At 49.7% G+C, this 56,266-nt stretch overlaps 1 protein-coding gene across 1 annotated transcript; it reads right to left on the bottom strand.

The window, feature by feature from the left end:
* Nucleotides 1–7,491: 7,491 nt before the first annotated feature.
* Nucleotides 7,492–50,020, bottom strand: CES5A (carboxylesterase 5A). Its single transcript, XM_055145648.1, has 13 exons — nt 49,909–50,020; nt 36,655–36,874; nt 35,894–36,032; nt 33,737–33,870; nt 31,798–31,951; nt 29,733–29,837; nt 27,447–27,551; nt 25,887–26,027; nt 21,046–21,114; nt 19,854–20,001; nt 11,443–11,592; nt 7,939–8,011; nt 7,492–7,856 (listed from the first exon to the last, which is right to left on the bottom strand). The coding sequence occupies exons 1-13, from the start codon at nt 50,018–50,020 to the stop codon at nt 7,577–7,579; spliced, it is 1,830 nt and encodes a 609-aa protein (XP_055001623.1). The 3' UTR covers nt 7,492–7,576.
* Between the last annotated feature and the right edge of the window lie 6,246 nt (nt 50,021–56,266).

Here is a 56,266-nt window from a genome sequence, read left to right as displayed (position 1 = left end):
CCTCCACCACCACCCCTCACCACCCCACACACGCACTCATCCACCGCACACACATACCACACGTGCTCCCACATACACTCACACAGGCACACAGCCCTCCCTGTTAGGATGTGCCCACCCTGCCTCTCTGTCCTGGCCAGCTGACCTTTGCAGCCTGGCGCCGTGCCCCGACCGTTGGCCGGGAAAGCTGTAGCGTGCTCTCTCAGCCCCAGATTGAAGGTGGGGGTGACATCACCCAGTTCTGCAAGCACACAAAGCCCCTCGCAGCCCTGGGCAGGCCTGGGTGCGGCCCTGGGCAGCCTCCCGTCTCATCGTGACTCTGCAGAAAGGTGGGTGAGGCGGGAGAGGCCCTGGACGTGGCGCCAGAGCTGAGCTCAGCACAAACACTCAGCGGTCACGTGAGGTCATCGTCAGGTACACAGTTGGCCAGTTCCCACTCTCAAGAGCAGAACATGGGGGCTGGAGCGATAGCACAGTGGGTAGGGCGTTTGCCTTGCATGTAGCCAACCTGGGTTCGATTCCCAGCACCCCATATGGTCCCCTGAGCACCGCCAGGGGTGATTCCTGAGTGCAGAGCCAGGAGTAACCCCTGTGCATCGCCAGGTGTGACCCCACCCCCCAAAAAAAGAGCAGAAAATGATCTGCTCCAACCCCTGCAGAAACAGCCTAGCTCCTCTGAGAGCAAGATACTTTCTTGGGAAAGCAAACTCCCAGGAAGGGGCCTTCGCACTCGGGAGGGAGGATCCTCCTGGGCCCCCCACACCCATTAGCTCACCCAACAGCCGAGTGGGGAGCATCGACGTGGTGAGTCCGTGTCCGGCCTGACCTTCGCCCGCCCTGCCAGGTAACCACGGGACCCACCAGACAGCCATCCCAGCTCCCGGCCACCCAGCGGGTGAGGAGGGGCCCTTTATAGAAAGAGGGGAGGGGAGGCAGGGGCGCTAGGAGGGAACTGACCACTGGCCTTCACCCTGGGTCAAGAGTTTGTGAGTCGAGGCTTCGATGGCACTGTCCAAAGCAGCTGCGGTACGGAAACCTCCTGCCTGCTCGGTTTCCCTCCTGGTAACCTTGGCTCCTGTTCCACGGACCTGCCGCCCATCCCGCTAGGAGCACTTCTCCTTCAGCAGGTGAATTCTGCTGGACACGCGCACACCTGTGCAAAGGCAACGCAACACGACACCATTGCCATAAATGAAACCCCAAAGTGACTCCCCAGGAATTAAAAGAAAGCGTGGAGACCGTGCCGCTGTCTTTTTAAGAATTTCAATCATGATAAAGCCAAAGGGTAATTAACTAAGAGGGGTGGCGGGGGTGGCGAATGCCTTCCCTGGGCAGTCCCAAGTGCAGAGCTGGAGCCTGGCTCTGCCCCACCCCCACCCATGGTGGTGGTGGAGGGAAGGGGGGTCCCCAAGGTTTCAATCCTTTTCCACCAGGTGCGTCTGAGCCCAGCCCAGGGCTCACTGTGTCCGAAAGCAAAAGTTGTGTAAACACAGCAACCCTGAAGGGTGTGTGCTAGAAGATTCACGGCATGAATTCAGGTGTGTTCTAGAATATTCTACTCCTTACTACCCCGATAGGCAACAACAGCAGAGCGGATGCTTCATGGCCCAGAGGCACGGACACTGGCTCTGGGACGGTGAGCGAGAAGTCACAGCGTGCTCCGTGGCCAAGCGTGAGAAGCGGGTGTGGGGAGATATGAAGGGAGATGCCAGAAGGCACATTCTGTTTGGATCAGGGGCAGATCCGGGAGTCGGGAACAGGGTGATTCTGTGGGCAGATGAGGCGTGGGGTGGGCAGGGTGAGGACAGGGTGGAGGCCAGGAGGATGGAGGTCAGGCAGGGACCACCTGAGCTCAGCCAGGCTTCCTCTACTCTGCTGCTGACAAGCGTGATGCACGTGTGACATTTCCTCACTAATATCTGCCCTGTGCCCACTTCGTGCACCATCTCCTGAGTTCCACCGGACAGCTGAAAACGCAATGTCCGGTCTTAAGAACTAATTATCCAACAGATGAGACAGGATTCCTAGAGACCAGATTCCTGACCATCTACGCTGACGGAGAGAATACGAACAGTCCACTCGCCCTGCTTTGCTTCTTTTTTTAAAAATTTTCTTTTTCATTTTTAAATTTTATTTTCATAAAACTGATCACAACAATTGATTCCGTTTAATATTTCAACACCAGTCCCACCACCATGACACTGTCCCACCACCTTATTTCAAAGTTTCCCACCTCCACTTAAGCCTGCCCCACAGGCAGACGCTAGACAATTTATTTTGTATTGCTGGTTATGAATAGTATAAGATGTCTGTAAGAGTCTATCTCAAAGTGTAACACTGTGGCACTGTCGTCCTACTGTTCATGGATTTGCTTGAGCGGGCATCAATAACGGCTCCATCGTGAGACTTGTAGCTACTGTTTTTGGCATATAGAATACGCCACAGGGAGCTTGCCAGGCTCTGCCCTCCAGGCGGGATACTCTCGGTAGCTTGTCAGGCTCTCCAAGAGGGATGGAGGAATCAAACCTGGGTCAGCTGCGTGCAAGGCAAATGCCTTACCCGCTGTGCTATCACGCCAGTCCCAAAGTGATTCAACAAAAAAGCCAAAAAAAAAAAAAAAAAGAAGTATGAGATATCTCGGGCTGCAAAAGCAGCCACGCGCTCTTGGGATCCTAAAAATGTAACTAATTGGGGTCTGGAGTCATCTCTGTAGCGAGCTGCTGGGTTTCGAGATTCATTTGTGAGTCTCTGGATCGTGGCCATGCATGTGCTTACATGGCACTCAGGGGCAGTTCGTGGGCGTGACAGCCAGTTGCCCGGGTTCTTAATACGTGATCATGATTCTGTTGTTTCTGCTCATGAAAGAGAGAGGCATGCCACTCAAGCAGAGGCAGGGTTGCGCCGGCTCTAGCAAGTTAAGGAGGTGGCTAGTGTAGGACAGCATAAATCAGAAACAGAGCGTCTAAGTAGGGAGTAAATGCAAGTGTGATTACAACATGTAATTCTATGTAATCACACGAAGCTATCAGGTAGGTAGGCAGATATAAAAGACGGTCAGAGAAATGAGGGGTGCCCGGGCAGGGGTGCTCAGACCAATTCTCTTTTACTAACCAGGCCCTGGCCGTCCTGGGGCTGGGTCTGAAGCTGGCCTCTCCCCCCTGCCCAGGCTGCTCTTCCTGCCACTGCACTGTTTAGGCTGGGGGGCAGCTCACCACACCCCCTCGCTGGCCTTTGTCCTCCTGTCAGTCCTTTGAGGTCCCACCCCGGGTTCCAGCACCACCAGGGAACAAGCAATCTTTGCCAAGGAACTTCCTGGCCTTTGAAATCAGAGAGGCCGGTGGTGAATGGCTTATTCCCGCCCACCCAGCTCCCACCTGCCTGGGGAACCCTGGAGGTGAACACAAACTCTAGCAGAGTGCTGGGCTGTGTGAGCTTCCTCTGGAAGGTGCTTTCCCGGGTCCAGCCCTGGGACCTGAGACTGGCTTCCTGACGCAGGGTCCGAGCCCTGAATGCACTTCCTGTCTCCCCACCCACCGACCCCCCAATACCCATAGGAAAGACTGTGGCTTATAGCCAGGGCTGGGGGGCCGGAGGGGGAGGGGAACATTGAGTCCGGCAGGAAAGTTCAGGGGGAATTCAGGGGGAAGAAAAGAAGAAACAAGGATTCCTTTTTATTCCTTTTTGCTCACCTGCTGCAGGGTCCTAGGAACTTGATGAAAAAGTGTAAAAATCAGAAAAGACCGGGAGTGTGTAGGTGTGTGTGTGCGGGGAGGGGCGCAGCGGGAGACACCTCCAAGGACTAAGTGGTGTGTTCCCGAGAGGCCTGGTTTCACCCCCAGCACCGCATGGTCCCCTGAGCACTGTGGGGAGCAACCTTCAGTCATTGAGCCAGAAGGAGGATCCCCGGTACCCGCGGGCGTAGCCCTGAAACAGAACAAACAAACATTTGAAAGCAAAAGGCACGTGGGACTAGTGAGATCTCTCAGCGGGCTGGAGCACAGGTTTTACATACAAAAGGCCGGGGTTTGATCCCTGTATATTCCCCCAAGCACCAACAGGGGCAATGCCCAGGCACCACTGAGTGTAGGACAGAAAAAGGAAAAAAAAAATAAAAGAAAGAAGAAAAGTAAAGAAGGAAAGAAAGGAAGGAAGAAAGAAAGAGAGAAAGAAAGACAGAAAAAGAAAGACAGAAAGAAGAAAGAAATACAGAAAGAAAGAAATACAGAAAGAAAGAAAGAAAGAAAGACAGAAAAAGAAAGACAGAAAGAAGAAAGAAATACAGAAATACAGAAAGAAAGAAAGAAAGAAAGAAAGAAAGAAAGAAAGAAAGAAAGAAAGAAAGAAAGAAAGAAAGAAAGAAAGAAAGAAAGAGAAGGCAAGAAAGAGAGAAAAGAAAAGAAAAAAAGATAAACCCAAACCTAACCCGTTCCGCCTTTGAGAGCAGACTTTGTGGTTAATGGATTGCATCTCTTCCCTTTCTGAGTGTTTTGGGGGAAAGAAACAGTGATACCTGGTATTGGTTTGTACCTGAACGATTTTTTGTCTAATTTTTTTCTTCCAAGGTCCAGGATCTTATCGCCAGCCCCACGGAAAGTCCAAGATGAATGCGGTTTTTTACTGTGATCATACTGCCCTCTGCTGGACATTGGAAAATTCTCAGACGAATCTCTTCATTCTGTTTTGATTTGATTTGGTGATTTGAGTCCAAGATGATTTTTTTTTTTTAAAGTAAACTGTGTATTTTACAACAAGGAATTGGTTAACTATGTTCTGATTTCATAATAAGAGAAAAGCAGAGAAGATTGCAAAATGCATGTGTCTGTGCTGCTGACGGAGCGGTTTGTAGAACCGTGGACGAGGGGTGATATTGGAAGGGCACGGCCTTTGACTCAGTTTATACTTCACCGACCCAGGTGTGAAAAGCAAAAGCACATTGGTTCAGAGCTGCTTAGGAAGTGGTACTCAGTAGCACCCAGGGGCAGGCTAAGCGTTGAGGCTGGTGAGGGCCAGCAAGCCTGGCATAGCTGAGCACCTGGTCCCTGGCCCTGCACGATGCTCTAAGCATAGTGGGTTATGGCCTTGGTGGGCCCCAACACAACCAGGCACCAGGCCTGCACCACTGGGCAGGGAATTACCATGAATGCCCTCTGGGTCTTAGGGCTTACTCTTGACTGACTCTGTGCTCAGGGATCACTCCTGGCGGGGCTTGAAGGACCATAATGGGATGCCGGGGATCCAAACTAGGCCAGCCACGTGCAAGGGAAGTGCCCTGCCCACTGTACTATCGCTCCCGCTCCAGATCCAGACATTTATATTTTGGGAAAGTTCTCTAAGTGGTTCTCCTACTTAAAACTTGATTAAAATTTAAAACAACAACAATAATAATAATAACACGTTTTAACTTTTAAAAGAAAAATGCAAGATGTCAAGCGGTATTTTAATTTCAACTTTAACTCAATAAAACATCTAAGGGCATGTGACAGGCCCAAGGAGGGAGAAGGTCCCATCCTGGGTGGACCTGAACTGTATTTCCTGATGTCAGACACCTCTGCCAATGAGAAGACGATCTGAGGACTGTGGGAGGGACATAGGGCACATGTGCGCTGAGAGTTAGTGGGCATACCTTAAAAATGAATTTTGAGGTTTCCTTTAGTCTGCCACATCAAAATTAGCCTTCTTGGACCAGAGAGATAGTATAGGGGTAGGGCACTGGCATTGAACTAGGCTGTTCTCTGTTTGACGCTGGACACCTCATAGGGTCCCCTGAGCATTGACAAGAGTGACGCCCAAGCACAGAGCCAAGAGTAGTCCCTGAGTACCCCCCTGGGTGTGGCCCAAAGGCTCTCCCTCCTCACCGTAAAGAAACAGGAAAGAAAGCCTTTAGGATAGGCCTGATAACCTTTCAGTAGCTAGAGGAGGGAGGAGAGAGAGAGAGAGAGAGAGAGAGAGAGAGAGAGAGAGAGAGAGAGAGAGAGAGAGAGAGAGAGAGAGAGAGAGAGAGAGAGAGAGAGAGAGTATCTGCCATAGAGACAGGCGGTGTGGGGTGGGGTGGATGGTGGTGGGAAGGAGACCAGGCGGGGACAGTGGCAGTGAGAAATGTACACTGGTGAAGGAACGGGTGTTGGAACATTGTATGGCTGAAACCCAATCATGCACGATTTTGCGGCAAGCTTCTATGTGGCTCAATCTCTCTTCAGTGGGCCCTGATGCAGCCCCAACATCTCCGATGTTCCCCTACCACAAACATTTCAGTGAGCAGAGACCCTTTGATATGTGAACGCTCAACCCACTGAGACTAGCGTGAGAGGAGCAGCCGCGCCCACCTCCCACAGCTGCTGTCTGCTGACTCACCCACCTGCCCTGCGCTACAGATTCCCGACTAAATCTCCCAGGAGATGCATGCCAAGCAGCTACACTACCTCCATTCCCAGCGGTCAGCTCATTGGCCCAGACCTTTGATCCTGAAGTCTCTGGCCTCCTAATTCCCTAATCCTGACATCCCGGTTGGAACACACCAAATTTGATGGAAAAGTAACATAGAAGCCAATGCAACTCAACAAACAAAAGGAACTACACAGAAGGCTCAGCAAGCCACCGACAGCTTAATAAGTCATAGATGAGGACTTAACCCAATAATCAGATATAATAATTTTTATATTTAAAAAATTCATTTAAAAAAGATTAGCGTGATAGGCCATCGGCTATTGCATGCTGCCCCTGTCCTTCTGATGATTGCTGGTTTACAGCAATAAATATCGAATGTGGGGCTCAGTCCATGTGGCCCCACACTTTTTCTCTTATTTCCTTAACCCCATGTGGCAACCCTGCTCCAACCCTTCTCACCTAGGGCTGGCCCCTGGCAGTCCCTGACCCCGTATGGCACCTGCTTTCTGTGACTGAGAAGCTGGCTCTTGGGCGTGTCCCCAGCCTGAGCATCTTCAGTCATCCAAGTTCACGTCACCTTGGGTGCTGAGAGGCAGGGAGAGCAGCATGGGAGGGATGGGGGGGGGCAGACTTTTCATCTGTCACTGTCATCCCGTTGCTCATCGATTTGTTCGAGCGGGCACCAGTAACGTCTCTCATTAAGAGACTTGTTGTTACTTTTTTTGGCATATCCAATACGCCACAGGTAGCTTGCCAGGCTCTGCCATGTGGGCGGGATACTCTCGGCAGCTTGCCGGGCTTTCCGAGAGGTGCGGAAGAATCAAACCCGGGTAGGCCGCACGAAAGGTGAATGCCCAATGGCTGTACTATTGCTCCAGCCCAGACCTTTCAACACAAAGTCAAATTCTTTCTCTGTATCTTACATTTTTATCTCATTTTCCGATGAGTAACAAGATCGCTATTAGGCAATTCACAGGTCCGCCCCCCCCCCCCCTGGAGATTTATTGAGGAGATCTGGAAACCTTCCAAGCCAAGGAAAATTTATTATGATTATGATTATGATTATTTCGATGTCAAAAAGGAATGATCTAAGGATTGTTCCTCCGTCCCTAAAACAATGAACATCATCATGAAACATCACGGCTGGTGACACGAGGCTCCCCACAGAGATGGGGCAAGTCCCGGGACGAAGCTAATGACGATTCTGGAGAAGGAAGGCCCCGCTCACAGCGAGAGAGCTCCTCGGGGAGCCAAAGGGGAAAAAGAAAGGCAGGGACAGAGAGAAGACAAGCAGGGGGGGAAGCGGGCGGGGGGCGGCCCCGGCGGACAGGATGGCCGGGAAGGCGCTGCTCCAGAAGGCCGCCTGCCGCTCCTTCAGGTTCCGGCCCGTGCTGATGTTCAGGTCCAGCTGCAGGTACTCTCGGCTGCCGTTGAAGGCCGGCCACCGGGGCAGGCCCATTCCGTTAGGGTCCCTAGTGGGGAGGAGAGCAGAGCCCGGGTGAGACGCTGGTCCCGGGCCTCGGGGTGCTGGGGCAGACGCGGAGGGTCACTCACCCGCTGCGGGCAAAGTTGGCCCAGTATCGCATCATCTTCCTGCTGAGCGCTTTCTCCTCCTCGGTGGCTCCCTCTGAAGCAGAGAATCACGGTGAGGGGCCCGATGTCACGGCCTGGACTCTCCCCCAGTGCCCTCCCCGCACCTCTGCCCCCCTGAGCTTCTGCAGCCCAAGCCTCATTCTGTGGGCTGAGGCTGGCAGGCCGTGACCGGGTCTCCTAGTGGACAAGGCTGAGGACACACTTCCCCGAGGCCCTCCCTCCCCCAAGCCATGGCAACGTCTCAGAGGCTGCACGTTTCTGAGGACAGGAACCTCCCTGCCTCCCTGCCTCCCTCCCTCCCTGCCTCCCTCCCTCCCTCCCTCTCTCTCTCCCTCCCCCCTCCCTCTTTCTCTCTTTTTCTCCACCAATAACTGAATATTATTCAGTCACTTATCCATTTTTCCCAGACTGGAGCGATAGCACAGCAGGCAGGGCGTTTGCCTTGCACACGGCCGACCCGGGTTCGATTCCTCTGTCCCTCTCGGAGAGCCCAGCAAGCTGCTGAGAGTATCCCGCCAGCATGGCAGAGCCTGGCAAGCTCCCCATGGCATATTCGATATGCCAAAAACAGTAACAACAAGTCTCACAATGGAGACGTTACTGGTGCCCGCTCGAGCAAATCGATGAACAGGATGACAGTGCTATTGATTTTTATTTTGGTTTTGAGCCATATCCTGGAGATACTTCCAGGTCAGAGTTTGGGGGTCATCTCTGGCCTATCTGGGGTGCGTGTGGTGCCACGGATTGAACTCAGGGCCCTTGCAAGCAAAGCCTCGTGCCAATCTGTTCAGCAATTGCCCCAGATCATCAAATACCTTTTTGTTTTGTTTCTGGGGCACGTTCCACACTGCTCAGGGCTTACTCCTGGCTCTGAATGCAGGGATCACTCCTAGTGGGGCTGGGGGGGGGGACCACATGGGATGCCTGGGATTAAACCTGGGCCAACCACATGTGAGGCCAGCGGCCTACCTGCTATGCTCTTTCTCCAGCCCTATCAAAGATGTCTTTATTTGAAAATGTACTGTGCAAAGAGGACTGGAGCGATAGCACAGCGGGTAGGGCATTTGCCTTGCATGTGGCCGACCCTGGTTCAATTCCTCCATCCCTCTCGGAGAGCCCGGCAAGCTACCAAGAGTATCCCGCCCACACTCCCCGTGGCATATTCGATATACCAAAAACAGTAACAAGTTGGTCCGAAGGATGTGAGTTATTGTTAAACTGATTAGCAAAAACAGTAACAACAAGTCTCACAATGGAGACGTTACTGGTGCCGCTTGAGCAAAATTGATGAACAATGGGATGACAGTGACACAGTGACAGTGATACTGTGCAAAGAACAAAATCCAAATGCAGAACAGATGTCTAATGAAAGAACGTCTCTCTCTTTTCCCCACTCCAGATGACCAGCCTCTGAGACAAGCCTTGCTACCAGCTACGACAGTGACCACCAAGTCCAGGATTTAAATTGATACCTTATTTATTTTTTGTGGATAAGGTGGGGGTCATACCCAGCAGTGCTCAGGACATATTCCTGGCTCTGCACTCAGGGATCACTCATGGTGGGGCTCAGGGGACCATATGGAGTGGCAGGGATAGCACCTGGATTGGCCACAAGCAAGGCAAGCCCCCTACCCACAGTACTATCTCTCTGGCCCCCGAGTCAACACCTTTTTACACGCTTAAAGCTTTAATACTTACATATTCAGCATTTTTAACTTTTTGCCAAACTTTCCATCAGAAGGCATTCCCACATCATCACTTATGGTCCACCAATGTCTACTGGGTAAATGTCACTGTCACTGTCATCCCCTTGCTCATCGATTTGTTCAAGTGCACACCAGTCATGAGAGGGACAGAGGAATCGAACCCGGGTCGGCCGTGTGCAAGGCGCCCTACCCGCTGTGCTATATGTACTTATATCCAATTGCACCTAAGTAAATAAGTTCTTTATCCAGCATAAGGATGTAAAATGGATTTTTACATTATTTTCATTGATTTTTTGCAGGTTAAAAACATGTTTTTGTGTGTGTGCATATGTTTGCACCCGTGGAAATAACAAGTAGAAACTTGTTCCTTGTGTTCCTTGTGGAAGTAACCGCACAAGAAGTTTTCCATGAATATGTGAGGTTGCTTGTATCCTCACACCTGCCTGATGTGCCATCATCATCATCGGTAAAATGTATTTTTCTTCCAAAACGAGCAAGGAGTCCCTGCTCGCTCGTCAGCCTTGTGTGAGAAGAATGGTAGAATGAGTTTTCACAATCACTCATGCTTCCTTCCCCATAAACTATTGGTACCAGTCCCCCCATTTGTTGGCCATTCTTGTCTCATTGATGTAACCGATGAGATCAGGGAATGGGATCCCCAGTTCCTGGGTTCTTCCTTCTTCTAGATCTGAGGATCCGTCTGCCCAACATGTAGTAAACTCTAGACATTGGTGGTTGATTCACAATCATAACATTTATTTTTAATTTTCTTTTGGTTTGGGGGCCACACCCCACAGTGCTCAGGGCTTACTCCTGGCTCTGCGCTCAGGGATCACTCCTGGAACCCTTATGGGGTGCTGGGGACTGAACCTGGGTGGGCCCCCATGCAAAGCGAACTCCCTACCTGCTGTCCTACTGCCCCAGCCCCGGGAGTGACATTCATTAAGTAACCCCTTGTGAGCTTTGTGGGAATTGTTTCCGCTAATTCGTATGGCAACAGGGCAGGGAGTCACTATTCTCTGTAGCACAAGATGGAAATGAATAATGGAAACAACAAGTAAGTCACAGTGTGTGAACCAGTCATGAGCCTGTATCATGTGCCCCAAGAAACTCTTAAGTGATACCTCATGTAGGTATTTCTCATCATTTGTCGGCTCGCCTCACCTAACCGGTTAATGTTTTTTTTCTGGCAGTGAACATGGCGTCTATCTGGGAACCATAAGCCAACACTACTAGTTCATGTGCATCTACATTAAATCATCGACATTCAGGCCACTTGCAGCTAGAACAAAGCGAAATGGGGATTTCTTGCCTTTGAAAGCCTTTGGGCGGTTGGTTCCTGAGAGTTCTGGGAAGTGCAGAGAGGTGGGACCCAGAGTTCAGAGAAGAAAAAAAAAAGAAAAAAGAAAGAGACTCTAATTTTCACAAACAAAAGCGTGTGCGCGCACACACACAGACCCACAAAAAAAAAAGAGAGAGAGAGAGAGAGATTGCTTAAGAGTCAACACCTGCAAAGCTGGGCACAAAAAGAAACAGTCATCAAGCAAACGCGGGCGGCTCCTGTTCCACCTTGGCTTCTAAAAATACAAGTGGATGCTTTTGCCAGGCCCAGCGGCGTCTGCCAGCTCAGACCCAAGCCAGCCTTCCCAGACTCCTCTCAGGCGGCCGAGAGGGGCCACCTGGGGCGCTGTGGCAGATTAATTTCCGCATGCTGCCATGGGGGCTCTCCGGGGCACATCCCCTTAGGGCAGTTCCTTACCGAACATGACCATGTCACCCTTAAGGAAGGCCCCTCCAAAGACAAAGCGGATCTCGTCCGTGTGGTCAGCTTTCACGAAGGCGGGTTTCGAGTCGGCAAAACAGAGAGGTCGGTGCTGGAATTCGTAGAAGTAGACCGGCATGCCGGAATCTGCAGGGCAGTGGGGGGAGAGGGTGCGGGCTGGCGTACAGGCTGGGCAGGGCTGGGGCTAGCCCTGCTCGCCTCCCCCCTACCCCTGCCACTGTCCCCCATCTGGGCCCCACCCCAGACCCGGCCACAGGAGAAGGGACCCGAACCCTCCGGGTCATTTGAGACCAGCCTTTTCTGTGCTCCAGCCCCCGGGGGCAGCCAGAAGGAAAAGAGCTCATTTTTCTCAAAATTCCCTCAAACTAGTCAACATCTCCCTCCCGGAGACCTCTCCTTGACCCTGGCTCAACTGTCTGCAGACAAACAGAACCAAGTTTCTCCCTGCTTCCACGGCATGGAGCCGCCTGCATTCCTTCCATTCTTCTCTGCTCAAGGTCTGCGCTCTCTCCCTTTGGCCCTCTCTGCCTGAAAAATCAACAAGTTTTCTCGATTGGACCAGGGCCACTAGGAGCCAAGTGTTTCACAAAGCCTCTCGTGCACACACAGGCACACACGGGCACACAGGCACACACAGGTGCACACACGCACACATAGCCGCACACACGTGCACATGGGCATGACTCCCCATCTGTTTGCTGGAGTGTTTCACTCATTCCAGAGAGTTGGAATGCTACAGTTGCTTTGTGTGCATTTTCTCGGCTTCCTCTCCGCCCGGTCTTCCTTTCACTGGAGTGTCATTTATGGGCAATGAAGCTGGAGTGACAGCACAGCAGGCAGGGCATTTGCCTGGCACACAGCCGACCAGGGTTCAATTCCTCCATCCCTCTCAGAGAGCCCAGAAAGCTACTGAGAATATCCTGTCCGCACAGCAGAGCCTGGCAAGCTCCCCGTGGCATATTCAATATGCCAAAAACAGTAACACGTCTCACAATGGAGATGTTACTGGTGCCCGCTTGAGCAAATCGATGAGCAGTGGGATGACAGTGACAGTTACAAAGCAGATTTTAAGGGTACAGTCCAATGAGATCTCACAGAGATATATTCCTTCATGTGCACACATCAGGACACAAGACATTTTCATCACCCTAGAAGGTTCCCTTGTGCTGCTTTCTAATCACATTGCGAAGAGACAAACAAGATTTCCCCCTGAGCGATAGCACAGCGGTTGGGCATTCGCCTTTCATGCGGCCGACCCGAGTTCGATTCCTCCGCCCCTCTAGGAGAGCCCAGCAAGCTACCGAGAGTATTGAGCCCGTGAGGCAGAGTCTGGCAAGCTACCCGTGCATAATGGATATGCCAAAAACAGTAACAATAAGTCTCTCAATGAGAGACGTTACTGGTGCCCACTCAAACAAATCGATGAGTAACGGGATGACAATGACAGTGACAGTGACCATTTAATTGTGCTCACTCTTAAACACCATTCGGATGTAATCTCTCTGTGCATCTACTGGGGTGCATGGCTTCTTTTGCTCAGTATAATGCTTTTGAGATTCATTCATGTTTAGCATGTATGTTGAAAGATGACTTTTTTATTACCAAGTAGTGTGCAATTGAACAAATATGATTTATTCACCTGACAATAGGGTTCTTTCTTCTCTTGGCATTTTGGGTTACATCCAGCTATGCTCAGGGGTTACTCCTGGCTCTGCACTCAGGAATTATTCCTGGCAGTGCATGCGAGACCAAATGAGATGCTGAGGATCAAACCCAGGTTGGCCAAGTGCAAGGTGAACGCCCTACCCACTCCCATAGAGTTCGTTTGTTCGTTCGTTCGTTCGTTCGTTCGTTCCTTCCTTCCTTCCTTCCTTCCTTCCTTCCCTCCTTCCTTCCCTCCTTCCTTCCTTTCTTCCTTCCCTTTTTCCTTCCTTCCTTCCTTCCTTCCTTCCTTCCTTCCTTCCTTCCTTCCTTCCTTCCTTCCTTCCTTCCTTCCTTCCTTCCTTCCTTCCTTCCTTCCTTCCTTCCTTCCTCTTTCTCCTCCCTTCCTTCCATGTGTGCTTTCTTTCTCTTTCTCTCTGATTCACTTTCTCTCTTTCTTCCTTTGCTCTTGGGCCACACCCAGCGATGCTCAGGGGTTACTCCTGGCTCTGCACTCAGGACTTACTCCTGGTGGTGCTATGAGATGCTGGGGATTGAACCTGGCTTGATCCCACGCAAGGCAAGCACCTTACCCTCTGTACTATCTCTCCAGCTCTAATAGGGTTCTTTCACCTTAGGGTTATTATGATTTAAATTTGCTATGAAAGAGATATTCAAATCTTTGTATAGCTAGATGATTTTATTTCTCTTCAGCAAATATCTAGAACAGTGAAGTAACAGGGTCAGTGTGCCTTTAGCTTTATAAGAAATTGACATTTCACAATCTTACGTTCCCATCAGAAGTATATAATGGCCGTGAACATTTTGTGTCCTTGGCAATAACACATCTTTGTATGGTCCGTGTCTTGAATATTAGTCATTCTAGTAGGCGTGAATGGTTGCCTCATTTGGGGGTTATTTTACATTTCCCTGATGACTAATGAGATTGAGCACCTTTTTGAGTGCTTTTGGCTTTTCTGTATCTTCCTTTGTGAAGGGTCTTTTCAATCCTTTCACTCATTTGTAACTGAATTGTTTGTCTTTTCATTACTGAACTGGAAGAGCTTCTCTAGTCTGCATATGAATTTATTGACGGGTAACTGTATTTGGAATTTGTTATTATGATCCATGGCTGGTGTTTTAAAAAGCTTTAAATGGTATTATAGGTAAAATTCACAGACATAAAGTGCATAGCTTTAATTATTTCAAAGTATATAATTCAGTGGACTTGAGAGTATAGTCAGGACATTGTAAAGCCATTCTCTTCATCTAAAGCCAGAAATATTTCACCACTCCAGAAACCCTAGGCCCTTGTCCATTTGTCCCTTCCCTTTAACTCTGGAAATAGCTAACTTGCTTTCTGTAGATTTTCCTTTTCTGAGTATGTCATATAACTTGAACCAGACAACACTTAGCCTTTTGTGTCAGGCTTCTTTAACTTAGCCCAAGGTTTTTAGCCTGTGCCCGTGCTTCACTCCTCCTTATGGTCAAAAATTAATCCATTGCATTTATAGACCAGATTTTGTCCATCTGTTTATAAGCAGATGGACGTTTGTATTGCTACTACTTTATGGCTACTATGAAGATGAACTCCATGGGCAATTTTTGTTTAACTCTGCTTTTAGTACTCTAGCCTATATCCCTGGGAATGTTGTTGTTGGTTTCAAGAGTAATTCATGTTTAACTTTTTGAGGAACAAAGATTTTCACCATGGGTGAGTCATTTTACATTTCTACAAGAAGTACATGAAGATTCCAGTTTCCCCGTCACACTGTTGTTTGCACCCCCATCAGCATCAACAGTGCCACTTCTCTCTCATGGACATTAAGTGGCATCTCAGAGTGACCGTGATCTGAGATGCTTTAATGCCTAGTAACTGAGCATTTTCTCACGCATTTACTAGGCACATGCACTTGTCTCTGAAGAAATGTCCCTTCAAATTGTTTGCCTGTTTTTGAACTGAGTTGTTTATTTTTCAGTTGTAAGAATACTTTACCTATTCTTACTAACAAACACAGGGCAGATACATAATTTGCAAATATTTATTCCTATTCTGTGGATTGTCATTTATCATTTTTCTCTTTCTCTCTTTCTCTCTTTCTTTCTTTCTTTCTTTCTTTCTTTCTTTCTTTCTTTCTTTCTTTCTTTCTTTCTTTCTTTTTCTTTCTTTCTTTCTTTCTTTCTTTCTTTCTTTCTTTCTTTCTTTCTTTCTTTCTTTCTTTCTTTCTTTCTTTCTTTCTTTCTTTCTTTCTCTCTCTCTCTCTCTTTCTTTCTTTCTTTCTTTCTTTCTGTGAAGCAAGATATATTTTCTTGAACAAAATTTCCTTAGAAAGATGTGAGAAAAGGGGGGCTGGAGCGATAGCACAGCGGGTAGGGCGTTTGCCTTGCACGCGGCCGACCCGGGTTTGAATCCCAGCATCCCATATGGTCGCCTGAGCACAGCCAGGGGTAATTCCTGAGTGCAGAGCCAGGAGTAACCCCTGTGCATCGCCAGGTGTGACCCAAAAAGCAAAAAAAAAAAAAAGAAAAAAAGAAAAAAAGAAAAAGAAAGATGTGAGAAAAGGAAAAGAGAGGAAATATATGTTCAAGAGAGAAAACAGGTTTTTCCAGAGTGTGAAAAAGGCAGCAAAGATACATAGAGAAAGCAAGTGAGATAGGTATTCAAAGAACACAGGCTTGAAGAGCAAGTTTTTGGGTTGTGATTTAATTTTATATTGTTCTTTGTTTCGTTTGGGGGCCACACCCAGCAGTGTTTAGGCTTACTCCTAGCTCTGCTCTCAGTGCTCCCTCCTTGGCAGGCTTGGGTAACCATGTGGATGCCAAAGAGATCAAATCCAGGTCAGCTATGTGCAAGGCAAGTGCCATTCTTTGATGCATAAGACATTTTTAAGATTTTGACCAAGTCCAGTTTATCTACTTTTAAGTTATTTTTTTTATTGTTACATTCAAGAATCCATCACCGAATTTGAAGTTCAAGTTAATTTATCCCTATCTTTTCTTCCAGGAGGTCCACAGTTTTAACTCTTGAGCACTTTTTAAATTTTAGCTCTTGAACACATTTTTACTACTGGAATTCTTTTCCTGCTTGTGGATTTGACACACTTTCTAGTGTCCTTTCTTTTGAGCTTAGAGGACTCTTTCTGCACTTCTTTTTTTTTTTTTTAACTCTTTTTTTTTTAACCTTTTTTTTTTTTTTTTTTTTTGCTTTTTGGGTCACACCTGGCGATGCACAGGGGTTACTCCTGGCTCTGCACTCAGGAATTACCCCTGGCCATGCTCAGGGGACCATATGGGATGCTGGGATTTGAACCCGGGTCGGCTGCGTGCAAGGCAAACGCCCTATCCGCTGTGCTATCTCTCCAGCCCTCTTTATGCACTTCTTATGAGGTTTACAAGTGAGAGGCTCAATTTTTGCTTATGTCAGCATGTCTTAATTTCTCTTTCATTTTTGGAAGATGATCTTGGCAGATATAGAATTCTTGGTTGCCCTGGTTATTTTTCTTTCAGCATTTTGGAAACATCATCTTCTTCCCTAGTTCCTGATGCAACATCAGCTGTTAGTACTGGAGATACTTTGTCCATCTCTTCTCTTTTGCTGCTTTCAGTATTTATTTTGTGATTAATTATAAAATGTCTTTGTGTGAATCCTTCTGAGCATCCCTTCCCTGGGACTCATTGAGATTGTGGATGCTATATTTTCCCCCTCCATTTGGGATATTTTGACCATTATTTATTTAAATATCAAATTATTTTGGTTTTGGGGCCACATCCAGGGCCTATTCCTGGCTCTGTGCTCAGAGATCACTCTCACTCCTGATGGCTTGGGGGACCATGTGGGGTGCCTGGGATTGAACCTGTGTTGACTACATTCAAGGAAAACATCCTCTCTCCACTGTACCACCACTCTGGTCTATGCAAATATTATTAACTCCTATCATGTGTACACTGAGATGTCTGATGATCCCCTATAGGTTTCTTAGGTACTGGTTTCTTTTTAATTCCTTTTTATTTATTTATTTTTGTATCCTCAAATCGAGCAATCACAATAGATTTATCCAGTCTATGGGCCAGAGTGATAGCACAGAGGGAAGGGCCTTGACTGTGGTTGACCCGGGTTTGATCCCTGGCATCCCATATGGTCCCCTGAGCACTGCCATGAGTAATTCCTGAGTGTAGAGCCAGGAGTAACTCCTGAGCACTGCCAGGTGTGACCCCAAAAAGCAAACAATAAAATAAATAAAATTAATTAATTAAAAAAACACAAAGTCTCTGTCTAGTAAAATCATCATTTGGAGTTCCTAACAACAGTGCCTATTAATATTTTTTCCTATCCAGGAAAGCATATCTACTTGTTACTTTGCATGCCTTGTAATATTTTGTTGAAATTGGAGTGCTTGCATATTTTCATGTGAAAACCCAGGATATTCAATTCCCTCCCCATAGTATGTTACTTATTTGTTTGATATGTTTCTGTGCTAATTTTACAAAGGCTATATTCTTTGTCATGTGTGGCCACAGATGTTTTATTTTCTTCTGGTACTTTAAGGTTATCTAATGATCTGATAGATGTGTTGAGATTTGTATAAATGTCTAGAACAAAGAAAAATCTCCGAGTCTCTGCAGATGGACTTTGTGTGTTAAAGCATCCCTGCAATGTGTACCTAAGCATCTTTCTAACTGCCACAGCCTGGGCCTTCTGCGTGTGCAGAACCTGAAAGCCAGCCTGCCGGAGAGCTTCTGAGCATGTTGCCCACACTGGACTCGCACATGACCTTCCAGATACCCAGGGATATTAAGAAGCTTTCAAGCCTTCATTCCCCAGAGCATCTTGGACCCAGTTTTCCCTCCTCATCTTTGTTCTATTGTTGCTCAAATTGCCCTGATCTCCGGGAGCAGCTGCAAAAGCATTGATCTTCAAATGTTTGTGGAAAACGTCCTCCAGGTAGTGCCTTGGCCCTGATAGAGTTCTAAGTTGGATGAAATAATAGCAAGTCTCTCCAGTCAATTGTCTGGGGAGCCATCAGATAGGTCAGAACAAATCACATTTCTTTGAGAATAAGGTCCATTCTCCTCCCTCCGGTACTCAGTGTTTTCTATAAGTGTCACTTGCTTTCCTCAAGGCTACTGCTAGCTGAGTATCAGAGGGTCGTGTAAGAGTCTAGTAAGACACCGGAAGTCTTTCTGAGGCCCAAGAGTTAATGTCTCAGTAAAATACTTGTTTGCTTTAAACCCTTGATTTGTTTCCAGGGTTCTGCTGAAATTAATTCCCATAGTTCTTGCCAGCTTCTATACTGCTTTTCTGGAAGCACAGAGCTTCCTCCCTTCACCATTTTTACTGCCATTATGAACCATGTTTTTTGGTTATTGTTGTTGAGTAAAACTTTTAAAGTTTCCTTAAGTATAATTTTAGCTTTTACAATTGGATTCATAACTCGCCACAAACTAGTTTTGTACGTCATACGAGTTAGAGGGTTGAGGTTCAATTTTTCTACATAAATATCAAGTTACTCCAACTCCATTTGTTGAAAAGGAAGAATTTTGTTTCCTTACTACATTATCTCAATAATCTTGTTTCAACAAGATTAACCAACATCCATTAACCAGGTATTTTCAGAACTTTGTTCTCTTTGTCGAGGTTTCAGCTAATACCAAACTTTCCTAATCATTGTAGATGCAATGCTAGTCTTGAAAACAGGTGACGTAAATAAGTCCTCTGATTTTGTTATTTTTTCCCAAGATTGTTTTGGATATCCCTGCATTTCTATATACATTATGGAATCAGTTCATCCACTTCTTAAAAGTCACATTGCCACTGGGTTGAGATTGGGATTGTATTGAGTCTAGAGATCAGTTTGCCCTTTTTTTTCTTAAACCAGTTCTAATCAGGCTTTCACATTCATCATTACAGGAAAATAATTCCTACCCAGATCACCAGGGACCTCTGGGTCCCCAGTTCAAGAATTGGTTCTCGGTGTGTATCTTATCTATCATAGGAACAGCTTCTATGACACAGTCGCCTCCCATAATTTCCTGCCACTGCTAACCCTGCTCTGCTTGATAACACTTATGGACACATAACAAGTATGCAGTCTGCATTTACTTATTCAGTACCAATCTTCCTGAATAGAACAGGAGCTTATTTTTAATTTTCAGAATGTGAGTTTCATGGTGGCCAGAAACCTTGCTTCATTCATTGCTGTGTCTCCAGAGCATAAAAGAGTGCCAGGCACAGAGTATGGCCTTGCTAATTATTTATGGAAAGGAAAGGAAGATGGAAGGAAAGGAGGGAAGGAGGAAAGAAGGAAGGAAGGAAGGAAGGAAGGAAGGAAGGAAGGAAGGAAGGAAGGAAGGAAGGAAGGAAGGAAGGAAGGAAATAATTTTCATCCCCACCAGTAATCTCTGATTGTTCCATTACCCCTCTCACAGAGCTAAGGTATCTGAGAACAAATGCTAGAAATATAAAGGACTGGGGGTTGCTCCCCAAATTAGGGGGAGGTTGCAATCTTCTAAATTGTAGGGGAAGGAGTCTAAAAAACGGATCAACATTCCTCACCTCTGAAAGTGGGGTGTTCCAAAGGTTAGCACTGCACATGTGTCCCAGGCAGGCCACCTCGGGAATTCCCTCTCAGTGAGGAAAGAGAAGGCACAGCAGGTGACCAGATCAATAGGCAACACCTGATGCCTCCCAGGACCCACTGGACTCGTTGCACTGTGCCTGGGGGAACTGGGGGTATGCAGAGACTCACCTCTCTGATACTGAGCTGTGACCAATCCAGGAACGGTGAAGAACACGTCTCCGAACAAGTCCAGGAGAATATCCCGTGTTTCTAGCTCAGACTGCTCACTCTGGAAGTATTCTTCAGCCACAAGCTGCAAAAACTGGGCAGAAGTGCGCTGCAAGGAATCGCGAGTGATGAGTCTAGGCCAGACTGCTGAGGACGAACCGGTGCACACAGGGCGGAGAGCTTGCTGAGCTCTGCCTCCCTGCATCCACCCGAGCCCCTGGGACTAAGGACCACAATGAGAGGTAAAGTGGGGGCGCATGAACTCTCAAATGATGGATGGACCTGCAATCCAGAGGTGGGGGCAGGGGTGCCCTAAAGGTAGGGCAAAGACAGCGTGTTTCAAACACGTGCCTCGTCTCTGCTCTTCAGGTGTTAAAACTGCTGTCTGCCAAGGCCACACGCTGGCCCGTGCACGAGCTTGCTCGAGACCTAATGGGTTTCGTGAAGGTGGGGTGGTGAGGAAGCACGGTCAGCCACTGGACACGAAAGGACTTTCAGACGGAAGTCTGGACCGACTTCCCTGCACCCAGCTGGCAGCTTCGTCCCAGCAGTAACGCTCTTCAAGTGACCCTCCTCCCTCCTGACTTGTTGTAATTGATGGATGTTTACTTTCCACAGTTGCTTGGGTCTGACTGGCAGGCAGCCATGCACCGGGCTGCAAGTCCCCTGCAGTTGGTAGCAAAACCACAAGGCTCCTGCAAATCTGCCTCCAGAGCAGGAACAGCGACTTCATAGCACTCCACCAAGCACAGGACCCTCCTGTTACCAGAAAAGCCTTTGAGTTCTGAATATTTAATATTTAATTTTATGTTATTTTGCTTTTTGGGTCACACCCAGCAATGCTCAGGGGTTACTCCTGGCTCTGCACTTAGGAATTACTCCTGGTGGTGCTCGGGGGACCTTGTGGGATGCCAGGGATTGAACCCGGGTCAGCCATGTGCAAGGGAAGTGCCCTAACTGCTGGACTATTGCTCTGGCCCCTCTTTATATTTTAGGATTGTGGGTAATGAATGGCAGACTAAAGATCTACCGAATGAAGGAAGGAACAACTGAGTGAGACACATCTATGCTCCCAGCTCCTAGGCTGAGTATGCCCCGGGGAAGTCAGTTAAGTGAACAGCTCTCCAGAGACCCATCACTTGAGCTCACTTACCAGGTTGATTTGCACCAACTTCAAGGCATAAGACTTGTTGACGCCCTGGAAGACTTCAGGAAACTCTTTCTGTGAAGAGAGAAGGTGGCTTTTTATTTATTTTATTTTTGTGGGTTTTTTTGGGGGGTTGTAGAGGGAGCACGTCAGGCCATCCAAAGGGAATGGGCTCCGGGCGCCATCTCGTTGCATCAAGGGTCTTGATCCAGAGACTCCCAAATGAATCTCAGGATGGATTAGCTCCCTACTGAGACGACCCTGGACATTTACAATTTTAGACTTCCAGAAGCATGCGACCTCTCATGATATTCATAATAAGCAATAGAAAATGAATTGTCCAGCATCTGCCCCTGGCAGGCAGACTTGAACAGTGGTGGGAAAATTTGAAGTCATGGTGGTGGCAAGGTGGAATGGTGGTGGGATTGGTGTTGAAATATTGAATGTCATCAATTAATGTGAACCACCTTATGAAAATAACATTTACAAAAATAAAGAAGTCTTGGTCAGGAAAGGTAACAGAGACCAGCGGAAGTGGTACACCAGGTAAGCACAGGATAGAGACTGGGGCTCCCAGGCTTGGGATAAGCCATAAGCTCTGTCCTTGGTACCGGAGGCCGCAGGGCGATCTTTGATTCTGGGAATGTCGATATTTCATCAGCAGGCCACCATTTGGATTCAGGCAAATCTTACATAACAGACGGCCTTTGCAGGGGGAAGTGAGGGCTGGAGAGACAGCCTGGCACAGAGAGCAAGGCTTTGCATACTTGCTTGATTCCCAGAACTGCTTGGTCCCCGGAGCATGCCTGGAGAAACCTCCCCCACGCCCCAGACACAGTGCTAGGACTAGCTCCTAAACATCACGGGGGGTCGGCCCTTGACAAGCAAAATCGAAATTTAAAAATATAGACAGAGACGACTAAGTTAACCCGAGGAGAACAGCAGGGTGGGCCTTAATCCCACCAGACTCAGGGTCTTTACGAGAGGAGGAGGTTCGGACACACAGAGGCGAGAAACAGCGCAGACATAGGAGCACGCAGAGAGACGGCGGCTGCCCACGGGCCAAGGAGCAGGCTTGGGAGAGAGCACACACCCTGATGCACTGATCTTGGACTCCTGGCCCCTAGACCTTGAGAGAATAAACTGAGGTTGGTTGAGTTGCCCAGCCTGGCATAGTTGGTACCAAGAGCTTAGCAAACTAGTACAGCAAACAATGGCCCTTCAACCCACAGACTGAAGAAGAGACCAAAAACATCTCACATCTAGTGGTGTGATGTTCTCATTCCAAAGACTTTGGCAATTAGGGTTTCTGAGGAGCTGGTGATGGGACAATGGTCAGTGGGGCTGGTGGGTGAGAACACTAGTGGGTGCTGCTTGGTATAGGAGAAGAGACAAAATGACACCGTGTCATTTCGTGTAAATGCCCTTCCCAGAGACAAGAATACCTTAAAATATGATAAGGAGGGAAGAAATACTATTTCCACTGGTCAAATGTCTTTCCCACGTGCATTTTCTACTGAAAATCTTGGGGGTACTGAATTGCTAGGGGAGATATTTAAGAAAGCAGTCTTCTGGAATCTGAGGAAATACCCCAAACCATTCAGGAGCTGAGACTTGTTTGTGGGGATTTCCTGTGGTTTCCTACCACCACCAATGAGCACCCACAGTAGGCTGGCACCACCTGACTCCTCAGTTCTGCATGTCTGGACACTAATCCTAACTCCACCCCCACTAATAATTCCAATTGCTAACACTTAGTGCACACCAGCACTGACTGTATGCCAGGCTCCTTGGAGTGTATTTGTGAGAGGGCAGTAATGTTAGCCCTATTTCACAGATGAAGGAACGGAGGTTCAGAAAGTTTGGTGACTTATTTAAGGTCAGAAAGAACCTCAACAGAGAACCCTGCAGAGAGGCAGAATCAAAATGCACACATTCGAAGCCCCATTGGCTCTTCCATCACTTGGGAGACTTAGAAAAGTCACCTTAGCTACTCTGAGTCTCCGTTTCTTTACTTGCCAAATCAGGACACGAATGCTTGTTGGCAAGCTGTCAACCAGGTGAAGAGGATACGGCACATGGAAGGCATATAGGGGTGGTCCTGGCTGTTATATTGGTGGTGGCTGTAGTTAGTAGTACAAGACATCTTTCCATCACAGATTGATAATATACATAAGAGTTTTGACATGTGTCTATGCAGAAAGTACTGGAAGACCTCAGTGAAGCTACTGATGTGGCCCAATCGCCTTATTTTTACACTATGAGGGGAAAGATCCCTACCTCAATCTGTTCCTGAACCAATGGCTCTGTAGGTCAAAACAATAATGGCAAAAAACTCTTTTTTAATAACCTAGTCATCACAGAATTTTGGCTTTACATAGCTAGCAGCTTGGCAGAGCATATTTCTTAACTCATTTCCCTTCTGGAAGGAGACTGCTCTGGTCTGTATTAATGAGCTCTGGTGGCTCTATGATTGAGTACCTGACTCTTCAGAGGAGTTTATTTCAGAAGAGAAGGGTCTTCTTGAAGCGCAAGTGAAGAACATGTGATGCTCCAGTATTCAGGCCTCAGCCCAGGCAAGAGAAGGGGGTCCTTCTTCCTCCTTCCCCACCACCCTCTCGTCTCTCACTTAGTCTTCCCTTTCCCCAACTCCTTAGTTCTGCATTCATCTGTGTCTACCTCTGGGAATGAGCACAGGAGGCTGGAGCTGTGTGGCTTATTTACTGTCATTGCTCAAATTTTGGCCAAGCATAGAGCACACACTAAAATATATAGTATCTTGACCGACTTTCAGCACATAGTTCTTATCCAGAGTGATCATTCCCAACTATTATTGTCAAAGTGGTACTTTCTCTATCTCAACTGCTTCTCCCCCAGCACTTGAGGCAGGCTTCCAGCTCTTGGCCCTTGTTTCTACTGTCCTTGGGTATTAGTTTCATATTATGTTTTTTTTGTATCCTACAAATACCTGTATTGCAGATCATAATGCCCAACAGGAGAAAGAGAGAGAGAAGTTTTAAAAAGTGCCTGCCAGGGGCCGGAGCGATAGCACAGCGGGTAGGGCGTTTGCCTTGCACGCGGCCGACCCGGGTTCGATCCCCGGCATCCCATATGGTCCCCCAAGCACCGCCAGGAGTAATTCCTGAGTGCAGAGCCAGGAGTAACCCCTGAGCATCGCTGGGTGTGACCCAAAAAGAAAAAAAAAAAAGTGCCTGCCATAGAGATAGGCTGGTGGGCAGGGGGAGGGAGAATGACAGGAGGGAAACTGGGGACATTGGTGGTGGAAAATGTACACTGGTGAAGGGACGGGTGTTGGAATACTGTATGATTGAAACCCAATCATGAACAACTTTTTTTTTTTTGCTTTTTGGGTCACACCTGGCGATGCACAGGGGTTACTCCTGGCTCTGCACTCAGGAATTACTCCTGGCGGTGCTCAGGGGACCATATGGGATGCTGGGATTTGAACCCGGGTCGGCCGCGTGCAAGGCAAACGCCCTACCTGCTGTGCTATCACTCCAGCCCCATGAACAATTTTTTAACTGTGTATCTCTCTCTCTTTCTCTCTTTCACACATATGTATATGTTCGCATATATGTATATGTGTGTGTGCGCACACACACACACACACACACACACACACACACATATAGCTCTGCCTACTCAGGAGAAGAACCAGCCCTGTCCAGAAGAGACCCAAGATATTCAGGATTGGTTGCCATCATTATGGTGGTAGTAGATGCAGTCAGGAGCACACAAGTTAAACATCCTCTATTTGATCATTTGAAGGGGGGAATCTATATAGTCATCTCTGCAGAGCAATTTGGGGGTATTCATTCTGAAATACCTTCTCTGCTGGGACTGTCCTTTACTCTCTCTCTCTCTCTCTCTCTCTCTCCATTTTCCTAAATGAAATCATTTTATTGTTCTTTCTTCTCCAGAAACTATTTTCTGTGGCACAAAGAGCCTCTACTGGGGTCGAGACTGGGACTGACTCATTTTGGGGCCAGACTGAGGAGTAACTCCTTGCTCTGTGCTCAGGGATGCTCCTGGTGGTGCTTAGGAGACCATACAGTGCCAGGGATCCACCCTTTTAGCCACATCTTTGGCTCTGGGACTGACATCTTTTTCCTGACAAGATCATAACCTGCCTTCACTCAAGAATCACATTTCTCCCCAAATTTAAGTGGGAAGGAGTCAGCTCCCATGTCATGAAGATTCCGAGCTGCCAGGCCTTTTAATGCCCATGTCACGCAGGACTTATGCAGACCTTATCCGTTTTGAACGTCCTGGGCACTCATCCCACCAACAACATTCTGGCAAGCCAGCCAAGAGTGAGGTGGCGCATTCTATTGTGGCCACCCCCTCCAGCCCCATGGCTCCCATTTGCACTCATAGGTGACATGATTCAATACTTCTGCAAGTTGCACAACAACTGATCAGGACATTCTTGAAATTCAAGTGCCTGAACTGAGGCAGAACATATTTTCCAAACTGAAGCTCTCCAAAGATAGCTGAATTGCATCTTTGAAACAGTCACTGTGATCCTTTAAAATAATTATTTGTGGTGTTTTGAACTCAGATAAAATGTATAGAATCCCCTCCTCCAGTTTTCTAAAAACTAAAGTTGTTTCTTTTGTTGTGAATATCTACAAGGAGCCAGGCAGACACTTGCTAATGGCTACTGCATCCTCAATTATCCTCTAAAAGGGAGACAAGAGCTGATTTCTATGAGCTTGGCTCCAGTCTGCACAAGACTTGATGTCATGTACGGGAATGCCCAGCTGTGAGGCGAACAGTCACCTCATTGTCGCTCCATCGGCAGAAAACACAGTTGAAATTCTTACCATGGGCAGTAGGAAGCCACACTCGTGGTTATTAACTCCAATGATTGAAGGAACTGGATGGTTTGTGCTCTGAGACAAGAGGTCTAGAGGCTCATGAGGAATGACGAAACCATCAATCACTCGAACAAAAGACTTGACCTTCTGGAACAAGGAAGGAGAGAGGGATCAGCAGCTATTTCTCTCGGGCTCCTGCCTCACCGAGCTAGCCCATTGTAGCAGTAGCTGAAGTACAGTAAGAGAGGTAACCAGGTTTCTATTGTCCAAACTGGGTAAATCCTACCATTGATTTGGGCAAAGGGCTTTAGCTTTTCCTTGCTATACTCCCCTCACCTGCTAATTAGGTATAACAAGTAGTATCTTCCTAAAATAAAAGTAGGCTAGCAGGCCAGCAAGAAAATATCATCTGGTACCCCGTTACAGAGGCAAATTCTCAGGTCCTGCCCCAGGCTACTGAATACAAAATTAAGTGCTTTGCATCTGTGAAACAGTCACTGTGCTCCTTTAAAATAATCATTTGTGATGTTTTGGACCCAGATAAAATGAATAGAATCTTCTGCTCCAGCTTTTTTTTTTTTTTAAATAAGGTGGTTTCTTTTGTTGTAACTATCTAACACATTTTCATAAGTAAGTATCCGACTCATTTTCATATGATGAAAATCAGGTGATTCTGACATGTGGTCAAGTCTGGACAAATGGAACAGGAAGAGTGGGGAGCAGAAAACAGGGCCAGGTGAGCAAAACCGGGAACATCTTCCTGAGACGTCTCCCTCACAGACCCAGGGCCATGTAGTGGGGGGTCAGGAAATAACAGCTGGCTCTAATAATGGGTTTTTAAAAAATCTCTTTCTTGGAAAGTGGGGATAGAAAGAAGTGAACATAATAGCTGTTGCACTGTGTTGGGTCAAGGACTGGGTGTTACCATCGCTCCAGATTTAAGCGCAGGCCACAGCAGATGCTCAATGCCTACCAGACAACTACTGAACAAATCCTGTCATCTGACCGAGAGCAAGTCTGCTCTGCCAAGGACAGTTGGAGGCTCTCACGATTGGAAGGTGCCTAATACTTCTCCAGCTGGAGTGAGCCTGGATTGATCAGCTTTGTCTTGATCAGCTCGGCCCCACCTGAGTGCCCACAGAGTACCTCCCTGGCTCAAAAGGAGCAGCTCTTGCTTTAACACGGAGATCGTAAAGGAATTCCGACTCTTCCCAGGCCAAAACGGCTTCCTAACAGAATTCCTCGCTCTTGCTGCTGACTTGGCTCTTGATGACATGTGAAATGGGGGTGGGGGGTGGGGGGATGCGCTTTCAATGAGGATAGCTCTGAATTTAGTTGGATCTTCTCCAGGGATAGGCCATAGCCCAGACTCTTCAAGTTTCTTAAATGACTTGTAAGCATTTGAAACTCTACCCCATTTTCTTCTTCTTTTATTGACAGCCTTGACTACGAAAGCCCCAACCTCCATCTTTCCCAGTCCCCGGTCAAAGGGGATAGAATGGCAGAAGTGGTTTTCCACACCATTTCAAGGCAACCCTAGCCCCAAATACTCCGTCCCCTCTTCACCTTATTGAGGCTCAGCAACTCCTGAGAGGATTTGGCCCGCAGGCACTTGAGCAGGGCCTTGGAGTCCGACGCTTTGCAGTCACACATCTCCGCAATCACCGCCAGCTGTGGCCAGAGAAGGAGCAAGTCAGACCGGGAAGGCCTCCAGAAAACCAAACTTGGAAAGAGCCATCGATCCAGCCACAGACTGAGTCTTCCTGCAAGGTGTTCCCCCAGCCCCTGCCGCCACCATATGCCTATAATGAAATTGATTTTGTAGGGGGGAGGTCGACACCGAGGGTCCACATTCTCTCAACAGACCCATTTGGCCATCTGCACCCACTGCTGATGCTGGGGAAACTGTTGGTCAACTCATGCCATGGTGGGGGGCCCAGACTTCTGATCCGACAGAGGCTGTTAAGGGGGTGTTGGCACCATGGACTAAACCCCCAGCCCCCCCACAGATCCCAGAAACCCAAACTATGAGAGTCTCGATGCAGCCACCACCACCAAGAGTACAGAAGACCTTGCAAGACCTTGTTGTGTCACCTGAGGCTTAACACTGGGTCTAAGCCCTGTAACTTCCCCTCAAACCTCCTCCCCAACCCCTGGCCTGGGATGCTCAGAATAATTTTTTCTTTTGACACCAATTCCCACCCTCTTCTGAACGTCTCTTTGGGTCACTACAGTCCTCCGGAGTCCCCTTTCTCCTCCAATTTCCTGTCATCCCAGTGAGTGCTGTACTTCTCCCCCCACCTCTGGCTCAGTACCTGTTTGCCAGTCACACTTGCTACATGTGGACTTACCCCTTGGAAGTGGTATTTCTGGGGCCAGATGATAGTATAGTGGTTGGGGCACAGCCCAGCAGGTGCCAGATTCAATCCTTGGTTCAATCCCCGGCACCCAGGGACTTGGACGCCAGGATATGGCCCCTGAGCACCAGCAGGTGTAGCCCTGGAGGTGCCCCCTCAATGCAATGCCAGAGCATTCTGGGTAGCCCCCAGCACCCCATGGTCTGAACAGCACGGCAGCCACAGCCCTCGCAGCCAATGGCAGGCCCAGTTGGCTGAGAAATGCTAGTGGGGTCTCCGGGCCTCCAGAACACCACGTGGGAGCACCTCTTCCCACCAAGAAACAGAAAGTGGCGATTCTGACTGTTTTCTAGAGGTCACGGATGCTCTGAGCAGTTCACGAAAGTTGCAGATCTCCTCCATGGGAAATGCAGGAGCTTGAGAGAGTGGCCATAGAAACGGGCAGAAAACACCCTCTTGGGTGCATGTGGAGTCCTTTCTACACTCCAGCCCGCACAGCACCTCGAAGTGGGCACCTCGTCAGCACAGCGAGAACGAGTAAGAGCACCTTGCACAAACCAGGGAGCACGGCTCCAAACCCAACCCTTCTTTGGGTCACCAGGGAAAGGATTTTCACAGTGGTGGGTCTCTGCGTTTCTCGTCTTGGCAGTGCCTTGGTGTTTTTGACAAGCTGTGGGAGGACATGCAGCCCCCAAGCAGAGACTAGAGGAGATGGGTTCATAGCCCCATGCTTAATTGATACCCTGCGACAGCATCGGTGCCTGCCGTGACTCACTCGACCAGCCGACAGGTGAAGCCACCTGCCGCACCGAAGCCCCTACGCTGGGAGACAGACAGACCCCACACCCCGGGCCTCACTCTCCGGTAGAGCTCTAAGGTGAGACGACAGATGACAAGTATCTGGGGCACAGGCCTCTCCCCCGCCGGCCCCCACCCCCCAGTCTCTCATCAGCCGTGGAGTGACTTCCCACTGAGCGGCCGTGTCCGGGTCTCCCTTGTCAGTGTGTTCTGGGTGGAGGGAGGGAGTACAGGAGAAAGATTCGAGCTAATACAGACAGCCAGAGGACCAGCACCGAGGGAGAGAGAAGACGGCAGGGGAGGGCCTTACCTTGCTTGTAACAGAGCCCATGGCAAATCCCAGCACCACATAAGGTGCCATGAGCCCCGCCAAGAGTGATCCTGAGCACGGAGCCAGGAGGCGGCTCTGAGCAAGAGCTGGGTATGGTTCAAACACCGAAACCAAACAAGAACCAAAAGGTCGATCAAGGCAAGAACAGCTGCACACATATGGGCACACAGCCACACCTGTGCATCAGCGCCACTGCATTGCGTACCCAGGCCCGTACCCAGTACCCCGGCTGTGGGGGTCAGTGTGGACCAGCACAAGATCCTCTGGCCATGGTTGGTTAAGAGGCTCCAGCACCTGGTTTAGGGCACCTGACCACTCTTCTGTGAAGGAGAGAGAGTGTTAGAGCAGTGATCCCAGTATACCTACATCCTCATTCCTCTCCTTTTCCGAGGCCCTCAGGTAAGGGATGATGGCCACCCCGCTCTCCATGATGGCTTTGTGGAATAAGCCCTTGGACAGAGGGGACAGGATCTGCAGAGAGAACACAGTTAGCCACAAGACTCCCCAGTCGCCATCTGTGCCTTTTTAAAAAAAAAAAATCAAAACTCCCAGGCTGGAAAGATACAACAGGAGATAAGGTCTATCTTGCCTTGCAGATGGCTGACCCCGGTTCAATCTTTGCCACCCCCTAGGATCCCCTGAGCACTGCCAGGAATGACCCTGGAGCATAGACCCAGGAGGAATTCCTGAGCACCTCCAGATATGGCCCCCAAACCAAGCCAACAAATTGGAATGTCTCCAGAGAACTGCCTCAAGAGATCTAATCTAGGAAAAGAAAAACAGAGGCCTTGGGTGTGTGTGTGTGTGTGTGTGTGTGTGTGTGTGTGTGTGTGTGTGTGTGTGTTGGAGGTGGCTTTTCAAGGATGAGCTGTGAGGGCTTGAGTAAGTTACGCGACCTGTCCAAACTCCAGGTCCCTCTGAACTTTAAAGTCCACCACACTGTGTGTATTAGTGGGACAATCAGAGGCCCGGGGCATCCTAGAACACCAGAGTCACAACTGAGCCCAGATAAGACCTACTGTGAGGGCACAGACTTGGCACCATGTCTGATCGGGAGTAGGCATAAGTGGCTGTTGTCACATGGGGAAAGCTCAGTCACTATCGTCCACTCATCAGGTGATTTTGAAAGCATGAAAATTCTTTGCCTGTTGTCCAGTGTTATGCCCCGCGGAAGCTCTGTGAACCCCCGTGCATGGGCTGACATCAGGCATGGGCAGGTTTGCTGACGTTCAGCCGTACTGACCACACACAGCTGGAGCAACGTTCCAGCATCCTGGACCATGTCCACTCCCATCTGCCTTCACACTTGTTCTATCAGCTATGCTCATGGAGGTAATTACATAATCAACGAAATATCAAGGGTCCCCATGAAGGAAGCATGTGGAAAATAAGCGAAATTGTGTTTAGGGGAAGGTGTGTTCATGACAACAAACAACCGGAGACTACTGCTGTCAAAGTTGGGGTGAGCGAGAGGAACGTGAGGGAGGAGAGGAAACTCTAATGTGCCACCTCTCTCAGTTCAAGCCATGAAACCTGTGGGTGCTTTTAACCAGGGAGCCCACGACAGCCTTCTTGTTGGAAACCAGCTCTAAATGGGAAGGAAGGACCCTGTTTCAGGTCATGGGAGTAAAGGGCTGGACCTTCATCTTTCAGATGAAAATGGGGTGTCTGTCTCCAAGCCTCCTCCGCAATTGGGGGCATTCACTGGGGTTTTCAATTAAACAAGTCACAACTGCTGTTGGCCTCGGTATACCAGGCTTCCAAACTTGACAAACAGAAGTGACTTTTCCCCCAGATGATCACTTGCCTCGTGACAGGGCGAGATTCATTTCATCAAGAGCTTCCTGGGGCTGGAGTGATAGCACAGCGGTTAGGGCGTTTGCCTTGCACTCGGCCGACCCGGGTTCAAATCCCAGCATCCCATATGGTCCCCTGAGCACCGCCAGGGGTGATTCCTGAGTGCATGAGCCAGGAGTAACCCCTGTGCATCGCGGGGTGTGACCCCAAAAAAAAGCAAAAAAAAAAAAAAAAAAAAAGAGCTTCCTAAAGCTTACTTGGCCTCCAGTCACCTTTTCAGAACAAAAAAGTTACTCAGCAGTCCCTTGGAAATCTACCTTCTTTAGATAAACAAACAGAAGGAGCCCCCCTGCTCCCCCGGAAGCCAATTGCACCGAAGTCTTCTATTGCCCCCCTTATCATTCCAGCAACCCCAGGGGTGGTATCACCCACTTTGGGAACCAGGGATGGATCCTGATGGCAGTGCTCATCCATGAAGTGAGACTGAGCCTCTATCTCTATAGGGGAGGCTTAAGGGGGAGGGCCTGAGGGCGTGTTGGAAGTGAGTCAGATGTGAGATAGCATCATCCCCACCTACACCCCCTGCGCCCCCAATTCCCCCAGGCTCCATGCAGGTAACAGAGGAGGGGCTCACCAGGCTGGAAACACTTATGGCTCCTGCAGACTCGCCAAAGACAGTCACGGAGTTGGGGTCCCCACCGAAGAACCAGATGTTCTCCTGGACCCAGGTGAGGGCTGCCAGTTGGTCCAGGAAGGCCCAGTTCCCCGGAGCATGCTGGTCCCCTGTGCTGGGAGGAAGAGGTGGGGTGAGTGGGCTCAGCAGTCACCAGGACACTAAGCTCAGGGTGGGTTCTTAGGTGGGGTCTGGGGTACTGTGCATTTCTGTTTTGTTCTGGGGAGTCACACTGGCAGAACTCAGGGTTTACTCCTGGCTCTGTGCTCAGGATCACTTCTGGCAGGGCTCCAGGGACCCTATGGGGTGCCGGGATCTACCCCAGGCCAGTCCCGTGCACGGCAAGTGCTGTACCCACTGTACTATCTCTTCAGCTTCCAGCTGGGTTTCTTTGAAAAATGGCTGGAAGCTACACACCCCAGAAAAATGCATCTTATTTAGTGGCCAGGGTGCTCTGACGTCCCCTCATTCCATGGATTCCAGAAACTTCCTGCACCTGGCGCTTGATCTGCCAAGGCCAGAAGCTAGACGCTCGCTGGGCACTGAGGATCTAACGAGGGATGGAGCATTCTGGACAAGCTGGTGGCTCTGGGTGGCACCACCACCCTTCCCCACGGTCCTTCCCTGCTGAAACTACTACGAGCTGGTGCTTTTCTCCCTTTGTCCGTTGGGGGCCTCAGTCTTACCCCCCAAGGCTTGACTTCGTAGGCATTGCAACACCCCAGCTTCCACATCTGGTCAGTGTGGGGCTGAAGGTGGTCTGACAATGGGCAGTTCCACCCCCTACCCAGGACCCCTGCACTGGGAGGTGCCATGGGCAGAGGCCACGCCGCTCCACGGCCACACTCATGGCCCCCTTCCCTTCAGAGGAATCTGGGAGCAAGCGCTAAGGGACCTGAGGGGTGGGTGACCTACAGGGAGAGGCATGTGGTTTCTTTGGGATGAGGGGGACACCCGGCTTAGTGCTTGGTGGCCACTGCCGACAGTGCTGGGGTCTTTCTCTAACCAGAGCTTCACCTTCAGGGGATCCAGAAAGGCCTTCTCCTCACTGGCCAGAGGCAGAGGATCTGGGGTGAGGGTGGGAGGGGGCCTGGAAGAGGCGGGGTCACAGGATGGAAGGGGCTGGGGTCCCATCTGTGTGGAGGGGCATCTGGGGATGCTCCACAAAACTTGACTCTGGTGAGAGATTTTTTAGTGTGTGAATCCGTTGACTGGGGGTGAAGGGGGACAGGTCAGGGGTCGCTCTGACAGAGACGGACGCAAGGGCTCACTCTGGGCCAGGACTTGGTGCTGAAAGGGGGTACAGTGCCATGCACGATGCCCTCTCAGTCACGGCCTAGTAAACCACAGCGGGGAAAAATAAAAGAAAAGTGTCTGTCCTAGAGGCAGACTGGGAGGCGGGAAGGAAACGAGGGACACGGGCGGAGGGATTCGTGCTGGAACATCGTTCTCCTGAAACCCAGTCGTGAATAATTTTGTAATTCTGCAATTCACGGTGATTCAATTAAAATGAAATTAAAACACAGACTTTGCATTGGGTGGGCCTCAGGTCCTAGAACCCCTAGACTCGGGGTCAAAGGAAGACGTACACCTCCTGGGCTGGAGCGATAGCACAGCGGTTGGGCGTTCGCCTTTCACGCGGCCGACCCGAGTTCGATTCCTCCGCCCCTCTCGGAGAGCCCGGCAAGCTACGGAGAGTATCACGCCCACGTGGCAGAGCCTGGCAAGCTACCAGTGCGTATTGGATATGCCAAAAACAGTAACAACAAGTCTCTCAATGAGAGACATTACTGGTGCCCGCTCGAACAAATCGATGAGGAACAGGATGACAGTGACAGCTGTCTCCCACTGCCCCATGGCCGCCTGCTGCCTGCGGCTTCCTGTCCCCAGGGACACTCACTTGAAGAAGCCAAAGATGCCCAGTCGGTACTGGATGGTCACGACCAGCACATCTTCGTAGGCGGCCAGGGCGGAGCCGTCAAAGATGGAGGCCGACCCCGTCTCAAAGGAGCCACCGGGAATCCACACCATGACCTGAAAGGGGTGGGAGATCTCGGGTCAGCTTGGTGGACACCCACGGGCCCAGCCCCGCACGGAGGCCAGGGCGGTGTTTCTTTACGAAGAAGGAGCTCTCTGCCCCTCCTCACTAACTCTAGAGGTTTCTTCTTCGTTTGGGTTTGCTCGGGGCTGGGGTTTCCTACCACACCTGATGCTGCCCAAGGGTGACTCCTGGCTCTGCCCTCAGGAATTACTTCCGGTGGCTGGGGTGGATGCTAGGATCCAACCCGGGTTGGCCGCATGCAAGGCAAGTGCCCTCCTCGCTGTGCCACTGCTCTGGGTTCAGCTTTCAGAGCTTTTGCCCTTTTGGAGAAGGCCCAAGGTTTAGCCGTCAGACTCTCTGCCCTAGACTCGCCAGGTTTGAGCCTCCAGCTCTGCCAGGGCCTGGCTGTGTGAGCGGGGGCGGCTGACTTGACTTCTCTGAGCCTCCCTTTTCTGTCTGGAAGGTGTGAAGAATGAAAGCATCTCCCCGCAGAGGCGGCCCCCAAACAAGATGCTGCAACTCAAGGTCGCAGAACAAGGTGGGCCCCTTTCAGGGGCTCAGGGAGTATCAGTGAAAACATCATCCCCCACCGCCACCCCCACCCCAGGAAGAGGGACCCCACTGACAGGCTTGTGCGAGCTAACGCTGCTCAGGCTTGTTCTGATCGCGGGGGTCCCTGTGGGCAGAGAGGAGTGAGGGAGAAGGGAAGAGATGTGCGGAAACTTGATGAGAAAAATTGGAGACCACCTAGCAAAGCCCTTCCGTGCGCCCCTCAAGGCCAGCCAGGGACTCCAGCCCTCGTCAGGAGAAGAGAAGGGCAGAGCGGGGAGGGCAGCGTGGGTTTGGCCATCCGATCTGCTCCACTCTGTGTCCAGCACAGAGCAAAGCTCTCCCCATGCAAGGCTGCGTCATCTCCGAGCACGGACCCAGGAGTCCTGAGCACAGTGTGACTGTCCGAGTCCAGCCACCGCCTTAGGTGTTGCTGTTGTGCTACACACCGAGCCCTCTGCTGGGGTGGCGTGGGGGAGGGGGGAGGTGGGCGCCCCGGGTTACAAGCCCAGTGGTGGAGCGCACGTTTTCCACTCGCTCACACTGGGACCTTTTCCATCTCCAGGGCAATCCTGCACTGCCTCCAGGGCAAGCTAAACTATTGGTGGATGCCAGGGGCCCCTTTGAACATATGTCTACTTCTCAAGCAGCGAAAGAATATCTGAGACCTTTGAAGCCAAGTCTTAGGGGAAAAGTTGGCAGAAAGCAAAATAAAAACCAAAACGATATAAACAGGACAGGTCCCTCAAGTCACTGCCAAATACAGAAGCTATTGGACAAGATGAAAGGAACCTGCCATTGGAATGACTTTCAAAAAGTCGCTCATGTGGGACTGGAGTGATAGCACAGCAGGTAGGGTGTTTGCCTTGCATGCGGCCGACCTGGGTTCTATTCCCAGCATCTCATGTGGTCCCCCAAGCACCGCCAGGAGTAATTCCTGAGTGCATGAGCCAGGAGTAACCTCTGTGAATTGCTAGGTGTGACCCAAAAAGCAAATAATGAAGAAGAAGAAGAAGAAGAAGAAGAAGAAGAAGAAGAAGAAGAAGAAGAAGAAGAAGAAGAAGAAGAAGAAGAAGAAGAAGAAGAAGAAGAAGAAGAAGAAGAAGAAGAAGAAGAAGAAGGAAGAGAAGGAGAAGGAGAAGAAGAAGAAGGAGGAGAAGGAGAAGGAGAAGGAGAAGGAGAAGGAGAAGGAGAAGGAGAAGGAGAAGGAGAAGGAGAAGGAGATGAGCCAACAGGGGACCAGGTCAGATCCAAACACCCAGCCCCCTAACCCCCTTACCCCAGTCCCCCTGGCCCCCAGCTCCTCTAGCCCTCTACCCCCAGCGCCCTGCCCCCCCATCTCTGGCACCCCCCAGGCCCCTACTCCCTTAACCCCAGTCCCCCTGCCTCCCTGCCCCCTGCCCCCTGCCTGGGCCCTGCCTGGCTCGGGCCCCTCTGTGCTGGGCACTCAGCCCGCAGGAGCCTCACCGGGAGCTTGGAGCCAGAGCGCGCGTGTTCGGGCGCGTAGACATTGAGATACAGGCAGTCCTCGGACACCTCCAGCTCCGGGTAACGCATCTTGACGATGTGGCCATCTGCGTGCAGCCACTGCGTGTTCTGGTAGCACCTGGGAGAAGAGAGGCCCCTGAGGTGCCAGCCCTGGAACCCCAGAGTGGGTGGGCTGTCCGGCACTGAAGTCCTTGCCCAGTGTGATGGGAGGGGTCCCTAGAACATGCCCCTGAGAGCATCTGTGGAACAAAGGCGGACAAGTCCATCGCAGGGGTTCTGAGGCCTGAGCGGCCTTCAGTCCACAGACCTGGCTCTAGAGCATTACTGGGGCTGGTTCTAGAAAATTCCTGCACCTGGTTCTAAAAAATTCCCTGGCCTGGTCTAGAAAATTCCATGATGGTCAGGGAGCCAGGGAATCTGTGCAGTGGCCGCCTCGCATCCGCTCTCCATGAGGATGGAGTGGGACATTGAGGGCTGAAGTACTGATCCATTCCCACCAGGCTTCAGAACCAGCGTTATTCAGCCCTGCAGTGCTCCACTCACAATGCCCCACCCTGCAGTGCTCTGCCACGCAGTGCTCCTAACACAGTGCTCTGCTCACAGTTCTCCACCTGCAGTGCTCTTCTATACAGTGCTCCTGCCATGGTGCTCCACCCAAAGTGCTCCTACCATGGTGGGCCACACAAGTGCTCTGTCCCAGACTCCCAGGGCACCCTCCAGGAGGGCCCAGCTGCTCTTACAGTTTAGGGTAGGTTGTGGCATCTCGGACGTCCTTCCAGGGCGATGCAGGTTTGGGTTTCGCAAATCGTTGCAGTTCCAGAGGGGGCGTGGCGAAGGGGAGCCCCAGGAACACGTTCACTGACACAGCGCAACCCAGCACGTTGACCCGTTTGCCCCGGACCCATCCCAGACTGGAGTTCCTCAGTGGGGCCTCTGCAGACTCAGGGCGGTCCCGGGAACCTGGGGGAGAGGCAGGGGTGAGGAGCCGCGAGCTCGGAGCGCCCCCTAGAGGACGCTCTTCCGCTGGCCGCCTCGGGCCTCCCCCAGCCACCTGCAGCCACCCTTGCCTCAGGGCACCACCTTCCCGCGGAGCCCCCACAGGCTGCCAGCGCACGGGCCACCCCCTCAGACCTCGCTCTGTCCAGCCCACGCCCTCTGCAGCCCGGGACCCCACACAATCCTCGGCCCCAGCCCCCCAGGCCTGGATGATCTTCCGCACCCTTTTCTGGACTCTCTCCCCGCGAAGCTACATCTAACAGAGCGCCGGCCGGACGCGCATTTCCAGGCCTCCTCCACCCACGCCGCGGAGCATGGCTTGGCGAGGGAGGACCGTGCTTTGGATGCACATGAGCGCATCGACACGCGTGACCGCCGGGGCTGCTGACATCAGCTCCTCCACCTCCCAGCCCTGAGAACGAGCCTTTGGGTTTCCTCGTCCACTGAAAGAGTCTGAGCGCGACGCTGCCCAGCCGGTGACCTGCTGGCAGCCTGTTCTCTTGGCGACCACTGGCCTGAATGTCCTTTCAACAGTGCGAGTTCCCCTCCCCCACATTCCGGGATTCAGCGATGCAATATCACAGGATCACCCTCTGCCCCTAAAACCCGACCCACCCACCCAACCCAGTCCCCAGGGGAGGGCTTTCCAGTATACCCTCTCCCACCCACTGCAGAGTAGGGGCGACCCAAGGAGAATGGGGCTGCTTCTGTACTCTGTGCCCAAGGAGACTGTGACTCGGGGGTCCGGGGGTCCCCGAGAACCCTACACATACTATGTTTATGCTCACCCATGCACGACTGACTGCCCAGGTAGAACAACCCCTCTGCCCCATCTCCTAAGATCCCCCCCACCCCCTACCATCTCACCCCCCAGCAGGATGTCTCACCCTCAGTGGCAGCTGCAAAGACCCCGGCAGCCCAAAGCAGGGTCAGGCCTGAGCACACACTCTTCCCGCTCATCTGGCCGGCCCGCCTGGCTTCCCGAAGGCCAGAGTCACACCGGGTCGGGCCGAGAAAGGGCTTCTGGTCAGTGGGCGAATGCGGAGCAGGCAGGCACAGAGCACAGGAACGCAGAGAACGGCATCAGCTCGATTTTTCGGGGAGAAAATCGGCCAAACAAGACTTTCCTGTTCTTATTTACATAAGGTGAAGCTGATGATTAACTCCAAATGGGGGACAGGCAGACTCCGGGCACATAGGATGGCAGGAGGAGAAAGAATCTTTGGGATCAAGTAAGGGAATGGATTCCAATCCAAATGCCGATCGGGGAAACGGCCGGATCAAGCCACGGGGGGAAAGCTGGGGACGGTGACTTCCCCAACTCTAGTAAAGATGCGTTTTAAGCGAAGGCAGTAGGCCAGAACAGAAACCTATGATACCTCTCCATTTCTACATGAAGAACCAGGTCTTTTTTTTTTTTTTTTAAATACAAAGTTGCAGCTGGCGCTACAGTCACAGCAGTGACCACACGCGTGGCTACTCTGAGCACAGAGTCAGGAGAGGGCCCGTGGTGCGGCGTGAGCCCAACGTGGCGTGTGGACTGCATGACCTGGTTCTGGATGAAGCCTCTGCTACTCCGACCCACACCCTGGAGGGAAATGAAGCGATGAGCTCTGGCAGGTGGAGCTGCTCAGAGCGAGCGGTTCTCGCGGGGCTTGTCCTCGGCAGCCTGCTGTCGGCAGTGCTCTGTCCCTGAGAGAGTCACGCTGAGACACAGCTGGCCATGTGTGATCTGGAACGGTACCTGGAGTACCTCCCAGCTGCCCCCCCCTCCCCCGCAGGCTTCCTGCCTCACTTGGGAGAGCTGACTGGCCAGGGATGGGACTTTCCAAACGCTTGGGGCTAGATGGGCAAAGGCGTCCTTCTCTCTCCCTGGAGACAGGCAGGGGAGCTTGCGATATCGCTGTCTAACGAATGGGTCAGGCTCCTGAGGTCGGGCTCCTGGAAGGCACACGGGAGACACGAGCAGGTTTGATGCACCTGCCGGATACAGAGTGTAGTGCCACAAGCAGGGCAGACCTACCCCGAGGTGAGGGGAAGGGGCTTCGCTCGGTGCTCTAGAACCTTGGCAGATTTGCAGTCCTCTAGTGGATAATCTCCCCCACGCCCACCCCCAAGATCCAGCTTCATTTCTGACACCCACTCGCAGTGCCCGGCACTAGGAAAGGAGTTATGTGAAGGTGCGGGTCTGGACTCAGCAGAAAGCAGAGGTGGCTCCAATTAACCTTAAAGTCCCCTCAAATGCTTCCCGAGACCCAGGGAACATCCAGTAGTCTCCACGGGTGACCTGGGCCAAGAAGTCTGGGCTGGGAGTACAGAAAGAGAAAGCCTTAGAGTGGACATCTAGGTGGACGACTGGTCCACCTTCAAGGACACCATAAGTCCCAGGAGGTAAAAGGAGGACGAGGCAGGGATTCCTCATGTTTCCAGCTTGCCTACAGGGTGCACACACACGCAGGCTTCAAATGAAGCACACAAATATTTTAATGCATCTTTACGTGGCTGCAGTGGGGTGGCTCAGACACCGAGAGCCCTTTGGAGACCAAAGCACGTAGCTCTGGCCCACACAGTAGGTGGAGGTGGACTCCATCTTGCTTGCTGAAACCCCCGACATTATCGTTCTTTGGAGTGCTGCCAAGCACAGTGTGATTTGCTCTCCTGCCTTTCCGCGTGGGCTTACCACGGTACAGGCTCCTCCTCGTGGCCTTGAGAACCTGCAGAGCGATCTGGGTTTGATCACGGTTCTCCCTCCAATCGACGGTATCCTTGAAGACATTCTTTCTCTCCACTGGGCCTCAGGCTCCCCATCCCACAGTGATGCACACGCGTTAGGATGATAAATTCCAGAGACCTGAGTGGGACTGAGCTTTGCAGACCTGCTGGCCAGGTCAAGAACACAGAGGCTGGGGAGGGCCCTGAGAAACAACAAAGCTGCCGGCGGGCAGCTGCGTGGTGCTGAGAGCATGTCTGCCCAGCCACATCTTCAATGGCCTTTGTGTCCCCTAGCCTGGGGGCTTCTTGGACTATCTTTCTCCTCTGGCCCTGGCTAGTTGCTTCCATAGCAATCAGCAGTAATAGCTGTTCTCTACAGCGGCTCATTCAACAGTGCCTGCACAGGTACAATCACACATAACACACACACACACACACACACACACACACACACATACACACACACGCACATGCATACGCAGGCACGGGCACAGGCACACATATAAGCACACACATATGTGGGCATGCACGCACATTTTAGATCTCTTTCTTCTCCTCTTCTGCTTTATTTTATTTATTTGTTTGTTTATTTATTTATTTGTTTATTTATTTATTTATTTGCTTTTGGGGTCACACCCTACGATGCCCAGGGGTTACTCCTGGCTCTGCACTCAGGAATTACTCCTGGTGGTGCTCGGGGACCATATGGGATGCCAGAGAATCAACCTGGGTCAGCCGAGTGCAAGGCCAATGCCCTCCCCGCTGTACCATCACTCCGGTCTCACCTGCTTTCAGTCTTTAAAGTGCAGTTCAACTACCACCTCTTCCTGGTGCCTCCCGAGTGCCTCGGTGCTCTGCTTTTCCAGGCCTTCCTGCCTCCTGTGCAGCTGTGCACACACATGTCTTCCCCTGGAGGTCTGTTTCACAGGTGCTGATGGAGCCACCAGATGTCACAACTCTGAGTGGTCCTCGTTCCCTACAGACCCTCTAGTTCTATCATGTGGCTCACTACCGCCGCTAAGTTGCCTCTCTCAAGGGGTGACTTAACTTACTATTTTCTTTAAGTTGACCTTGGTAAGTTATTTATGGCCAAATACATCCTTATAAATAGATCCGTATAGGGCAAATGTAACAGGGATGAGATCGTGTTTTGACATTTTGAGGGGTGGGGCATTTAGAGGGGCGAACCCAACAGTGCTCAGGGGTATCCTTTAGTTTGATGCTCTGGAGACATATCAGGAGATGCTCAGGGGGCCCCTGTGATGCCAGGGAGAAAACCGAAGTGAAATTCATGCACTCCGATGCACTCCAACCCCCTGAGCCATCTCTCAAGTCTGTGATGATGTTTTGAATAAAACAAACGAGTGCGTTTTTTATTTCTAGTTCATAAAATCAGTTTCCCTGACAACCAGTAGGAAGTAGTTGGGAATGGTGTAGATCAGTGTTTCTCAACCGGGTGCGGGGGGAGGGGGGATGTACAACCTCCCTGAAAGCCCCGGCAATATTCCAAGGGGACCACGGGTGACAATTGTGCTAATAGGGAAGGGTCGATGTATGGGCCTGGGGGCAACTGGTAAAACTGAGATAATAAGGTGGGAAAGGGCGGTGGTCATAAAAGCTTGAATAATGTTGATGTAGAGAACCCCAAATCTGAGAGCAGAGATTGGACCACGAGAACCGGCTCCTTCTGTACTGCTGGTCTTGGGAATCAGAGGCAGAGAAATCAGGGAAAGAGCATTTGCTAAGAGGTGCCCCAGGTTCCCTCCCAGCCATAATTCCAAGGCAGCCTGGAGACGCTAGGAAAGTGCTTCCCCGGACGGGGGCCCCTAGTATCTCGTAACCGGGTTCTGACTTTGATGTTGGGGCAAGAGTGGCCCTGAAGTCTCCATTTCCGGGGCTCTTTCATTGCCCTGAAGGACCCTTGGCCGTGAAGGGCACTTATGGATATGGAGCACCTGGCTGGGAGCCGGGTAGGGGGCACTGGGAACTCTCAGACCTGAGAGCAAACGGGAGCCACAGCAGAGCTTAGGCATTGAGGGCCCAGGGGGCAACCACAGATTCTGGAGAAGACTAAAGTCTTACCATGTTAGAGATTGGAATTCAGTTTCCGCCCAAGAGCTGAACACAGAGGGCTGGGCGGAGAGCAAGGTGACACGGGGCCATCACTCTCTGCGCCCTCACTCAAGGGATCAGAAACGAGTACCCCGGCTTGTGTAACTAGATACAAGCCCAGAGCATAGCACACAGTGGGTGAGAAGTATATCTGAGGAACTATGCGTTCATTTGAGGATGCTTATGTTAGTTCTAAAATAAATGATCGTATAGGATTTGGGAGCAGATTGAACTCAGAGTAATTATGTACAATTTACCAGGGGACGAGGTGTTCTTCTCTTGGTTAAAAAGGGGGAAATGAATGAGTATTCTTTTATATATCTGAGACTATCACCAAGCTGAATTAATTGCTCCTAGACAATCAGAACGAAAAGAGAACTATGATTTTCCAATTGTAAATAAAGCCTCTATTTTCTCTTCCCTCAAGGTAAGTCCTCTGATTATTTCAGGTGACCCCAAATTTTCAGGGCCTACATATGGGGGGGGGACTCTAAAATACCAGGAAACAGTAATAGCTATTATGGAACACCCTTGTAGGTATCAGGCCATGGGTGAAATATTAGTTTGGTAACTAGGACTTAATAGAAATGCAGTTATTTCCATTTTGCGATGAGCAAACAGGCTCAAAGGGAGGATGAATTGTCAGCTATCATGAGACTCAGAGGCAGGGCTCTGTAACTTGGCCCGAGAAACAAGGAGTCAAAGACAGGTTGCTGAGGGGTAAATTCTGCAGTTGCTGGACCATAAAAACATCACCTCATCTCTGTGCCCATAGGGCATTATCTCCAGGATCTTGCTGCCCGGTCACACAGGCTAGTGGCCTGGGGACTCCGGAGGTCACTGGCCTTTGATGAGCTCTCTCTGTGCTCCCGGGTGTTCTGCTGATGCTCTCGGGGGAAAGGAATGAGAGGCTCTCAGACTAGGCTCACCGAGATCATGTGAGCATCTACCCTGCCCCTCCAGGTCTCGCTGGAGGCTGAAGGGCTGATGGCATGGGTGAGGGCGCTGGCAAGTGAACTGAATTTCCAGGCAGTGCTCATCTCGCAGTGCCCTGGAGCGGGATTCTGAGAACTTCCTACTTGTAACTTCCTTCAAACCCACCTCCCATCGCTTAGTATAAAAACCTTAACAAGCTTTCCCACAGGCCCCGTCTGGCCTTCATTCACCCCACCAAGGCAGCCATCCCTGGACCCATTGCTCTATCCCATCACAGCACCTCAATTACTGCATCCATCACTGCACCCATGAATTAATCATTGCATCCCTCACAGTATTTATCACTGCACTCTTCACTGCATCCATCATTGCATCCACCACCACACCCCTCACTGTGTCCATCACTGCGTTCATTAGTGCATCCATCATTGCACCGATGAATGTATTGCTGCATCTCTCACTGATTTTATCCCTGCATCCCTCACTGTATTTATCACTGCACCACCTCACTGAATACACCACTGCACCCCTCACTGCATCCATCACTGTGTTCATCACTGCATTCATTAGTGCATCCATCACTGCACCCATGAGTGTATCGCTGCATCTCTCACTGATTTTATCCCTGCATCCCTCACTGTATTTATCACTGCACCACCTCACTGAATCCACCACTGCACCCCTCACTGCATCCATCACTGTGTTCATCACTGCACCCATGAGTGCATCACTGCATCCCTCACTGTATTTATCACTGGACCCCTCACTGCATCCACCACTGCACCCCTCACCCCTCAGTGCACTCCTCACTGCATCCATCACTGCACTCATTACTGCATCCATTACTATGCCCATCGCTACATTCAGCACTATACATACCCAATAATACATCGCTACATGCATCACTGCATTCATCACCATACCCAATAATGCATCGCTACATCCGTCACTGCATTTATCACCATGCCCAATAATACATCGCTACATCCGTCACTGCATTTATCACCATACCCAATAATATATCGCTACATCCGTCACTGCATTCATCACTGCTCCCATCACTACACACATCATGTACCCATCAGGGACCCTGTACACTGCCCAAAGATACTATTGGTGTTAGAGACGCTAAGCTCCACTGCTCACAGCAGTCCCAACAATTCACCCCATCTTTTCTTCCTCTCCTCCTCACTCATTCTTTGCTCTCAAGCTAAGTCCACTGGTCATTAGAAGGAGACCCTCACCGGGGTTCCTTCACTGGATCACTCACCAGTCTGACAGCATCCCATGACAATGATTCTCCTTGGTGGGCTAGAATGAGGGCGCTGTCCTGGGACTGGCACCAACCCCGCCAGGGAGAGGGGCAGGTGGGCATCTGATTTGCACTGGTTTTTGTTAACAGTTAACAACAACAACAACGAAATCCTTGAAGAAAATGACACAGAGTACAGCATGTAAAAGAGTGACTGTGAAAGCTAGCTTGGCCTCCGGGATCCATCTAAGAGCGTGCTGAAACTTAGAGCCATGATTTCCCCATCAGAAGGTGAGTGCTACAGTGAAGGTTGAATGTTACTCCACTCTTAGGCTCAGTTTTAAAACACTTTTAAAAGGAGAAATAATAAAATAAGCAAAATACTTTGAGGTGAATGAAATTAAAATATGACATCACACAACCTCAAAGGGTTTAGTGAAAGCAACACTCAGGAAAGTTGGTTGCTGTCAGTGCCTACAATTAAAAAAAAAAAAAGATCCTAAACTAATAAGCCAAGTAGCCACTTTAAGGATTTTGACAAAGAAGAGCAAATTAAGTATAAAGCAAGAAGAAAGAAGGATGGGGCTGGAGTGATAGCACAGCAGGTAGGGCGTTTGCCTTGCACGCAGCCAACCCGGGTTCGATTCCCAGAATCCCATATGGTCCCCTGAGCACCGCCAGGAGTAATTCCTGAATGTAGAGCCAGGAATAACTCCTGTGCATCGCTGGGTGTGACCCGAAAAGCAAAAAAAAAAAGGAAGTAATAATATTTGAATGGTTATAAAGAAATAGAGATTTTTTTTAAAAAATAAAGAGAATTAAAACATCAATAGCTGGTATAATACATTGAAAAAACTTTCTAGATTGACCAAGACAAAAAAGAAGAAAATTCTGCAATGAAAGAAGGCTACTATAGAATTTAGAAATTCTCCAGGCTGAAAGAAAATGATGATTCAAAGGTTTTATGGGTTTCTAAGAAACAGAGAGCTAAAAAATTTGACAAAATAAGACAAAGAGGGGTAATGAGAATTATGGCGTATTAAATTCTCTTATTATATAGTTATAAAATAATCAACTAATCTAAAATAAATACAAAGAAGAAATAACAATAAAAGAATTGGTGAGGAATATAAAAGCAATAGCAAGATGGTAGACTTAATCTATGTTAGCAAATAAGTTCAAGGAAAAGAGACTAAACACTACAATTTAAGACAAAGAGTTTTGAAGGCATTCTGTACAGTATGGTTCAATATAATAAATCTTGCCAGCAATAAGAGGGAGTCCCTTTTTATTTTGCTTTTTTTGGGGGGGTCAGACCTGGCGACGTACTGGGGTCATTCCTGGATCTGCACTCAGGAATTATTCCTGTCGGTGCTCAGGGGACCATATGGGATGCTGGGAATCGAACCCGGGTTGGCCACGTGCAAGGCAAATGCCCTACCCGCTGTGCTATCACTCCAGCCCCCAAGGGGGGAATCCCTTTATAGTGATAGAAATACAATATAACAAACAGAAAGACAGAGCAACCAAGCTGTGTACTCATCAAACAACAGAGCCTTAATATCCAAGAAACAAAACATTTAACTGAAAGAAAATGTAAAGTGATACTATTATAGTTAAAAGTTTTAGCATAGCTCTCTCAATGCAACAGGGGAAAAAAAATAAACAGATTTGAACATTCATTGCATATTGTCTGACGTGCTACAGTTGAGAACTGCAGATTATACTTTTCTCTTTGTTTCTTTTGTCATGGGTCACATCTTGCTGTGCTCAAGACTTATTCCTGGCTCTGACCTCAAGGATCATACCTTGTGGGATTTGGGGAAATTAATATGGTGCCGGGTCAACCTCATGCAAACAAGGTAAACATCCTACCTGCTGTACTATCACTGCAGCCCCATGTTATGCATTTTTGGGGTGCACATGGAACATTTACAAACATAGATAATATGTAGGGCCTAAAAGCATGTTTTAATGAGTTGCAAATTATTAAAATAGAAAAACAAACCATGCTCATAGACTTAAGGATAGAATATATTTTTTGTTTGTTTGGGGACCACATCTGGTGATGTTCAGGGATTATTTCTGGCTCTGCCATTCAGGAATTTGTCCTGGCAATGCTCAAGGGATCATATGAGATGCCAAGAATCAAACTCAGATAGGCTACGTGCAAGGCAAGACCTTATCTGCTGTACTGTCTCTCCAATCCTGAGAACCAAGTATTTTTAAGATGTCAATTCTCTACAAATTGATCTGTACACTGAATTTGATCCAAATGAAAACTGTAACAGAACTTTTATTTCTTTTTTTTATCTGGACTTTATTGATCTAATAAAATTACATTAAGAATTGAAATGAATTATTTATTATTGTGCTCATGTTTCCCCCATACAAAGTTCGAGAACTCATCCCTTCACCAGTACCCATCCTCTACCACCAGTAAACCCAGCATCTCTCCCACCCTCCCCAGTCCCATCTCCCCCCCACCCCACACTGCCACTATGGCAGGGTATTCCCTTTTGTTCTCTCTCTCTGATTAGGTGTTGTGGTTTGCAATAAAGGTCAGTTGAGTGGCCATTGTGTTCAGTCTCTAGTCTACATTCGGCACGCATCAATCGACCTTCCCCCGCATGACTTCCGACCACATTTTACTTGGTGGACAGAACTTTTATTTCATAAATTGAAGGCGGATCCTAAAGTTTATATGCAAAATAAAATGCTCTGAAAATCTACAAGAAATTAAGATTTTCCACAAAGTTTCCTGTCACATTACAGCTGGAGTGATAGCACAGCATGTAGGGCATTTGTCTTGCACGGGGCCAACTCAGGTTCGATTCCTCCATCCCTCTCAGAGAGCCCGGCGAGCTACCGAGAGTATCTCACCTGCACGGCAGAGCCTGGCAAGCTACCCATGGCGTATTTGATATGCCAAAAATAGTGACAACAGGTCTCACAATGGAGACGTTACTGGTGCCCGCTCGAGCAAATTGATGAACAACAGGATAACAGTGCAACAGTGCTGCTACAATTTAGAATGGATAACACACCTGAGTGCCAAGACTAGACTATAAAGTTTTTAGAAGAAACATAAGAGAAGGGGCAAGAGTGTTTGCCTTGCTTGAGGCAGACCTGGGTTTGATTCCCGGGACCCCATATGGGGCCCTGAGCACCACCAGGAGTGATCCCTGAGCACACAGCCAGGTGTAAGCCCTGAGCACTGCCTGGTGTGGCCCAAAACAAAAACTAAAAGAATACATAATAGAATAGCTTCAGGATATCAAAATAGGCTAATTTTTCTGAGAGAATATATAAGGCACTCCTCAGAAAAGAAAATAATTGGCAAATTGGCATTTATGAATATGTGAAACTAGTTGTCATCAAGAGATGTCATTTAGAAAGTGTCAAGATAAGTCATGGACTAAGAAAAAATATTCACAGTACGTACATTAACAAGAGAATCAGATATAGAATATACGAAAGTTCTCATACCCGATAAGAAGAAGACAAACAAATTCATTAAAATAGGCAAAAGAGTAAGCAGGTGCTTTTTTTTTTTTTTTTTTTTTTTTACAAAAGAAGCAACTCAAAAATAGATAACAAGCACCTGAAAGGCTGTTTACAATCATTAGCCATCAGGGTGGCAGGATTAAAACTACATTGTCGGGGCCGGAGCGATAGCACAGCGGGTAGGGCGTTCGCCTTGCATGCGGCCGACCCGGGTTCGATCCCCGGCATCCCATATGGTCCCCCAAGCACCGCCAGGAGTAATTCCTGAGTGCAGAGCCAGGAGTAACCCCTGAGCATCGCTGGGTGTGACCCAAAAAGAAAAAAAAAAAAAAAAGAAAAAGATTCAAACATTAAAAAAAAAAAAAAAAAAAAAACTACATTGTCTATGGAAAACAATATGGAGATTTCTCACACAAAAAAAGGTAAGAATAGAGTGCCCAGATGGTCCAGCAACCCCATCTCTTGGTATCTAACCCCCAAACACAAAAACATTAATTTGAGAAGATATATACACACCTATGTTCACTGCAACACTTGGTACATTAGCCAGGAAATGGAAACAACTGGAATGTCCAATGACCTGACCAATGAATGGATAAAAAAGTTGTGATATGGGGGCTGGAGCAGAGGGTAGAGCATTTTCCTTGCACGTGGCTGACAGAGGTTCAGTTCCCTCCCAGCATCCCTTATGGTCCCTGAGCACTGCCAGGAGTAATTCCTGAGTGCAGAGTCAGGAGAAACCCCTGTGCATCGCCAGGTGTGACCCCAAAAAACAAACAAATAAACAAAAAAAGCTGTGATATGTAAACACAATGGAATACAACGCAACTGAAAGAAAATATAAAATTATGCAGTTTATTACAACTTGAGTCGAACTGGAGGGTAGAGTGTTGGGAGTTGTAAATTAGGCGGGACAAATACAGAAGGATCTCACTCATTTGTGCTATATAGAACAACCAAGACAGGGCATAGAAGGCATTGAATGACGGCAAACCCTTGGCCCTGAGGATAGTAAGCCAAAAAAGGGGTCGTGGAGTGGAAATCATGTGGAAGAACCCAGGGAGCACCAAGTCCAAGGCAAAGAGTCTTGGGCACTATATAATAGTAATTTTTAAAAACGAGCTTGCTAAGAAAGAGGATTGAAGGTCGGATACAACATTGGACTGTTAGTGGAGGGACAATGATACCCGTGGCGGGTTTGGAGTGGAAGCCTGGAAGACTGAAACCCTACTATTAAAAAAAAAATTGGGGAGGGGGGGCTGGAGCAATAGCACAGCGGGTAGGGCGTTTGCCTTGCACGCGGCTGACCAGGGTTCGATTCCCAGCATCCCATATAGTCCCCTGAGCACCGCCAGGGGTAATTCCTGACTGCAGAGCCAGGAGTAACCCCTGTGCATCCCCGGGTGTGACCCAAAAAGCAAAAAAAAAAAATTTATTTTATAGAATGACTGAGATACACAGTTACAAAGTTGTTTCTGATTGAGTTTCAGTCATACAATGTTCCCAAGCCCACACCTTCACCAGTGTACATTTTCCATCACCAATGTCCTCAGTTTCCCTCCCTCCCTCCCACCCCCATCCCCACCCCTAGCCTGTCTCTATGGCAGATTCTCTCTCTCTCTCTCTCTCTCTCTCTCTCTCTTCCTCCCTCCTTCCTTCCCTCCCTCCTCCCTTCCCTCCCCCACTTTTTTCTTTCAGGCACTGAGATTTGCAATACTGTTACTGAAAAGGTATCATGCATATCACCTTACCTCTTTTCAGCACCCAGTTCTTGTCCAGAGTGATCATTTCCATTAACTGTCATAGTGGTCACTCTTCTGTTCTAACTGCCCTCCACACCAGCAACTTGTGGAGAGCTTCGTACCACAAGACCAGTCCTCTTGGCCCTTGTTTTTATTGTCTTGGGTATTATTCTCAGACTAAGTGGAACCCTACTATTAGCAGGGTTGTAGATCACAATGCCTAAAAATAAATACATACATAGTACCACTACACACCCACTAGGAGGGCTGAAATTTTAAAAATAGTTAGTGGTATCGAATATTGGCAAGAACGTAGTACATATATTGCTGAGGAGTTATGATGACAAAACTATTCTGTATAACTGCATAGTGAAATTAAGCTAAGCATTTTCCTATCTGCAAACAATTCTATTCCGAGGTAAATAACCAAGAGAAAACATGTATATACCCACATAGAAGGTCTGGATGAGAATATTTGTGGCAGTTATAGTCCTAATACCCCTACATGAGAGACACGCCTCTACAAAGATAATCGCGCCCAAGTTAAAGACTATCCATCTACAGGGAATGGGTAAATAAATGGTGGTACATTCTACAATTGAGAACTCCCACCCGAGTTCTGAGTTTGACTCTATCTGCCTTGGGACTTTGTCTCCTGAGACACAGGATGGACCAAAGAGCTCCTGAGGACCCTGAGCATGGGACTGAGCCCCAACCCCCACCCAGGCCAACCTTACCTTTGACCTGTGAGCTCGGGTCAGGGCGCAGCAGGAAGTCATTTTTGACTGGTGCACCTTGGGAATCAGTGCTGGCATCGGGTGAGGGGGGGCCCGGGCCGCTGGCAGCCATGCAACCACTGGGATCCCCCCACACCATCACAGGCCAAGAATGCAGACACTGAGAAACTCTGGGCTCAGACCTATGACACGGCTTATATCTGACCCACGAGCGGTGACTTCCCGTGGAGAGAGACCTCCACGGGCCCGAACTCAGGCTTTGAATCCGGAACTCCCCAGGCTGGATCCTGACATTCCACGGTGCCCCAAACCCTGCCAGGAGCAACCCTCAAGCACAGAGCCACATAGATCCCTTGGGCACCTATAGGTGTATCCACAAAACTGTCACTGTCACTGTCATCCCATTGCTCATCAATTTGTTTAAGCGGACACCAGTAATGTCTCTCCTTGAGAGACTTATTGTTACTGTTTTTGGCATATCCAATATGCACGGGTAGCTTGCCAGGCTCTGCCGTGCGGGCTCGATACTCTCGGTAGCTTGCCAAGCTCTCCGAGAGGGGCAGAGGAATCGAACTCGGGTTGGTCTTATGAAAGGCGAATGCCCAACCACTGTGCTATCACTCCAGCCCCAATCCACAAAACAATAGAAAAAAAAGTACCATGGTGTTTTTTTAAAAAAAATTTATTAGTGAATCACCGTGAGGTACAGTTAACAGACGTACAAACTTTCATGCTTGCATTTCAATCATATAATGGTCAAGTGCCCATCCCTCCACCAGTGCCCATTTTCCACCACCAATGATCCCAGCATCCCTCTCACCACCCCCACCTCATCCCCTCCACCCCACCCCATCTCTGTGGCGGGGCATTCCCTTTTGCTCTCTCTCCTTTTGGGTGTTGTGGTTTGCAGTAGAGGCATCAAGTGGTCTATAGTCTATTTTCAGCCCGCATCTCCCATCCTGAGCAGGCCCTCCTAGGATCCTTTACTTGATGGTCCCTTCTCTATCTTAGCAAAAAGCACCATGTTTTAACCTATGGTTTTGAGTTCTTCTTGGTTCCCGCTGGTTTCTGTTCAAGAGAACACGCCAAGGTCTCGCAAATTAAAAACCATTCACTGGGTGCGAAGCTCTCCAGATGCAGACGGCAGCTGTGTGGCTCTGGGAGTCTAAGGGGCCTCCCAAAGTCACAGGGCAGATTTCTGTGGATCCATCCACACAGAAGCCCAGCCCCCAGGACCTCGTAAAGCTTCCCGGTCTGTGGAGAAGCCTGACACCCGCAGGCTCATTTCTCCAAGGAGAGGAAATGTCCTTCTTTCCTCTGCAAAACTCTCAAACTCTGAGCCAGGCGAAGTTATCCTCGGGAGAACACTCCCTCCCTCCCCACACTTGCATCGACATTCATCCAGAACTCAAAAGAAATTATCTGTCTGCTGAGAGAGAAAGAAGAGGGAACAAAAGAACCTTATTCCCAAACAGTCGTGCAGAGTGCGACCAGCTGCAGGGAAGGGAGAGAGAACAAGGACCCGCTCACGTTGATGCGGGGAGAAGGCTGATGCGGGACACGTGGGGGTGAGGCGCTCTGACTTTGCTTCCGAGGGGTGGGAGACGTCCCCTCTGCAAGGGCCGCCCCGTGTTAAAGCCATCCAATTCTCACTGGCCTGCAGTTTATAGAACAGCTTGTTCAGGGGATTGCAAGGGTTCAAAGGTAGGCAATGCATCGGCTCGGGATTACAGAAACCAAAATGCCAAAGAAGGAGAGAAATGGGGTGCGGGGGAGAACAAGAAGGAGGGGTGATCTAGAAGTAACCCAAGGGCAAGGCCAACACCTTGGTGTTGCTGGTGTATAGAGGCAAAGTATCTGGATGTAGACAACCCCCAAGACCCAACACAATAAAAAGCATGGGACCCAAATGCCAATAGTTAATTTTAATGTATGTTCTGGTGGTGGGAAGGTGTAGTGGTGGTGGGATTCACCATCACTGTTGTCCCGTTGCTCATCGATTTCCTCGAGCGAGCACCAGTAACGTCTCCATTGTGAGACTTGCTGTTACTGTTTTTGGCATATCAAATAAGCCACGGGTAGCTTGCCAGGCTCTGCCGTGTGGGCAAGATACTCTTGGTAGCTTGCTGGGCTCTCCGAGAGGGGTGGAGGAATTGAACCCGGGTCAGCCGTGTGCAAGGCAAATGCCCTACCCACTATGCTATCGCTCCAGTCCCAGGTAGTGGGGTTGGTGTTCGAATATTAAATGTAATCAAATATAGTGAACTACTTTATAAAATGAAGATTTAAAAAAAATGTGTCTTCAAGGAGTCGGGATAGGGGTCGGAGGAAATGGGGTCACAGTGGAGAGATGGAGTCATGAGGTGGTGGGACGAGAGGTGGGAGCACTGTATGCCTGAAACCCAACTGTAAACAGCGCTGTAAATCAGGGTGTCTAAGTGAAACATTAGTAATAACAACAATAACAAAGCCCTTGAGGGTGCTCCAGGCGTCCATGGAAACTCGGTCTCCTAGAAAGATGGAATTATGAGGCCAGAGCCATGTAGGGGAATATCCAGGACTGGTGGATTCTTGCTCCAGATGCAAAGGGAATGAGGCAAACCAGCTGGATTTTACAATCAGGTTTTATTTCTCAAGCCCAGGGGACACGACTCTGCCTGTGGGAGATGCAGAAGTCCAGAAAACGCTCTGGAAAACAGCACGTCTATCCCCGACTTACTTCACCTCCACTCCAGGCTGGGTGTTCCCGCAGTGACTAAGGCCCCCCCGTTACCACCTCTGTTGCCAGGCCCCCCGGGATCAGTTGGGAAAGGGAACAAGAACCGCCGAGATCCGAAACTCCCAGTTTGATTCCCTGTCCTGCGAGTGGTGGGGGTGGCGAGGATAAGTGACCGGGATCCCCAAAATGACCGGGATCCCCAAGGGGATCCTCGTTTTCCTCTGCCCACAGCCGGGCACCACGGTGGCCAAAGCTGCTCTGCGTGCTGAAGAGGTGAAGGGCCAAGGGAAGTGGCCAGGGGGGAGGAAACGCATCCATGACTAACCCTAAGTGGCATCATCAGCCAACAGGAACGCTGACGGTCACTCCCCGGCAGGAAGACAGCGCCGAGAACAGAGCTCAGTTTGGCAGAGCCAGAAGGACTTGGAGTCGGGCCGGGGGTAACAGCACTTAGAAAGGCTGATCAGGGGCCGGGCAGGGAGTGGCATTTGTCTGGCTCTCAGGCCCACAGCCAGGAGCTGTATGGCAAGTCCCAATGGGCTGACTTAGATGTGACCTGCACACACACACACACACACACACACACACACACACACACACTCACATGCATGCACGCACACATGCACACACACTCGAGTTAGCACTGGGACACCAAAATTCCATCCCCCCATTGCCAGCTTTTATGTAGACACGCTCCTACAGTGCTCCTGGGGGATGCACACAGGGTTCTAATGTCCTTATTGACTAAGGAGTGTCGAGGAGGGAGACCGAGGCAAGCAAAATGGGATTTACCCTTCCCTGACCCCAACTCGGGTCCTTTCCCCAGACTGAACTATCATTAACTTTGTAAATCACAAGTCTTCAATCAAAATTTTTTTAATTAAAAAATATAAAACCTCTTTTATTGTTATATTTGTAGCAGTTACAGTCATAATACCCCTACATGAGAGACACGCATCTACAGAGATAATCACAGTCCGGGCATATACTATTTCAATTAATGCCACAACTGGTCTCAGCTTCCCTCTACCACTGCTCCCATGTCTGCTCCCTACCTCAACCCCCACCCCATCCCCTGCCTATCAACATGACAGGCACATGGCAGAGTTCTGGGGCTGCCGCTTAGATCTCATGTTTTCGGTGTAGTTGAGTCTGTGTTTGGGACACGTGGCCAAACCACTCACCCATATCATCAGGATAACCGAAGCCCTGAGGCCTGTGCACCCATGACCTCCATTCTTTTCTCCCCCCACCCCCTGACTAAATTTCTTTCCTTCTCTGTCCATCTCCCTAAACACTGGGGTCAAGGGTGACGTGGGCATCCCCCCTTTCCCGCAATACATCCCCTCATCCAGTCGTCTGTATAGCACAGACACATGAGAACATCCTGCTTGTCTGTCCTCTTCTGGCTTCCTTCACTCAGCATAATGTCTTCCCGTTCCAACCAGGTGGCAGCAAATTGCTGGGAAAGATCACAGTGAGTGAAGGAAGCCAGAAACAGGCGCGTCTGACAGCTCCCATGGCTAACCCAACCCTCCCATTTCCAATGCAGGCTTTAGGTTCACCCCGGAGCACTTGAAAAAAAAAAAAAAAAAACGAGCTTCCACCCCTACTCCTGTGGACCCTCGTTTCCTCTCTGAAATCAGTGGATTGTGTTTTCGTGGCAGGGCTCACAATGACACGACAGCTGTTCCCCAATGGCCTGGCAGCCCCTGGCTCCCGCAGCCAGATGTAGCCCCAGTTCCTCGTCCTGGTTCATTTCGGGAGAGAATGGCAGTTGTCTGGGCCGGGACGGCCAGGAGGAGCAGAGGAGTTCGTGCCCCTGCAGAACCCTGTCCCTCAGCTCTCCGACTTTCCAGTCAAGAGTTGACCTTTGTCTGCCAAATAAAACAGAAGATTTGCCCGGCACCCTCTGCTCAATTTAGAGGCAAACGGGACCTTTGGTCTCCGGCTTGGCTGAGCAGCAGAAGAGCCTGTAAGCAGGAATGAAAATGCAAACACGCAGTCTCTCCCAAGGAGACTGGACACACGGGGAGTGGGCGGATATCACCAATAGGGGTGGGATGCACAGTGGACACTGTCTTCCACGCTGCCTTCATCCACTGTGGCCAAGCCTTCCACCCGCAGACGGGAAAAGACACTCTCCTCTCTCACCAAACACCAAGCTTCCCTTCCGAAGCGGCCGCCCTTTGATGCTGTGAGAGAGTGCGAGAAAGTGCAGGCCCCTTCGCTCACCTCCATCAGGCTGGCTGCGAATTCCGTGAAATCGCAGGTTACTCAAACCTTCCTGAGAAGATGGTCACAAAGGAGCCCAATTATCAGAACCATCATCTGCAGTTGCGAGAGTTCTGTGCAGTGTGAACTCTGAGGGCAGACATAAAAAAAAAAAAAACACGAGTCCTGGCAGATCGATACTCTCAGATCCTCAGAATTTCCGGGAAAGCTGGAAGATGTTGTCTGAATCCCCATCGCCAGCTGAGGCTGCCTGAAATCCACCTCGGGACGTTGCCTCTTTACAGCCCCGATGTCCTGGAGGCGTGTGCAGATGGCTGCCACTGGGGGTCCTCACATGAGGGGGCAGACTTGCCCTCTTAGCTCTGGAGTCATGACCTGGGCCTTGTGTACTTGGCTGTGACCGCGGAGATTGCACACTTGCTTGTGGTGCTCCGTCACTGCGTCGTGCCACTCACCGGACCACACACACGTTGGAGCTGAGGGCCACGTGGGCCGGGGCTGGGCATCAAACTCCCAATCTCCAGCATACAGTGTGGGTACTCCGCCGCGGAGCTGCATCCCCAGGCCTGAGGGGAGGAATTTTTCAGACAAGAACCCAGGAGGGAGGGTCGGGGTGAGGGAGATGGCACTTTTGGACATGGGACCCCAGGCTCCCTTTAAAATGATGGAGCGGGGGGCTGGAGCAATAGCACAGCGGGTAGGGTGTTTGCCTTGCACGCGGCTGATCCGGGTTCGATTCCCAGCATCCCATATGGTCCCCCAGCACCGCCAGGAATAATTCCTGAGTGCAGAGCCAGGAGTGACCACTGTGCACTGCTGGGTGTGACCCAAAAAGCAAATAAATAAATAAATAAATAAAATGATGGAGCGGGCCAGCCAGCAACGTAGTGGTTAAGGCACTTGTCTTGCATCGCTCCGACCTTGCTTTGAATCCCCAGCAGCAGAAGGGGGTCACTTCTGAGTAACTGAGACAGGACCATCCCCTGCCTGAGGACCATTGGGTGTGGCCCCCCTAAAGCTGGAATAAAATAAGTCAAAATCAAATGCAGTTATGGAGAGACATCACAGATGTCTTATGCACTCCGAGACCTGAAATAGTCACCAAATTCAATTTCTGAAGCTGGAGAGGGACAATGAACTCCGCACGTTAGGCTGGAAATGAAAGCCAGGCTTCCAGACCTGTGTCTGGGCTAAGAAAAGCTCGTCTCCCTGCCCGGCGCCCTGGCCCAGCGCACGCTTCTTGTCTGGGGCTTGGAGAGCAGGGATTCTCCAAACAAACCGAAGCCCTGCCGCTTGCCTTGCAGTCTCTCTCTTTCTCTGTCTGCCTCTGTCCGCCGTCTCCTCTCTCAGAGGAGCACAGATGAAATAATTTTTTTTTCTTTTTGGGTCACACCTGGCGATGCA

The sequence above is a fragment of the Sorex araneus genome, chromosome 8 (genome assembly GCF_027595985.1).
Source record: "Sorex araneus isolate mSorAra2 chromosome 8, mSorAra2.pri, whole genome shotgun sequence".
NCBI lineage: Eukaryota > Metazoa > Chordata > Mammalia > Eulipotyphla > Soricidae > Sorex > Sorex araneus.
This window is presented reverse-complemented; position numbering and strand designations above follow the sequence as displayed.

Bases quoted from the DNA above. Each gene is read 5' to 3' on its own strand.
- CES5A (XM_055145648.1), bottom strand. From the start codon at position 50,020: ATGGCTGCCAGCGGCCCGGGCCCCCCCTCACCCGATGCCAGCACTGAT. The intron at 29,838-31,797 runs GTGAGCCCCTCC...TTCTCTCTGCAG, and splicing joins CCATAAGTGTTTCCAGCCTG to ATCCTGTCCCCTCTGTCCAA. The intron at 21,115-25,886 runs GTAAGAATTTCA...CTCTCTTCACAG, and splicing joins GTGGCTTCCTACTGCCCATG to AAAGAGTTTCCTGAAGTCTT.